Source organism: Cherax quadricarinatus, chromosome 64 (assembly GCF_038502225.1).
Source record: "Cherax quadricarinatus isolate ZL_2023a chromosome 64, ASM3850222v1, whole genome shotgun sequence".
Taxonomy (NCBI): Eukaryota; Metazoa; Arthropoda; class Malacostraca; order Decapoda; family Parastacidae; genus Cherax; species Cherax quadricarinatus.
Window position 1 is genome coordinate 9,983,142 of NC_091355.1, and position 72,089 is coordinate 10,055,230.

At 41.4% G+C, this 72,089-nt stretch overlaps 2 protein-coding genes across 15 annotated transcripts; one reads left to right on the forward strand and one right to left on the reverse strand.

Annotated features, from left to right (window-relative positions):
• Window positions 1–2,525: 2,525 nt before the first annotated feature.
• On the reverse strand, window positions 2,526–12,147 carry LOC128700013 (radical S-adenosyl methionine domain-containing protein 1, mitochondrial). 12 transcript variants are annotated; one of them, XM_053792913.2, is made up of 9 exons: window positions 11,824–12,147; window positions 11,556–11,662; window positions 11,244–11,400; window positions 10,705–10,977; window positions 9,981–10,085; window positions 9,106–9,249; window positions 4,534–4,679; window positions 3,943–4,049; window positions 2,526–3,330 (listed from the first exon to the last, which is right to left on the reverse strand). In XM_053792913.2, exons 3-9 carry the CDS (start codon window positions 11,280–11,282, stop codon window positions 2,630–2,632), a joined length of 1,515 nt encoding a protein of 504 aa, XP_053648888.2. In that variant the 5' UTR covers window positions 11,283–11,400; window positions 11,556–11,662; window positions 11,824–12,147; the 3' UTR covers window positions 2,526–2,629. The 12 variants fall into 12 exon arrangements, with proteins under 12 accessions (XP_053648888.2, XP_053648886.2, XP_053648891.2 ...); XM_053792911.2 differs by having other exon boundaries at window positions 11,549–11,662; XM_053792916.2 differs by lacking the exon at window positions 11,556–11,662 and having other exon boundaries at window positions 11,953–12,147.
• An 18,357-nt stretch (window positions 12,148–30,504) lies between these two features.
• LOC128700014 (uncharacterized) lies at window positions 30,505–57,064 on the forward strand. Of its 3 annotated transcripts, none has more exons than XM_053792926.2 (2): window positions 30,505–30,882; window positions 55,460–57,064. In XM_053792926.2, the coding sequence occupies exon 2, from the start codon at window positions 55,460–55,462 to the stop codon at window positions 55,877–55,879; it is 420 nt and encodes a 139-aa protein (XP_053648901.1). In that variant the 5' UTR covers window positions 30,505–30,882; the 3' UTR covers window positions 55,880–57,064. The 3 variants fall into 3 exon arrangements, with proteins under 3 accessions (XP_053648901.1, XP_053648902.1, XP_053648900.1); XM_053792927.2 differs by lacking the exon at window positions 30,505–30,882 and adding an exon at window positions 31,040–31,227; XM_053792925.2 differs by lacking the exon at window positions 30,505–30,882 and adding an exon at window positions 48,181–48,465.
• Window positions 57,065–72,089: the final 15,025 nt, after the last annotated feature.

Sequence of the window (72,089 nt, forward strand, 5' to 3'; positions counted from 1 at the left end):
CTTTTCGGGCCTAGTTCCTAGGCCTTTTGTGTATCCATATAGTACTCTTGAGCTACCATCCACAGGATGGATACCGTGTGCTCAATAAAGTTGCCACTTCGGTGGAAAAATCTAATTCTGAACCTGGTGGGTTTAGCGCTTAGTTTTCATTATAATAATGTATATTGATGAGTAACAAATTTAAAATAGTCATTTGAATGGCACTTTCTGTTAATGTTTGAATTCCTCTCATATCAATAAATCCTCATATACTGTAGTTTCTCACAGCTCCATCCACTCTTCCATGATATCTTTTTTTTTATGGTATGAATGACCTGATGAAAATGTTTTTCATGCTTTTCACTCGCCTCCCAAATCTGGTCCAGAATCCAAGTGTGAGTGGATAAGTATACTTTAAACTACAGTTTAAGGTATATTGTGCACCTTAGCCTTCTACATTGTTTAATATAGAAGGCCAGTTGTTTATTGGCTTTTGTTCTTAATGTCACCAGAAACCTATGTGCTACAAAGCTAAAATGCATTTTAATAATTATTTTGTCTTTCATTTCTTTAGTTGCAGTGCTGTATGACCCTGGTAGGTTTAGCGCTTCTTTTTAATAATAATAATAATAATAATAATTTCTTTAGTTATCAGTGACCACCTAATGTGTAGGCTAATAAATATGGCAGTAGGCGTATTGATTAGGATACAGTAAATTGCACTCTGATACAAAAATCAAAACCTCAGCACAGAATTCATTAGGACCAAAGTCACTTCGGATACATAATTTTTTTAACAGTAGTTTTGATGGGACACGTGTTATGGGCATGTAAATAGTATATTAAACACGTATGTAGATTTCACCTAGGATAATTCAATAAAGTCAAAGAGTGGAACTTATTTCCATCAGGCCTAGGGCCAGCGTTGTATACCAAATGTAACAAAAAAAGTCAAGAAACTGTACAAGCTCAACTAGTAACTATGAGACTATAAGCTCTATTGGTAGCCATGAGTTGGGAAACAATCTACAAGCTTTACTGCCAGCCATGAGACTAAAGATAGTAAAAGCTCTACTGACAGTCATGCATTGGGAGACAGTCTACAGGCTTTACTAACAGCCATGCATCTAAAGACAGTCTACAAGCTCACGTGCATATTGCATCTCGGTAACATAGTCCAAGCATCTGTATTGTACACCTGCATTGCCTCTACATCTTGAGGGTCTTTAGGTATAGCTAATAGGCCTTTTTTAGCTTGATTGCAGGAAAGGGGCTGGAACATCATTGAAATATGTCTAATTTTTATCATATTGGAGTGAAGTGCTAAACCCATTGGGGTCATAGCACCTGGGAAATAGGAAGCAGTCAGGTTTGATGTGGACTCTTGATCCAGTTATTTGGATCAAGAGTCCATTGAGGGAAGTAAAGGTCATACAGCACATATGGAAATGGAATGTAATCAGGTTTGATCTGAGCAAGCAGAGGGTAACTCACATCACTTGGACTGGAGTAGAAACAAGCATTCACTGATCAAACTGCATGTGCTGTTGAAGTGTGGGGCAAGGTAACACTTATGAAGAGATTCAGGGAAACCAGTTAGCTAAATTTGAGCCTTGGAGATTGTTAGTACAGTATAGTGCCGGCACTTTGAAAAAGGAGTGGAAATGTTGCAACTCAGACAGAAAGAAAACAGTTCGTTGTCCTCTAAGGCAGACCAATGCTGTTACCAGCAGTTGTGTTTGTGGAACAATACTGAAAATAGTTTAAAAATAAGGGCTTCCTGGGAGATTGGTAGTGTGAATAGTGGCTGAATCTGCTTATCCTTAACATCGGTGTGTCCAGGGGCCCAACAAAAAATTATTTCTGCTTGCTAGAAATTTGGCATAACCACTGTTGTATACATAGCCTGATGAGATGCAGGGTATAGTCTTATTTCAGGATAGCTTGTAATGCACTTTGAGTCTGAAAAAGTGAATGAGGTGGACATGGTTGTAATGTGTATGAGAGCAATGATGACAATGACATATAACTCCTGTAAAAAATCTGGCTGCTTTTAGCAAATGTCCTTGTATTTGGATAGACAGTTATGTATCCTACTCTATATTTTATGAAGAGATTGTTAAAGAAGTGGAATTTAATTCCTTTTTATTGTTTCTACCACTATATTTTTGGTAACAGATATATATCAAAGGTTAAGATCTTAACTTTTTTAAAAACCTAAGACCTCTCAACAAAGCCATAGTGCATGACTTATTTTCACTAAAATTCTTTCCTTGGATGCATTCGCCTACAAAATTACATTATTAAAACAAGAGATAAACCCACATGGGCCACACAGCTCCATCATAATAACTGACAAATACCTGTGTATCTGTTGTACTGCTAAGTAAACACGAACAGCATGTGTAGAGACGCCCATATGTACTGGTCAAGTGATAAACCAGGTTACAAATATGATTTTAAAAATCTAGAATTTATTGGAATTTTTCAGAGTTTAATAAAATAAAAATGGACAATAGGCAGAATAAAAGGATATGTTTAATGAAATCTTCATACTGTTTATGCCCAAAACTTTATTATTGTATTTAAGAAATATGCTTGAAGACAGTGTTTTATTGACAAGATTTTCTACGAAGTAAGCATTTTAATCTTATATAAATTTTTCCTCTAAAATATTTAATAAATATGGAAGTATAGAGTCTAAAACATTTAATCCAATACTGGTGGCTTTCAAGCCTTGTTTAGAAACACACAATAACTTACTTTCTTGAAGCCACAAAGTTCTTTCATGAAATATGTCAAAAAGAGAAATTTGTGGCAAGAACATGCTCCATTTTTCTGCAGTTATTCCCTCACTTGTTCTTAGTCCTGAGGCCATATACTCACTAACAATGTCAAGTACTGTCTGAGCAGTAACCTTTCGTACCCCAGATCCTTTAATTTGAACTTCTCGTAACCAGTTTGCTGGATCTGCAGCATTAACTCTGGCTTCACGAATTGTGCAACTGAAGAAATTTTTGGAGAGTTGGATTGTAGGGTTAAAAGAATTCTCTTCATAAATTCTAGAACCACTCCACATTTTATCTTGTTCAGAGCACTTGCTGGAGTATACATTATAAACCACATTATTTTTTTCAATGGTATTCTTGGGCACTACTCGACTGTGAGCTCCTGGACCAATACCAATGTATTGTAAGCCTCGCCAATATGATTTGTTGTGAACACTTTCAGCTGAGCACCCATGGGCAAAATTGGAGACTTCATATCTCTTAAAACCTGAATCACCTAATAAAGACACTGCAACTTCATAAAGGTCTGCCATTTGGTCTGCACTGGGCACTTTTACCTCTCCTGAAAAAAAAAAGTGTTTCACATCTTATTAGATGGTCATACTATTTGCAAAGTTTATGTTACACTCTTTAAGGACACAAACTTCTGGATGGTAAAACTTATTCATATTTTATAAATAAATTTCAACATAATTACACAAAAGAAGTTATCAGACTGTGTGGTATAATTTACTTTTAGATGCAGAACAAAAGATATGATGGAAAGAATAAAAGTCACAGTAGTGTTGCTGTAACAATTCATAAATAACTATCACCTTTAAAAGGCAAATACAGATAATGTTTTGGTCTGTCCTTGACCAATATCAAGTTACAACTTATGAAGGATGGAGCAAAATGTTAGTTATGGTGAATGATGAAAAAATACAGTATGATATTGATACAATTTTTACTGATGCACAACTGGATAAATATTTAATTATGTGAAGAGTCAATTATGAATAAAAATTTCAAGAGATAATGATCAGGAAAATATATAAAAAAAAAAAAAAAATCTTGATAGTGGACTATGCTTTATGCATTACACATTGTAAAATAAAGCCTTAATGCTTGAGATTTTAACCTTCAGTAGGTATCAGAAACCAGAATAATAAAATACTGGGAAATAACAACTAACCTGATAGATGTTGATTAAACAGCTTCGTTCCACGCTCCAGTGTCAACTGATACAATGATATGTGGTTATCACAGAAGCTCAGTATGGTCTCCAGCTCTTTTACCAAACTGAAATAAAACTGCTATTAATTTGTACCAAAATGAATATTAGTATGCTACTCAATATAATTTCTTATACTCGCCATCTCATACCAAGGCAGGGTGGCTCAAGAAGGAAACCCATTCACCATCATTCCTTCAACAGCTGTTTTGCTAGAAATGTATAACATCACAATTCAAATGACTCTCTGAACTGCCTCTCCTCACTCATTAAACCTTCAAAATGCACACACGGGACTTCACACCTCCAGGACTCAAGTCTTGCCAACCAGTTTTCCCAAATCCTTTTATAAATGTTACCACAGTCATATAAATAACATTTAGAGAACACTAGTATGCAACTTCATATCAATAATATTTAAAGAACATTAATATGAAACCTCTTATCAATATTATCTAAAACAAGTTCAATTATTAATTAACCAGGTCTCTATTTATAAAACCTCATGTATAATGGGCACATTTTTTTATTATATGCTTTAGTTTTACCAACCTTCCTGTAGTCTGATTGGGTCTTCCAAAAATTAGATCAACAGACACTCGACCTGGAAAAAGCTGTTTAGCAATATTTATGCAGTGAAGAGCCTCTGGGACACTGTGGTCACGGTTAAGTAGCCTTAAAGACGTCTCATCAAGAGCCTGAAATAAAAAAATTGAAAGGTAATAGTGTAATAATAATATTACAAAAAAAAAATGGTAAAAAAAAAAAGATTTTTTTACTCGCACGTAGTTCAAGGTTACTCATCCATATTTTAAAATACTAGGCAAAATAAAAGTAACAATATCCTCTTAAAAAGCCAGGAACATTATTTCTTCCAATAATAGGTAGGAAACTAGTTTGCTTGGTAGCTTATGGCAGCACTATGGATGACAAAACTAAACCATACCCCCGGCCGGGATTGAACCCGCGGTCATAGTCTCAAAACTCCAGCCCGTCGCGTTAGCCACTAGACCAGCTAGCCACAATAAGATTCATCCAACTAGGTATATTTCTACACCATAGGAAAGTTAGCACAGGCACCTCTGTGACCACAAATGCAAGTTTTTACAGACGAATCTCCAGCTAGCGTGGCCGTGACGAACTCTAGCTCAAGTCCCTTCACTGCTGTCAACATGACTCAAGAAATCGTAGTGACACGATTGCAAATAAACCATACCCCCGGCTGGGATTGAACCCGCGGTCATAGAGTCTCAAAACTCCAGCCCGTCGCGTTAGCCACTAGACCAGCTAGCCACAATAAGATTCATCCAACTAGGTATATTTCTACACCATAGGAAAGTTAGCACAGGCACCTCTGTGACCACAAATGCAAGTTTTTACAGACGAATCTCCAGCTAGCGTGGCCGTGATGAACTCTAGCTCAAGTCCCTTCACTGCCGTCAACATGACTCAAGAAATCGTAGTGACACGATTGCAAATAAACCATACCCCCGGCCGGGATTGAACCCGCGGTCATAGAGTCTCAAAACTCCAGCCCGTCACGTTAGCGTTACCCCCGGCCGGGGGTATGGTTTATTTGCAATCGTGTCACTACGATTTCTTGAGTCATGTTGACGGCAGTGAAGGGACTTGAGCTAGAGTTCGTCACGGCCACGCTAGCTGGAGATTCGTCTGTAAAAACTTGCATTTGTGGTCACAGAGGTGCCTGTGCTAACTTTCCTATGGTGTAGAAATATACCTAGTTGGATGAATCTTATTGTGGCTAGCTGGTCTAGTGGCTAACGCGACGGGCTGGAGTTTTGAGACTCTATGACCGCGGGTTCAATCCCGGCCGGGGGTATGGTTTATTTGCAATCGTGTCACTACGATTTCTTGAGTCATGTTGACGGCAGTGAAGGGACTTGAGCTAGAGTTCGTCACGGCCACGCTAGCTGGAGATTCGTCTGTAAAAACTTGCATTTGTGGTCACAGAGGTGCCTGTGCTAACTTTCCTATGGTGTAGAAATATACCTAGTTGGATGAATCTTATTGTGGCTAGCTGGTCTAGTGGCTAATGCGACGGGCTGGAGTTTTGAGACTCTATGACCGCGGGTTCAATCCCAGCCGGGGGTATGGTTTATTTGCAATCGTGTCACTACGATTTCTTGAGTCATGTTGACGGCAGTGAAGGGACTTGAGCTAGAGTTCGTCACGGCCACGCTAGCTGGAGATTCATCTGTAAAAACTTGCATTTGTGGTCACAGAGGTGCCTGTGCTAACTTTCCTATGGTGTAGAAATATACCTAGTTGGATGAATCTTATTGTGGCTAGCTGGTCTAGTGGCTAACGCGACGGGCTGGAGTTTTGAGACTCTATGACCGCGGGTTCAATCCCGGCCGGGGGTATGGTTTATTTGCAATCGTGTCACTACGATTTCTTGAGTCATGACAAAACTATAAATTATCTTTTCCCCACTAACACTTTCCTCTGGTTTATGTGCTCTCATGTATACCTTGGTATGATATAAAAAATTTTTGATATCTACTTATTCTTTATATATTTTCCTACATACAGCAATGATATAATCAGAAAGGTTTTCCAAGAAAATAATTTTCTGTACTGTATACTTTTAAATGATTTTATCACATCCAAAATCACAATTTCAAATCAAGCAGTGTCTTTATAATACATGTATAATAAAGGCCACAGAGAAAGTCTCACTATCTACCCCGCCAACTCGTGCCCTAGCATTCTGGTGTCACTGTGCAAAAGTTGCTTTGAGAAGTTGAAGGAGGCTGCTAAGCTAGGTATAACTGACTGCTTAGAAAAAGTAGTCCTGTATGTATCCTTGTTTGCTAAGTGGAATTACATGTGCTCCTTACTTTACAATGGTTCGACTTATGATATTTTGACTTTATGATGGCATGATAGCAATTAATGTTTGTTCCATGCTTCACAACATTCTTCAGTACTAGTGTGCTTTCAGCTGACTACATTACTGGTGAATACCTGTACAACATATCGCTACACGTACTGTATTTGTATTATCCTTGGGTAAACAAGTCAATATACTGTAAAACTTTTTTTGCATTGTACAGTACAGACTCCCCCCAACTTACAAACAAATTATATTCCAGAAGGCTGTTCATATCTTGAATTGTTTGTAAGCCGTTATTTTACCATTTTTCTATTGTTACGATTATTATTTTTATTATTATCATTATTGTTACTGGTCTGTCTCTGCGCCATTGTTCGTTGAAAACTTAAAGACAATACTGTACAGTATTAGTAATGTACTGATACTTTACAGTCTGTTCGTGTGTCTGAATGTCTGTTCGTATGTCCGAATGTTCGTAAGTAAGGGAAGCGTCTGTACTGCACATTTATTAACAGGATAAACTTGTACAGTGGACCCCCAGTTCACGATATTAATCCGTTCCTGAGAGCTCATCGTAAACCAAAATTATCGGAAAGCGAATCAATTTTCCCCATAAGAAATAATGGAAATCAAATTAATCCGTGCAAGACACCCATAAGTATGAAAAAAAAAACTTTTACCACATGAAATATTAAGTTTAATGCAATATAATAATTACAATAACAATAACTATGTACTCCTTGAATTCATGCACATATTTTTCAGCTGCTTTTTGGTCTGAACTGGCAGCCTCACCATGCCTAATCACACTATGTATGCCACTACGATTCTTAAATCTTTCAAACCAAACTTTGCTGGCCTTAAATTCACTCACATCACCACTAGTTGCAGGCATTTTTCTAATTAAATCCTCATGCAACTGCCTAGCCTTTTCACAAATGATCGCTTGAGAGATGCTATCTCCTGCTATCTATTTTTCATTTATCAACACCAATAACAGTCTCTCAACATTTTCTAACACTTGCGGTCGCTGTTTCATAATCACAGTTGCACCTTTTGCAAGAACAGCTTCCTTGATTGCTGTTTTCCTGCTCACTATAGTAGAAATGGTTGATTGGGATTTACTATACAACTTAGCCAGGTCCAACACACACACTCCACTTTCATACTTTGCAATTATCTCTTTCTTCATTTCAATAGTCATTAGCACCCTTGGTCTCGATGGGTTGGCACTAGAAGCTTTCTTGGGGCCCATGGTGACTTATTTTGCAGAAACAAGCACCAAAAACAGTGATAATATGGATAATATGGAATGTACCAAATGTATCCTTAGATGCGCGCACACTGGCTGGCTTGTAAACACTAGCACACATGGGGCAGTTCAGGCCACACGTGGACACGTCTCGTATGAATCATATCGCATACTGAGTTTTGTAACAGGAACCAAGGCAAATTTTTTGCGATATAATGCTTCGGATACCAGATTTATCGGATACCGATGGCTTCGCGAACCGGGGTCCACTGTATTCATTTATTTACTTTTCAATTCTGGTATGTATTTTGTTAGTTACAGTAATTATTTGTTTACTTATTCAGTGACAGTAGTTATTTACCATATCATATTTGTATCAGACTTACGATATTTTCAACTTGCAATGGGTTCATCAGAACGTAACCCCATCATAAGTCGAGGAGCACCTGTACATTTCATGAATGATCATTATCAAGCCATGAAGTAGAGGAAGTCTGTTGTATCATGTTATCAAGGAAAATATGGTTGAGTTTATTATGCCCAGAGGAGAATTTGTCAGTGCATTGTTTGAAATAACACTTAAGCTATGAATGTAATGTTTTTTTCTGTGCCAGTATACTTAACAAAGTCTTTAGGATTTGAAGGTATAGGGAGATCTCAGTATTAAAGGCTGATCAGTGAATGCTTCACTCATGTGATAAAAAAAATAACAAAATTTGTTGGAAACAGCTGTAAAATTACCACTACATCAGTCAGTATCACCAGTGGGAGATGTCATAGGCAGTAATTATCATTATAATGCTGCATTCACAGTAAAGTGCTCAACTCGTATGGGTTATACAGCACCTAGAAAATGGGAGACAATCAGGTTTGATCCAAGCAATGGAATGGTAGCTCAATTTCTTGGATCAAGAGCCCTTCACTAGCATGGCACCCTCATCCTTACTAGAAAGCCATTTTAGAAATCTCTGTTTACCACACTAAGACCAAAGTACTGTAACACTGTTCACACTACCTGCACACCAATGGAGACTCTGTTCACACCAACACTTTTGAAATCTTTCAGTTTATTAGTTTCAAATGAGGTAGGATTTACTTCAAGCGTTATTTCGGCATTTCCTTCTAAGGAGCACACTGCTTGGATTGTTTCCAACACTTTCTGCAGAGTAAAAAGTAAAAAGTGTAAAATTTTTTTATATGAAAGCATAATTTACATATTTTATTTTTTGGTTAGGTACAGTAGTTTTGAAGTGCTCCTACATTAATTCTTATTATTAAGATGGATACAGTATACTGTACCCAGTTATTTTCACAGGTGCAACAATCATGTAATGAATCATATATACATGTACTTACTCCTCTGATAGTTCAAGCCTCATTATAAAAAAAAATTTCCTGTATGCATTTAAATCACAAATTTTAATATAATTAGATTCACTGTTTATTACTTTTATATCATGTTGTTTTTTTTTCAAGATATAGGTGCAAAAGCATGTCTTCTTCAGATATACTAAAACTAAGAGCTAAAATTATAGCCTTGTACAGTATATGTATTATGGAAAACTATATATTTCATCTTTGATACTTGCCTAATATTTTATATATGTATACTTTTTTTTTGTTGTTTATTTTTCAATAAATACAATTCCTTACACCATTATTAATAAAGTATTTGTTTAGCCTAAACAAAATATACATTTAGAACTATTTGGAAACTGCTCAAACAAGTGAAGTATCAGAAGACTTATTATGTGTATACATAATGTGGGCATGAATAACTAGTGAAAGCTGAAAGTGGGAAATAACAATGCTAAATACAGTAACAGACATCTATGAAGAAAATGTAATATAAAATAAAAAATAAACATTTACTATTTGACTTATTCTTACCTCAATCATTTGTGGCCTTGCAAGGGATGGTGTGCCACCTCCAAAATACACTGACTTCACATTAGTAATGTAAGAGTGCTGTAGGCTGTGCTCCAGTTCCTTAACCTGAAATAATATTTCTTATTACAACCAACAGAACTACCATACCATACAAATCTAAAACTGCATTTTGAATGCTGAAAAATGCTGTTTTGCATCAAAGATCCTGAGGGACTTATTTCTGACTTAATACTGTACCTACTTCTAGACTTAGTATGGTTTTACATGTTCCATTATTCCTAGTTCTGCCATTTTTTTTTTTTGTCTCTGCTTATCCATTGTTGCTCTGTAGCTATAGCTGTTGTGAATAGGTGACTGGCCATTATCTACACTTAAACAGATAGGTCAGTACTGGTGTAGTTCCTATAACATTCATGTGTCTTTATCATTATTTTTAACAACTGGATCTTTCTTACACTCATTCTTGATCATATGATTAATATTTACAGTTTTTCCGCTTGATTATAATTTGCTAAATAAATTTTAGATTAGTATAAAATTCAATAAACTTATCTAAGTGTTTACAGATTTACAATAAATTCTAACAGTCTGACTCCAATAAATGTACTCGTAGGAAAAATGTGACTAATTCCTCAGTGGATCTGTATAAAAGATGATGCTACCAACAATATGTTACATACAGTCAGAATATTACTACTACATGTCACTAAAATATTTCACCTACCATGAAATGCTCTAGTGTGTTATCCTGAACAGTCCAATAGGAATTTGGGTGAGGAATGAACTTGACAAAGTTGCAATATGAACATCTCTGTCTGCAGTATGGCCAGTGGACATACACTGATCCATTATTTATATACGATTTTGGGAGAGTTGCATGTGAAAGTCTCTGCTCTGCCTTCTTGAGGTCTTCATTGCTGAGGGTGTGTACGTGGGTTATACTAATGGAACCCACTTTTATAGGGTGCCATTTCCATATACTGTGAAGAACTTTCATCTTAAAAAAAAATATATAAGTATGATTTAACTTATACAACAGGTATATATATGTGATGCCAAAGCATTACATAAAGACACTGAAATGGTTTTATTGGTAAGGTATAGGGATATTAATTCTAACTGTCATTATTAGGATAATAAGCACTAAGTGAAGTATATATTATTTATCAACAGAAGAGATGCTGTTTAAATCCTCATCTCAAACTGCAATTCTTTATTGTATGAAACAAAATGGATTCAGATACAAGTGTTATCAACACTAACCAATGAAAAGGTAGATCTCACAGATAGATAATCAAACATGGAAGAAAAATGATCTGTAAATTAATGAAGGTCAGTGAAATATTGTACACAGATCCTTTCTACTCCAAGTTTAATTTTACATCTATGCAGGATTTATTTATTCATGTAGATTCAGCTTCTGAAACAGGAAAAAACAATGTTTAGAAAACATGAAGACAATAGCTCTACCAATCAAGCAGCTGTATAGCCCTTGTGGCTTAGCGCTTCTTTTTTGATTATAATAACAATAATACCAATCATGCAGACACAAAAACTCCCTCACTCACTCATTACCAGCTAGCTGACTCAGTGGCTAAAACGACAGTCTAGTCTTGAGACTCTCTGGCCGCAGGTTCAAACCCCACCCGTGGTCTGGTTAGCTTACGTAGTATCGAGCCCGGCTTCCCGATGTACGGAGAATATATGTTACCCCAAAGATGGGCCGTGAAAGAAAAGGGAAAAGAAAACCCTTTGTAAATAGAAACAAGAACTATAAATTCTCAATTAGATCAGGTGGACCCCCTTGCCAAGCCCCAGTAAATCGAAATGCCCATACCCTCACCTGAGTTTAGTAATGGGCTTTAGTAATGCCGACTCGGCAGTGATTCCCGAGTTTGTACAAGTGATCTATACAGTTTACAGCCCTGGCGGGGACACGATGAGCATTCACGTTAGGTGGAATACCGCTTACAACTCTATGGAGCGGCCCTATAACAAGGTCCCGGTGAATGGTCTGAGCGGGTTCTTCGTCTTGTTGGGTTTGCAAGGGCCACCGACAGCTTGCAGGTCAAGGCCGACATCACCCAACAAGCATGAGCTGTTCTCTAAGCTTGTCTGCATCACCCGACAAGCCCTTAAAGCAACTTATGTGGCCACACTACAAATGTGGCAGAGAAGCAATCATACCAACTTTAGAATGATAACTCTGACGTCACATATTATATATATATATATATATATATATATATATATATATATATATATATATATATATATATATATATATATATATATATATATATATATATATATATATATATATATATATATTTATATATATATATATATATATATATATAAAACTGGTCAATTAGCAAGAACTAATTTAAAATTAAGTCCTTTCTGAAATTTTCTCTTATACGTTTAAAGATATATTTTTTTTATTAATGTTAACATAAAAAATTTTAATTTTGCACCAAAAGAATTTTAGAAAACTTACCTAACCTTATTATAACAAAAGCAATTTATTTTAGCCTAACCCAACTAAATATATTTTAAATACGTTTACAATAATTTAGTAATAAACAAACACAATCAAATATATTTGTTTCGTTAGGTTCAGAATGATTTTGGCGAAATTATTGCATACACAAATTTTCACTTGTCCTATATGGCAAGATGAAAGTTGCTATTTAAGATCACAAGTTCTGCCTATTCGGCACGACATATATTGAAAGAATGATGAGAAGTATGATTGCTAAACACATTGAATAACATTTTCACAAGCAGTGTCAACATCAACTTAGATCAGGATGTTCCCGTATTTCACAGCTGTTAATTAAACCACTAAAATATATGCAACATTTTGTTTGTTAGGGAAAATGAGAAAACAGTTTGTCAAGCTGGACTTAGACATAGATAACCCGCTACATAGACTGTTGCTCACATGACTCAGTCTTTCCACTATATTATATCAGTCAGGACTTAGCGCTTCTTTTTTGATTATAATAATAATAATAATAATAATAATATCAGTCAGGAGTTTACCCAGAGATATTTCCGGGGGTCAACGCCCCGCAGCCCGGTCTGTGACCAGGCCTCCTGGTGGATCAGAGCCTGATCAACCAGGCTGTTATTACTGGCTGCACGAAATCCAACGTACGAGCCACAGCCCGGCTGGTCAGGTACCGACTTTAGGTGCTTGTCCAGTGCCAGCTTGAAGACTGCCAGGGGTCTGTTGGTAATCCCCCTTATGTATGCTGGGAGGCAGTTGAACAGTCTCAGGCCCCTGACACTTATTGTATGGTCTCTTAACGTGCTAGTGACACCCCTGCTTTTCATTGGGGGGATGGTGCATCGTCTGCCAAGTCTTTTGCTTTCGTAGTGAGTGATTTTCGTGTGCAAGTTCGGTACTAGTCCCTCTAGGATTTTCCAAGTGTATATAATCATGTATCTCTCCCTCCTGCGTTCCAGGGAATACAGGTTTAGGAACCTCAAGCGCTCCCAGTAATTGAGGTGTTTTATCTCCGTTATGCGCGCCGTGAAGGTTCTCTGTACATTTTCTAGGTCAGCAATTTCACCTGCCTTGAAAGGTGCTGTTAGTGTGCAGCAATATTCCAGCCTAGATAGAACAAGTGACCTGAAGAGTGTCATCATGGGCTTGGCATCCCTAGTTTTGAAGGTTCTCATTATCCTCCTGTCATTTTTCTAGCAGATGCGATTGATACAATGTTATGGTCCTTGAAAGTGAGATCCTCCGACATGATCACTCCCAGGTCTTTGACGTTGGTGTTTCGCTCTATTTTGTGGAAGGAATTTGTTTTGTACTCTGATGAAGTTTTAATTTCCTCGTGTTTACCATATCGGAGTAATTGAAATTTCTCATTGTTGAACTTCATATTGTTTACCTAATAAACGAAGATTTATCACACTAATATGTGATAACAGGTTTTCTGGCATATTCAAAAAACAAAGGATCATTATTTTACTAGTGTGCCTCAATGTGACATAATATCCATCGACTTATGACATAATGGGGATTGCCAATAGGCCCCTGGCTGTCTTCAAGAGGGAGCTGGACAGGCACGTCAAGTCAGTACCAGACCAGCCGGATTGTGGTTCACACGCTGGTTTACGTGCGGCCAACAGTAACAGCATGGTTGATTAGGCGCTGATCCAGCACGAGGCCTGGCTATGGAACGGGCCGCTGGGGCGTTGACTCTAAGAATGCCCTCCAGGAGTGGTGTTGTGCAGTACTGAGCACTAGTGTGGGTGTTGTGTAGTACTGAGCACTAGTGTGGTGTGCAGTACTGAGCACTAGTGTGGTGTTGTGCAGTACTGAGCACTAGTGTGGTGTTGTGTAGTACTGAGCACTAGTATGGTGTGCAGTACTGAGCACTAGTGTGGTGTTGTGCAGTACTGAGCACTAGTGTGGTGTTGTGTAGTACTGAGCACTAGTGTGGTGTTGTGTAGTACTGAGCACTAGTGTGGTGTGCAGTACTGAGAACTAGTGTGGGTGTTGTGCAGTACTGAGCACTAGCTACAAGCAGTATTAAAACAGAGAAGTGTTTTTGGGTATGCCCAAATGAGGAAAATCTGTGGACTAAAATCACAAGGGTATTAAAAGAGGACAACATCAAAGCTGCTTTCATAGAAAACCTGGAAGCTTTCTACAACAGATGGGAACATAAAAAGTCTGGGCTGAATGGCACTGCCCTTGATACTGGCCATGTAGTCACAAACTGTAAGGCTGGAGGTGATGTCCTGGTAGTCAGTAAATGTGGGGCTGATAGTGCTGTCCTGGGAGACAGTAATGGTGAAGCTGGAGGTGCTGTCCTGGGAGACAGAAATGGTGAAGCTGGAGATACTGTCCTGGGAGACAGTAATGGTGAAGCTGGAGATTTTGTCCAGGTAGTCGGGAATTGTACGCAGGAAGGAATACATATAAATGACCTCATAGGGGACAGGAGCCATAGTAGGGAAACAAGTGTAGTCAAAGATAAGATAAAACCAATATTGCAAACTAGAAATACCGCAGGAAATAGCAAACAAGAGGACTCCAATAGCAATAGTGAGGATAAATTACCAAAAACAACTGGTGGGAGCTCCATTGTTGGTGCTAGGGAGGATAGAAGTAAGACAGGGAAACATGCACCAACAGGGAATACAGTCACAGAAACCCAAGGCAAGCGGAAACCAAGCCTGTGCACATACTATGCACTTGGTATCTGCTGGCATGGGAAATCTGGAAAAACAGATGGGACATGCAACTATGACCACCCTAGAAAATGCCATGCCCATATGACAACAGGAAAATGCAAACTCCCTTCCTGTAAGCTTTTTCACCCTGAAATGTGTACCTCTTCAGTACAGGAAAGACTGTGCTATAACTTAAATTGCCAGGCATACCATCTAAAGGGGACAAAAAGATACAAAACATCCAGGCCATGGGAAAACCTGGGTAGCCACAGCCACTCAAGAGGGAGAGGTTTTTTAGTGCCAGGAAGAAAAAAAAACTGGCAGGAAATGGCAGAAATCGTGCACCAAATCCAGTCATTCCTGGAGTGGAACCACAGTCGATGGCCTCCACTCCAAACCAACAGATACAGATACTAATGCCGGAAAAAAAATCCCCCCCCAGTACCAACAATACCACCAGTCCGATAACATTCTTCTTTGCAAATATACAGGGTCTAAAGCCAGCAACAAACAACAAAATACCTTTCATCCGTGGACTGCTTGCAGAGGCAAAGGCAATGTTCGCGGCTTTCACTGAGACCCACATAAAGGATCACTTGGACAACGAAATATGGATCCCAGGTTACAACCTATACAGATGTGACAGAGTGAACAGGCAAAAGGGGGGGGGTTGGCCTGTACATTGCAGAGTCACTTGTTTGCACAGAACTGCTTAATGCCTCAAATGATGTAGTGGAAGTTTTAGCAGTAAAGGTCGAGAACCAAAACCTAGTCATTGTGGTAGTCTACAAGCCTCCGGATGCAACATCCCAGCAATTCCAGGAACAGCTGTTAAAAATTGACCACTGTCTGGAAAATCTTCCAGCTCCTGCACCCAACATCTTGCTCCTGGGGGACTTCAACTTAAGGCACCTAAAATGGAGGAATATAGCAAATAATATTGTTGCAGTAATAACACCAGGAGGCAGCTCTGATGAAAACTCACACTCACACGAGCTTTTAAATCTCTGCACAAAATTCAATTTAAACCAGCAAATAATAGAGCCTACTAGACTGGAGAATACACTAGACCTCATCTTCACTAACAATGATGATCTGATAAGAAATGTCACCATATCAAAAACAATATACTCAGATCACAACATAATTGAGGTTCAGACATGTATGCGTGGAGCCCCAGACCGACAAAATGAGACTAGTCACGAGGGAGCATTCACCAAATTCAACTTCAATAACAAAAACATAAAGTGGGACCAAGTAAACCAAGTCCTAACCGATATAAGCTGGGAAGATATACAAGGCAACACAGACCCAAACTTATGCCTAGAACAGATTAACTCGGTGGCACTCGATGTATGCACAAGGCTTATTCCTCTAAGAAAAAGGAGGAGTAGGTGTAAAATAGAAAGAGACAGGCGCTCCCTTTACAGGCGACGGAAAAGAATAACAGAGCGGCTAAAAGAGGTCAATATATCTGAAATGCGCAGGGAGACACTGGTCAGAGAAATAGCAAGCATCGAACTTAAGCTAAAAGAATCCTTTAGGAGTCAGAAATCGAGGGAAGAACTAAAAGCCATAAATGAAATCGAAAGAAACCCAAAGTATTTCTTCTCCTATGCCAAATCAAAATCGAGAACAACGTCCAGTATTGGGCCCCTACTTAAACAAGATGGGTCCTACACAGATGACAGCAAGGAAATGAGTGAGCAACTCAAGTCCCAATATGACTCAGTTTTTAGCAAGCCGCTAACCAGACTGAGAGTCGAAGATCAAAATGAATTTTTTATGAGAGAGCCACAAAATTTGATTAACACAAGCCTATCCGATGTTATCCTGACGCCAAATGACTTCGAACAGGCGATAAATGACATGCCCATGCACTCTGCCCCAGGGCCAGACTCATGGAACTCTGTGTTCATCAAGAACTGCAAGAAGCCCCTATCACGAGCCTTTTCCATCCTATGGAGAGGGAGCATGGACACGGGGGTCGTCCCTCAGTTACTAAAAACAACAGACATAGCCCCACTCCACAAAGGGGGCAGTAAAGCAACAGCAAAGAACTACAGACCAATAGCACTAATATCCCATATCATAAAAATCTTTGAAAGGGTCCTAAGAAGCAAGATCACCACCCATCTAGAAACCCATCAGTTACACAACCCAGGGCAACATGGGTTTAGCACAGGTCGCTCCTGTCTGTCTCAACTACTGGATCACTACGACAAGGTCCTAAATGCACTAGAAGACAAAAAGAATGCAGATGTAATATATACAGACTTTGCAAAAGCCTTCGACAAGTGTGACCATGGCGTAATAGCGCACAAAATGCGCGCTAAAGGAATAACAGGAAAAGTCGGTCGATGGATCTATAATTTCCTCACTAACAGAACACAGAGAGTAGTCGTCAACAGAGTAAAGTCCGAGGCAGCTACGGTGAAAAGCTCTGTTCCACAAGGCACAGTACTAGCTCCTATCTTGTTCCTCATCCTCATATCCGACATAGACAAGGATGTCAGCCACAGCACCGTGTCTTCCTTTGCAGATGACACCCGAATCTGCATGACAGTGTCTTCCATTGCAGACACTGCAAGGCTCCAGGCGGACATCAACCAAATCTTTCAGTGGGCTGCAGAAAACAATATGAAGTTCAACGATGAGAAATTTCAATTACTCAGATATGGTAAACACGAGGAAATTAAATCTTCATCAGAGTACAAAACAAATTCTGGCCACAAAATAGAGCGAAACACCAACGTCAAAGACCTGGGAGTGATTATGTCGGAGGATCTCACCTTCAAGGACCATAACATTGTATCAATCGCATCTGCTAGAAAAATGACAGGATGGATAATGAGAACCTTCAAAACTAGGGAGGCCAAGCCCATGATGACACTCTTCAGGTCACTTGTTCTATCTAGGCTGGAATATTGCTGCACTCTAACAGCACCTTTCAAGGCAGGTGAAATTGCCGACCTAGAAAATGTACAGAGAACTTTCACGGCGCGCATAACGGAGATAAAACACCTCAATTACTGGGAGCGCTTGAGGTTTCTAAACCTGTATTCCCTGGAACGCAGGAGGGAGAGATACATGATTATATACACCTGGAAAATCCTAGAGGGACTAGTACCGAACTTGCACACGAAAATCACTCACTACGAAAGCAAAAGACTTGGCAGACGATGCACCATCCCCCCAATGAAAAGCAGGGGTGTCACTAGCACGTTAAGAGACCATACAATAAGTGTCAGGGGCCCGAGACTGTTCAGCTGCCTCCCAGCACACATAAGGGGGATTACCAACAGACCCCTGGCAGTCTTCAAGCTGGCACTGGACAAGCACCTAAAGTCAGTTCCTGATCAGCCGGGCTGTGGCTCGTACGTTGGTTTGCGTGCAGCCAGCAGCAACAGCCTGGTTGATCAGGCGCTGATCCACCAGGAGGCCTGGTCACAGACCGGGCCGCGGGGGCGTTGACCCCCGAAACTCTCTCCAGGTAAACTCCAGGTAAACTAGTGTGGTGTTGTGCAGTACTGAGCACTAGTGTGGTGTTGTGTAGTACTGAGCACTAGTGTGGGTGTTGTGCAGTACTGAGCACTAGAGTGGTGTTGTGCAGTACTGAACACTAGTGTGGGTGTTGTGCAGTACTGAGCACTAGTGTGGTGTTGTGCAGTACTGAGCACTAGTGTGGTGTTGTGCAGTACTGAGCACTAGTGTGGTGTTGTGCAGTACTGAGCACTAGTGTGGGTGTTGTGCAGTACTGAGCACTAGTGTGGTGTTGTGCAGTACTGAGCACTAGTGTGGTGTTGTGCAGTACTGAGCACTAGTGTAGTGTTGTGCAGTACTGAGCACTAGTGTGATGTTGTGCAGTACTGAGCACTAGTGTGGGTGTTGTGCAGTACTGAGCACTAGTGTGGTGTTGTGCAGTACTGAGCACTAGTGTGGTGTTGTGCAGTACTGCGCACTAGTGTGGTGTTGTGCAGTACTGAGCACTAGTGTGGTGTTGTGCAGTACTGAGCACTAGTGTGGGTGTTGTGCAGTACTGAGCACTAGTGTGGTGTTGTGCAGTACTGAGCACTAGTGTGGTGTTGTGCAGTACTGAGCACTAGTGTGGTGGTGTGCAGTACTGAGCACTAGTGTGGTGTTGTGCAGTACTGAGCACTAGTGTGGTTTTGTGCAGTACTGAGCACTAGTGTGGTGTTGTGCAGTACTGCACTAGCAGCACTAGTGTGGTGTTGTTCAGTTCTGAGCGCTAGTGTGGGTGTTGTGCAGTACTGAGCACTAGTGTGGTGTTGTGCAGTACTGAGTACACTAGTGTGGTGTTGTGCAGTACTGAGCACTGTAGTACTGAGTAGTGTGGTGTTGTGCAGTACTACTAGTGTGGTGTTGTGCAGTACTGAGCACTAGTGTGGTGTTGTGCAGTACTGAGTAGTGTGGTGTTGTGCAGTACTGAGCACTAGTGTGGGTGTTGTGCAGTACTGAGCACTAGTGTGGTGTTGTGCAGTACTGAGCACTAGTGTGGTGTTGTGCAGTACTGAGAACTAGTGTGGTGTTGTGCAGTACTGAGCACTAGTGTGGTGTTGTGCAGTACTGAGCACTAGTGTGGGTGTTGTGCAGTACTAGCAGTACTGAGTGTGTGGTGTTGTGCAGTACTGAGCACTAGTGTGGTGTTGTGCAGTACTGAGCACTAGTGTGGTGTTGTGCAGTACTGAGCACTAGTGTGGTGTTGTGCAGTACTGAGCACTAGTGTGGGTGTTGTGCAGTACTGAGCACTAGTGTGGTGTTGTGCAGTACTGAGCGCTAGTGTGGGTGTTGTGCAGTACTGAGCACTAGTGTGGTGTTGTGCAGTACTGAGCGCTAGTGTGGGTGTTGTGCAGTACTGAGCGCTAGTGTGGTGTTGTGCAGTACTGAGCACTAGTGTGGTGTTGTGTAGTACTGAGCACTAGTGTGGTGTTGTGCAGTACTGAGCGCTAGTGTGAGCACTAGTGTGGTGTGCAGTACTGAGAATTAGTGTGGTGTTGTGCAGTACTGAGCACTAGTGTGGGTGTTGTGCAGTACTGAGCACTAGTGTGGTGTTGTGCAGTACTGAGCACTAGTGTGGTGTTGTGCAGTACTGAGCACTAGTGTGGTGTTGTGCAGTACTGAGCACTAGTGTGGTGTTGTGCAGTACTGAGCACTAGTGTGGTGTTGTGCAGTACTGAGCACTAGTGTGGGGGGTTGTGCAGTACTGAGCACTAGTGTGGGTGTTGTGCAGTACTGAGCACTAGTGTGGTGTTGTGCAGTACTGAGCACTAGTGTGGTGTTGTGCAGTACTGAGCACTAGTGTGGTGTTGTGCAGTACTGAGAACTAGTGTGGTGTTGTGCAGTACTGAGCACTAGTGTGGTGTGCAGTACTGAGAACTAGTGTGGTGTTGTGCAGTACTGAGCACTAGTGTGGGTGTTGTGCAGTACTGAGCACTAGTGTGGGTGTTGTGCAGTACTGAGCACTAGTGTGGTGTTGTGCAGTACTGAGCACTAGTGTGGTGTTGTGCAGTACTGAGCACTAGTGTGGTGTTGTGCAGTACTGAGAACTAGTGTGGTGTTGTGCAGTACTGAGCACTAGTGTGGTGTGCAGTACTGAGAACTAGTGTGGTGTTGTGCAGTACTGAGCACTAGTGTGGTGTTGTGCAGTACTGAGCACTAGTGTGGTGTGCAGTACTGAGAACTAGTGTGGTGTTGTGCAGTACTGAGCACTAGTGTGGGTGTTGTGCAGTACTGAGCACTAGTGTGATGTTGTGCAGTACTGAGCAATAGTGTGGTGTTGTGCAGTACTGAGCACTAGTGTGGGTGTTGTGCAGTAGCACTAGTGTGGTGTTGTGCAGTACTGAGCAGTACTAGCACTGTGGTGTTGTGCAGTACTGAGCACTAGTGTGGTGTTGTGCAGTACTGAGCACTAGTGTGGGTGTTGTGCAGTACTGAGCACTAGTGTGATGTTGTGCAGTACTGAGCAATAGTGTGGTGTTGTGCAGTACTGAGCACTAGTGTGGGTGTTGTGCAGTACTGAGCGCTAGTGTGGGTGTTGTGCAGTACTGAGCACTAGTGTGGTGTTGTGCAGTACTGAGAACTAGTGTGGTGTTGTGCAGTACTGAGCACTAGTGTGGTGTTGTGCAGTACTGAGCACTAGTGTGGTGTTGTGCAGTACTGAGCACTAGTGTGGTGTTGTGCAGTACTGAGCACTAGTGTGGTGTTGTGCAGTACTGAGCACTAGTGTGGTGTTGTGCAGTACTGAGCACTAGTGTGGTGTTGTGCAGTACTGAGCACTAGTGTGGGTGTTGTGCAGTACTGAGCACTAGTGTGGTGTTGTGCAGTACTGAGCACTAGTGTGGTGTTGTGCAGTACTGAGCACTAGTGTGGTGTTGTGCAGTACTGAGCACTAGTGTGGGTGTTGTGCAGTACTGAGCACTAGTGTGGTGTTGTGCAGTACTGAGCACTAGTGTGGTGTTGTGCAGTACTGAGCACTAGTGTGGTGTTGTGCAGTACTGAGCACTAGTGTGGTGTTGTGCAGTACTGAGCACTAGTGTGGTGTTGTGCAGTACTGAGCACTAGTGTGGTGTTGTGCAGTACTGAGCACTAGTGTGGTGTTGTGCAGTACTGAGCACTAGTGTGGTGTTGTGCAGTACTGAGCACTAGTGTGGTGTTGTGCAGTACTGAGCACTAGTGTGGTGTTGTGCAGTACTGAGCACTAGTGTGGTGTTGTGCAGTACTGAGCACTAGTGTGGGTGTTGTGCAGTACTGAGCACTAGTGTGATGTTGTGCAGTACTGAGCAATAGTGTGGTGTTGTGCAGTACTGAGCACTAGTGTGGGTGTTGTGCAGTACTGAGCGCTAGTGTGGTGTTGTGCAGTACTGAGCACTAGTGTGGTGTTGTGCAGTACTGAGCACTAGTGTGGGTGTTGTGCAGTACTGAGCACTAGTGTGGCGTTGTGCAGTACTGAGCACTAGTGTGGGTGTTGCGCAGTACTGAGCACTAGTGTGGGTGTTGTGCAGTACTGAGCACTAGTGTGGTGTTGTGCAGTACTGAGCACTAGTGTGGGTGTTGTGCAGTACTGAGCACTAGTGTGGGTGTTGTGCAGTACTGAGCACTAGTGTGGTGTTGTGCAGTACTGAACACTAGTGTGGGTGTTGTGCAGTACTGAGCACTAGTGTGGTGTGCAGTACTGAGCACTAGTGTGGGTGTTGTGCAGTACTGAGCGCTAGTGTGGTGTTGTGCAGTACTTAGCACTAGTGTGGTGTTGTGCAGTACTGAGCGGTAGTGTGGGTGTAGCTTCGAGGGTTATTTTCATTACCAAGGGCAAGTACCTTACACTTATCCACACTGAGCACTAGTGTGGGTGTTGTGCAGTACTGAGCGCTAGTGTGGTGTTGTGCAGTACTTAGCACTAGTGTGGTGTTGTGCAGTACTGAGCACTAGTGTGGGTGTTGTGCAGTACTGAGCGCTAGTGTGGTGTTGTGCAGTACTGAGCACTAGTGTGGTGTTGTGCAGTACTGAGCACTAGTGTGGTGTTGTGCAGTACTGAGCACTAGTGTGGGTGTTGTGCAGTACTGAGCACTAGTGTGGTGTGCAGTACTGAGCACTAGTGTGGGTGTTGTGCAGTACTGAGCGCTAGTGTGGTGTTGTGCAGTACTTAGCACTAGTGTGGTGTTGTGCAGTACTGAGCGGTAGTGTGGTGTTGTGCAGTACTTAGCACTAGTGTGGTGTTGTGCAGTACTGAGCACTAGTGTGGGTGTTGTGCAGTACTGAGCACTAGTGTGGGTGTTGTGCAGTACTGAGCGCTAGTGTGGTGTTGTGCAGTACTTAGCACTAGTGTGGTGTTGTGCAGTACTGAGCGGTAGTGTGGGTGTAGCTTCGAGGGTTATTTTCATTACCAAGGGCAAGTACCTTACACTTATCCACATTAGTACTGAGCACTAGTGCGGTGTTGTGCAGTACTTAGCACTAGTGTGGTGTTGTGCAGTACTGAGCGCTAGTGTGGGTGTTGCGCAGTACTGAGCACTAGTGTGGGTGTTGTGCAGTACTGAGCACTAGTGTGGGTGTTGCGCAGTACTGAGCACTAGTGTGGTGTTGTGCAGTACTGAGCACTAGTGTGATGTTGTGCAGTACTGAGCACTAGTGTGGTGTTGTGCAGTACTGAGCACTAGTGTGGGTGTTGCGCAGTACTGAGCACTAGTGTGGGTGTTGTGCAGTACTGAGCACTAGTGTGGGTGTTGCGCAGTACTGAGCACTAGTGTGGGTGTTGTGCAGTACTGAGCACTAGTGTGGTGTTGTGCAGTACTGAGCACTAGTGTGGTGTTGTGCAGTACTGAGCACTAGTGTGATGTTGTGCAGTACTGAGCACTAGTGTGGTGTTGTGCAGTACTGAGCACTAGTGTGATGTTGTGCAGTACTGAGCACTAGTGTGGTGTTGTGCAGTACTGAGCACTAGTGTGGGTGTTGCGCAGTACTGAGCACTAGTGTGGGTGTTGTGCAGTACTGAGCACTAGTGTGGGTGTTGCGCAGTACTGAGCACTAGTGTGGGTGTTGTGCAGTACTGAGCACTAGTGTGGTGTTGTGCAGTACTGAGCACTAGTGTGGTGTTGTGCAGTACTGAGAACTAGTGTGGTGTTGTGCAGTACTGAGCACTAGTGTGGTGTTGTGCAGTACTGAGAACTAGTGTGGTGTTGTGCAGTACTGAGCACTAGTGTGGTGTTGTGCAGTACTGAGAACTAGTGTGGTGTTGTGCAGTACTGAGCACTAGTGTGGTGTTGTGCAGTACTGAGCACTAGTGTGGGTGTTGTGCAGTACTGAGCACTAGTGTGATGTTGTGCAGTACTGAGCAATAGTGTGGTGTTGTGCAGTACTGAGCACTAGTGTGGTGTTGTGCAGTACTGAGCGCTAGTGTGGGTGTTGTGCAGTACTGAGCACTAGTGTGGTGTTGTGCAGTACTGAGAACTAGTGTGGTGTTGTGCAGTACTGAGCACTAGTGTGGTGTTGTGCAGTACTGAGCACTAGTGTGGTGTTGTGCAGTACTGAGCACTAGTGTGGTGTTGTGCAGTACTGAGCACTAGTGTGGGTGTTGTGCAGTACTGAGCACTAGTGTGGTGTTGTGCAGTACTGAGAACTAGTGTGGTGTTGTGCAGTACTGAGCACTAGTGTGGTGTTGTGCAGTACTGAGAACTAGTGTGGTGTTGTGCAGTACTGAGCACTAGTGTGGTGTTGTGCAGTACTGAGCACTAGTGTGGTGTTGTGCAGTACTGAGCACTAGTGTGGTGTTGTGCAGTACTGAGCACTAGTGTGGTGTTGTGCAGTACTGAGCACTAGTGTGGTGTTGTGCAGTACTGAGCACTAGTGTGGTGTTGTGCAGTACTGAGCACTAGTGTGGTGGTGTGCAGTACTGAGCACTAGTGTGGTGTTGTGCAGTACTGAGCACTACTGTGGTGTTGTGCAGTACTGAGCGCTAGTGTGGGTGTTGTGCAGTACTGAGCACTAGTGTGGTGTTGTGCAGTACTGAGCACTAGTGTGGTGTTGTGCAGTACTGAGCACTAGTGTGGTGTTGTGCAGTACTGAGCACTAGTGTGGTGTTGTGCAGTACTGAGCACTAGTGTGGGTGTTGTGCAGTACTGAGCACTAGTGTGGTGTTGTGCAGTACTGAGCACTAGTGTGGTGTTGTGCAGTACTGAGAACTAGTGTGGTGTTGTGCAGTACTGAGCACTAGTGTGGTGTGCAGTACTGAGAACTAGTGTGGTGTTGTGCAGTACTGAGCACTAGTGTGGGTGTTGTGCAGTACTGAGCACTAGTGTGGTGTTGTGCAGTACTGAGCACTAGTGTGGTGTTGTGCAGTACTGAACACTAGTGTGATGTTGTGCAGTACTGAGCAATAGTGTGGTGTTGTGCAGTACTGAGCACTAGTGTGGGTGTTGTGCAGTACTGAGCGCTAGTGTGGGTGTTGTGCAGTACTGAGCACTAGTGTGGTGTTGTGCAGTACTGAGCACTAGTGTGGTGTTGTGCAGTACTGAGCACTAGTGTGGTGTTGTGCAGTACTGAGCACTAGTGTGGGTGTTGTGCAGTACTGAGCACTAGTGTGGTGTTGTGCAGTACTGAGCACTAGTGTGGTGTTGTGCAGTACTGAGCACTAGTGTGGTGTTGTGCAGTACTGAGCACTAGTGTGGTGTTGTGCAGTACTGAGCACTAGTGTGGTGTTGTGCAGTACTGAGCACTAGTGTGGTGTTGTGCAGTACTGAGCACTAGTGTGGTGTTGTGCAGTACTGAGCACTAGTGTGGTGTTGTGCAGTACTGAGCACTAGTGTGGTGTTGTGCAGTACTGAGCACTAGTGTGGTGTTGTGCAGTACTGAGCACTAGTGTGGTGTTGCGCAGTACTGAGCACTAGTGTGGTGTTGTGCAATACTGAGCACTAGTGTGGTGTTGTGCCACCACACCACCATCACTACCACTACACCACCATCACTACCACTACACCATCATCACTACCACCACACCACCATCACTACCACACCATCACTACCATTTCCACACCACCATCAGTACCTCTACCACACCACCATCAGTATCTCTACCACACCACCATCAGTACCTCTACCACACCACCATCAGTACCTCTACCACACCACCATCAGTATCTCTACCACACCACCATCAGTACCTCTACCACACCACCATCAGTACCTCTACCACACCACCATCAGTACCTCTACCACACCACCATCAGTACCTCTACCACACCACCATCAGTACCTCTACCACACCACCATCAGTACCTCTACCACACCACCATCAGTACCTCTACCACACCACCATCAGTACCTCTACCACACCACCATCAGTACCTCTACCACACCACCATCAGTACCTCTACCACACCACCATCAGTACCTCTACCACACCACCATCAGTACCTCTACCACACCACCATCAGTACCTCTACCACACCACCATCAGTACCTCTACCACACCACCATCAGTACCTCTACCACACCACCATCAGTACCTCTACCACACCACCATCTCTACCACACCACCATGACTACCATACCATCACTACCTCTATCACACCACCATGACTACCACACCACCATACTACCACACCATCACTACCAAACCACCATCACTACCACAGTACTACCACACCATTACCACACCATCATTACCATCTCCACACCACCATCACTCCCACACCATCACTATTACCTCCACACCGCCATCACTACCACTACTACCTCACCATCACTACTACACCATCACTACCATCACTACTACACCATCACTACCACCTCCACACCACCATCACTACCACACCATCACTACCATCTCCACACCACCATCGCTACCGCATCACCATCATTACCACACCATCATTACCACACCATCGCTACCACACAATCACTACCACCTCCACACCACCATCATATCACACCACCATCACTACCACTATCACACCACCATCACTACCACCACCACACAATCATCAGTACCACTACCACACCACCGTCACTACTACCCCCACACAACCATCACTACCACTACCACACCACCATCACTACTACTACCACATCGCCATCACTACCACTTCCACACAATCACTACCATGTCATCACTACCACACCGTCACTACTACCTCCACCTCCACACCACCATCACGAACACACCATCACTACCACACCACCGTCACTACCACACCATCACTACTACCACCACACCACCGTCACTGCCACACCATCATTACCTCTAGCACACCACCATCACTACCACACCATCCCCACCATCCCTACCACATCATCACTACCACACCATCACTACCACCTCCACACCACCATCACTACCACCACCACACCACCATCACTACCACACCTCCACACAACCATCACTACCACATCATCACTACCACACCATCACTACCACCTCCACACTACCATCACTACCACACCATCACTACCACCTCCACACCACCATCACTACCACTACTACACCACCATCACTACCACACCACCATCACTACCACACCACCATCATTATCACACCACCATCACTACCACTACCACACCACCATCACTACCACACCACCATCGCTACCACACCATCATCACTACTACACCACCATCACTACCACACCACCATCACTACCACACCACCATCATTATCACACCACCATCACTACCACTACCACACCACCATCACTACCACACCACCATCGCTACCACACCATCATCACTACTACACCACCATCACTACCACTCAACCATCACTACCACACCACCATCATTGTCACACCACCATCACTACAACTACCACTCCAGCATCACTACCACACCACCATCACTACCACTACCACACCACCATCACTACTACTACCACACCACCATCACTACCACACCACCATCACTACCACACCATCATCACTATTACACCACCATCACTACCACACCATCATCACTACTACACCACCATCACTACCACACCATCATCACTACTACACCACCATCACTACCACACCATCATCACTACCACACCATCATCACTACTACACCACCATCACTACCACACCATCATCACTACTACACCACCATCACTACTACACCACCACCACTATCACACCACACCACCATCACTACTACTACCACACCATCACTACCATACCACACCACCAATACTACCACTACCACACCACCATCACTACCATACCACACCACCATCACTAACACTACCACACCACCATCACTACTACACCACCATCACTACCATACCACACCACCATCACTACTACTACCACACCACCATCACTACCACTACCACACCACCATCACTACTACACCACCATCACTACCATACCACACCACCATCACTACTACTACCACGCCACCATCACTACCACTATCACACCACCATCACTACCACCTCCACACACACCTTGATGGAAGATATCTAACTGTACCCGGAAGAGGCTGGGAACTTCTTGGTCAGCTGGAGCGCAGAAGCGAACCTGCGGAGGTATGGCGGTTGTTCTGATGCTACGAATCATATCCTGCTGGTGACTGGCTGCCTTAGAGTATAGCCTGATGCCCAAGCGTTCCTTCATGCCCTCACATACCCCGGTGCCTGAGTAATGTCTGGTGTATGAATATAGTCTTGTGCCCGACTATATCCTCGTGCAAAAGCCTACCCTGTTAAACTAGCATACCCTATTACCCTAGCATACCCTGCTACCAGAGCATACCCGTACTAGGGACTAGTGTCGCATGCTGACTCCAAAAACGTGTGTGAACCTGCAGTGACTGTCAACACCAGCGGTCGTAGTCTCCCTGACGTCTCTGTCTCTCTTTCTCCTCACCATTTTGTGTTTGCGTGAAGTGGTCCTTAGCTCCTGGCCCCGCTTTCTAGATCACCTTGATCAACATTACTAACTTCCGACTTCATGGGCCTTATTATATTTGTTCTTGAAGTTGTTTAATGAGTGTGCGTCCACCTCTTCTTCATTCAAGTCATTCCACTTTTCAACCATCTTCTGACTAAAGAAATGCTTCCTTACATCCCTATGGATTATCTGCAAGTTCAGCTTCCACCTGTCCCCTTCATCTTGGTCCTCTTAATTCAATCTGTAATATTAACGTTAGCTATCTGTTCGTCTTAAAATTTTGTACGTAGTAATCATGTCATTCATTTGTCCTCTTCTCTTTCAACCTATCTTCATAGTTAATTCCTCTCAGTTCTGGTACTAGCCTGGTTGTGTAGGGGCCACAAACTCAGTGACTACTCTATTATATGTCCTATATAAGGTTCTCATGGATTCTTCATTCAAGTCTCTAAATGCTATTCTGAGGTTTGTTAGTCTTGAATATGCCGCGGCCATTATACGATTTAGTGTATGTGCAATTCTGGTGATATGTTAGGTGATATATTCAACTCCCATGTCATTTTCGCTTCCTGAAGCTTGCAGCTTCTTTCTTCCCATGTTGCACTCTGTGCCCGGTTTGCTCTGTCCTTCTCCAAAGCGCATGATCTTAAATTTTCTTGATTTGAACCTGAGAAGGCACTTGTCTGACCATATCTCCAGTCTGTTGAGGTCTCTCTGGGGTTTATCACTGTTATCTGTTCTTATTCGTTTCATTAGTTTTACACCGTTAACAATGATACACACCATTCAATCCCCTCTGGTAGTCATTTACGTATATGTCTTAGAAACAGAAGTGGTCCTAACGCTAATTCTTGCGGAACCCCACTCGTTACTCTCTCTCACTTGGATGTCTCATCTCTTACTGTTACTCTCTGCCTTCTGTTAGTGTGTGTGTGTGTGTGTACTCACCTATTTGTGGTTGCAGAGGTTGATTCGCAGCTCCTGGCCCCGTCTCTTTGCTAGTCTCTACTAGGTGTGTGTGTGTGTGTGTACTCACTTATTTGTACTGGCCTATTTGTGGTTGCAGGAGTCGAGTCTTAGTTCCTGGCCCCGCATTTTCGCAAGTCGCTACTAGATTTACTCTCACCCTGCTCCAAGAGCCTTATCGGGCTTCATCTTAACGCTGTGCATGGAACCTGCCTCCACTGCATCACTCTCCAGAGTGTTGCACTTCCTGACAACTCTAAGGCTGAAGAAATACTTCATAACATCCTTGTGACTGATCTGAGTTGCTAATTTCCAGTTGTGTCCACTTGTCCTTGTGTTCCATCTCTGAAACATTCAGGCCCTGTCCACTTTGTCAATTCCTCTCTGTATTTTATACGTCGTTATCATGTCCTCCCTATACCTCCTCTCCTCTAATGTCGTCAGGTTCTCGTAGGACAAAATCCTTAGTTCCGGGACTAGTCTTATTGCAAACTTTTGCACTTTCTCCAATTTCTTGAGAGGTTTGACCAGGTGTGGGTTCCATACTGATGCTGCATATCCCAATATGGGCCTGGCGTACACGGTGCGTGTGTGTACTCATCTAATTGTGGTTACAGGGGTTGAGTCGTAGCTCCTGGCCCTGGCATGCATTCTCTGTGCGTTGTATCTTGCAGGGCAATGTATAACAATATTAGAATCCAAGAAAAACATTGCAAGGTCCCCTTCCCAATAGAACAATTATATTAGCGAGCTTGCATGTGGTATGCGTGTGAGTTGTGGTGCCCAAGTAGATACAACAGCAGCTGGGAGGAGAGGCACTGGAGTATGGATCGCCGCATTCACTGGCCCACCCCCAATGTGGCCTCCCTAGTGTGGCCCTCGTAGTGTGGTCCGCACATTGTGGCCCCGCTCGATGGCCTGGACTACTCTGGTTGTTTACAAGCGTTACCATGGTGATCGCTGCAGCTTGCTGCAGCGTTTTCTCTCATTCTCATATCAACGTTTTCTCTCGTCGGCCATAAACCTGCCGTTGTTGTTGCTTGGTCTTGCACCCGCATCCTGGCAATACCAGCTACGCCTTATTTTCATCTTTTTCACGATGCTGATTATCGCACAATGCCTATGAGGGGGTTGAAAGTACATAAGCACTAGGAACAGCAACAGCAGAAGCAGCAGTAGTAGCAGGAGCAGCAGCAGCAACAACAACAGCAGCAGCAGCAGCAGCAGACATAGCAAGTTGGACATCCCGCTTGGAGAGAAGGCGCCACCACTGTCGCAGCATGCAACCTGCGCCCAGCAAGAACCTGCTGCCTGTTGTGACTCGTCTCTATCGTGCCATCTGACGCCTGTCTTTCCAAGTGAGTCCTGCACCTCTCCCTGCTTCCCACACCGCAACCCACCAACCCTTAGTTACCAATTGTCAGTGATCCAATTAACAATTGAAAGATACAAATTATGGAATGAAACCAGAAATCTATGCAACAAGAGAGGCAAATTATGCGTGTGTGAAATATGTATGGTTTGAAAATGGTGGTAGATAGGAGAGGGTTGTGGTGTGTGTGTGTTAGTCTGGCCATGAGGTAGGGGGTGGCGCCCCCTCCCCCAGCCGGTGTGACGGCCATGATTGGCCGCTCGCTGAATTAATCAACCAATCTCGTGGTATTGACGTGCATGACAAAGTTAATCCTCTGTTGATACTCGCGGTAAGTGATTGATTTTTGTGAGTATAACTCTTGGTATATTAAGTAAGCCTGACTTCACCGTTGTGTTCAAGAACCATGAACTACAGCCGTTGTAATGATAACACTCGACTGACGAACATACCATCCTAACACAAGACTCCAGTCATGATTTGTATTAATATTTGTAACAAAACAATTTTACGCCTACACAGTAAAGTTTAGTGAAGAATATAAATCACAATACCGTGGTGAGGCAATATTAACTTAGTGAGTTACAACAGACTACAAGATACCTACATCTTAGCTACAACTACCCGGGGACTTTATTAGGCAGTGAAGGATGCTCCAGAGTAGATAAAACTATTAATTTTATTCTGAAAATAATTGTAAATTAAAATGATTACAGCGTTCAGGAACTTCACCGCAGAGTTTAAAATTTCCAGTCATCAAGAATAATATGCGTGCTAATTTTAACGCTGTCTAGTTTTTGCCTAATCATCGTACTGACAAAACTTGTCTCGCCATTTTTTATTTCTTTATGTGTGATTAAATCTTTTAGAAAAAAGCATAATAAACAGCTATAACCTGCTCAAGGAACTTGTTCAAGCATTTACACGCGCAGAGATTCTGGTTCTAATTCCCCTTTTCCATGGCAATATAAACACAAATGCAGTATAATGTGATCCTTTATTGACTACGTTTCGCCCACACAGTGGGCTTTTTCAAGTCACAAACAGAACTACCTGGGGTGGAAGGAACGCGAGTATTTATAGTCCGGCTGAGGTCAGGTGAAGAATGCTGCATCTGATGATGTACCGAGTTGGGTTGTAGAGTCTAAAAACTTGGGTAGCTTGGAAAGGAGACTGGACAAGTTTGTGAGCAGACCTTCTACAGTGTTCTTATGTGGGATAGCGATGAAGAAGTTTCTTGCCAAGAAACTTCTTCATCGCTATCCCACATAAGAACACTGTAGAAGGTCTGCTCACAAACTTGTCCAGTCTCCTTTCCAAGCTACCCAAGTTTTTAGACTCTACAACCCAACTCGGTACATCATCAGATGCAGCATTCTTCACCTGACCTCAGCCGGACTATAAATACTCGCGTTCCTTCCACCCCAGGTAGTTCTGTTTGTGACTTGAAAAAGCCCACTGTGTGGGCGAAACGTAGTCAATAAAGGATCACATTATACTGCATTTGTGTTTATATTGCCATTGTGTCGGTATTTTATACCATTTATTCCCCTTTTCCATACTGCATTACCCTAAACCAATCTAAAATTAATAATATAAAGTAACCTAAACTTATCTTATCTAATCTAACATAAACTAATCTAATTTAACAAAATTTAATATAGCTTAAACTAACGTAACTTATATCTAACTAAACTAACTTAACCTAAATCTAAAAAACATCCGTATGCAAGATACGTTCAGAAAGTGACGCTTGGGAGTAGTGTAAGAAAACCAACGTTCTCAGAAAAGTGGCAGATGCAGTTCAATGTGGTTTAGAAAGACACGTAAGCAAACACTATAACATATTTATTAGAAAACGTTTCGGTCCTGGGACCTTGATCACTTCTAACATACAGAGGTAGAAAGACATTATATATATAGGCGGAGAGTGAGATGTGACGCACGTGACCTGAGGAATGTCATAAGAACATAAGAATGGAGGAACACTGTAGAAGGCCTACTGGCCCATGCGAGGCAGGTCCTTATCAAAACAACCTCTGCCTATGATGAGGACGGGTAGACGATGAGGTTGTTTTGATAAGGACCTGCCTCGCATGGGCCAGTAGGCCTTCTACAGTGTTCCTCCATTCTTATGTTCTTATGACATTCCTCAGGTCACGGGCGTCACATCTCACTCTCCGCCTATATATATAATGTCTTTCTACCTCTGTATGTTAGAAGTGATCAAGGTCCCAGGACCGAAACGTTTTCTAATAAATATGTTATAGTGTTTGCTTACGTGTCTTTCTAAACCAACTTGTCGGTATTTATTACCAAAGTTTATACCAGTTCAATGTAGATAAATGCAAGGTTCTGAAGCTCGGGAGTGTCCATAACCCTAGCACTTATAAGTTAAATAATGTAGAACTTAGCCATACAGATTGCGAAAAGGACTTGGGGGTTATGGTAAGCAGCAACCTTAAACCAAGACAGCAATGCCTAAGCGTACGTAATAAGGCAAATAGATTACTGGGATTTATATAAAGAAGTGTAAGCAACAGAAATCCAGAGGTCATACTGCAGCTTTATACATCATTAGTAAGGCCTCACCTAGATTATGCAGCTCAGTTCTGGTCTCCATATTACAGAATGAACATAAATTCGTTAGAAAACATTCAGCGAAGAATGACTAAATTAATACATAACATTAGAAATCTTCCGTACGAAGAACGATTGAAGACTCTTAAACTACATTCACTTATAAGACGAAGAATGAGGGGAGACATGATCGAAGTGTACAAGTGGAAGATGGGTTGGGCAAATGTTTTGTTAGTGGGATGGATTGTAAAGGACCAGCCTAGTATGGGCCAACAGGCCTGCTGCAGTGATCCTCCTTTCTTATGTTCTTGTGTTAACAAAGGGGATATAAATAAGGTCTTGAGGATATCTCTCCAAGAGAGAACCCGCAATAACGGATTCAAATTGGACAAGTTTAGATTTACATAAGAACATAAGAAGAACATAAGAAAGGAGGAACACTGCAGCAGGCCTGTTGGCCCATACTAGGCAGGTCCTTTACAATTCATCCCACTAACAAACATTTGACCAACCCAATTTTCAATGCTACCCATGAAATAAACTCTGATGTGCAATCCTACTCAAATCCAACCCCTCCCACTCATGTACTTATCCAACCTAAATTTGAAACTACCCAAAGTCCTAGCCTCAATAACCCAACTAGGTAGACTGTTCCACTCACCAACTACCCTATTTCCAAACCAATACTTTCCTATGTCCTTTCTAAATCTAAACTTATCTAATTTAAATCCATTACTGCGGGTTCTCTCTTGGAGAGATATCCTCAAGACCTTGTTAATATCCCCTTTATTAATACCTATCTTCCACTTACACACTTCGATCAGGTCTCCCCTCATTCTTCGTCTAACAAGTGAATGTAACTTAAGAGTCTTCAATCTTTCATCATAAGGAATATTTCTAATGCTATGTATTAATTTAGTCATCCTACGCTGAATGTTTTCTAACGAATTTATGTCCATTCTGTAATATGGAGACCAGAATTGAGCTGCATAATCTAGGTGAGGCCTTACTAATGATGTATAAAGCTGCAGTATGACCTCTGGATTTCTGTTGCTTACACTTCTTGATATAAATCCCAGTAATCTATTTGCCTTATTACGTACGCTTAGGCATTGCTGTCTTGGTTTAAGGTTGCTGCTTACCATAACCCCCAAGTCCTTTTCGCAATCTGTATGGCTAAGTTGTACATTATTTAACTTATAAGTGCTAGGGTTATGGACACTCCCGAGCTTCAGAACCTTGCATTTATCTACATTGAACTGCATCTGCCACTTTTCTGACCAAGAGTAGAGTTTGTCTAAATCCTCCTGAAGTTCCCTAACATCTACGTTTGAATCAATTATCCTACCTATCTTCGTGTCATCGGCGAATTTGCTCATATCACTAGTAATTCCTTCATCAAGATCATTGATATATATTATAAACAACAACGGGCCCAAGACTGATCCCTGTGGAACGCCACTTGTTACTGATCCCCACTCGGATTTAACCCCATTTATGGACACTCTCTGCTTCCTGTCTGTGAGCCATGATTCGATCCACGAGAGCACTTGTCATAAGACACTTGTCATAAGACATTTGTCATAAGACACTTGTCATAAGACACTTGTCATAAGACACTTGTCATAAGGCACTTGTCACAACACACTTGTCATAAGGCACTTGTCATAAGACACTTGTCATAAGGCACTTGTCATAAAGCACTTGTCATAAGACACTTGTCATAAGGAACTTGTCATAAGGCACTTGCCATAAGGCACTTGTCATAAGACACTTGTCATAAGGCACTCGTCATAAGGCACTTGTCATAAGACACTTGTCATAAGACACTTGTCATAAGACACTTGTCATAAGACACTTGTCATAAGACACTTGTCATAAGACACTTGCCATAGGACACTTGTCATAAGGCACTTGTCACAAGACACTTGTCATAAGGCACTTGTCATAAGACACTTGTCATAAAGCACTTGTCATAAGGCACTTGTCATAAGACACTTGTCATAAGGAACTTGTCATAAGGCACTTGCCATAAGGCACTTGTCATAAGACACTTGTCATAAGGCACTCGTCATAAGGCACTTGTCATAAGACACTTGTCATAAGGAACTTGTCATAAGGCACTTGTCATAAGACACTTGTCATAAGACACTTGTCATAAGACACTTGTCATAAGACACTTGTCATAAGACACTTGTCATAAGGCACTTGTCATAAGACACTTGTCATAAGGTACTTGTCATAAGGTACTTGTCATAAGGCACTTGTCAAGAAACTTGTCATAAGACACTTGTCATAAGACACTTGTCATAAGGAACTTGTCATAAGGCAGTTGTCATAAGGCAGTTGTCATAAGACACTTGTCATAAAACACTTGTCATAAGACACTTGTCATAAGACACTTGTCATAAGACACTTGTCATAAGACACTTGTCATAAGACACTTGTCATAAGACACTTGTCATAAGGCACTTGTCATAAAGCACTTGTCATAAGACACTTGCCATAAGGCACTTGTCATAAGGCACTTGCCATAAGGCACTTGTCATAAGACACTTGTCATAAGGCACTTGTCATAAGGAACTTGTCATAAGGCACTTGCCATAAGGCACTTGTCATAAGACACTTGTCATAAGGCACTCGTCATAAGTCACTTGTCATAAGGCACTTGCCATAAGGCACTTGTCATAAGGAACTTGTCATAAGGCACTTGTCATAAGACACTTGTCATAAGACACTTGTCACAAGACATTTGTCATAAGACACTTGCCATAAGACACTTGTCATAAGGCACTTGTCATAAGACACTTGTCATAAGGTACTTGTCATAAGGCACTTATCAAGAAACTTGTCATAAGACACTTGTCATAAGACACTTGTCATAAGGCACTTGTCATAAGACACTTGTCATAAGACACTTGTCATAAGGAACTTGTCATAAGGCATTTGTCATAAGGCACTTGTCATAAGACACTTGTCATAAGGCACTTGTCATAAGGCACTTGCCATAAGACACTTGTCATAAGGAACTTGTCATAAGGCACTTGTCATAAGGCACTTGTCATAAGACACTTGTCATAAGACACTTGTCATAAGACACTTGTCATAAGGAACTTGTCATAAGGCACTTGTCATAAGGCACTTGTCATAAGACACTTGTCATAAGGCACTTGTCATAAAGCACTTGTCATAAGACACTTGCCGTAAGGCACTTGTCATAAGGCACTTGCCATAAGGCACTTGTCAAAAGACACTTGTCATAAGGCACTTGTCATAAGGAACTTGTCATAAGGAACTTGCCATAAGGCACTTGCCATAAGGCACTTGTCATAAGACACTTGTCATAAGGCACTCGTCATAAGTCACTTGTCATAAGGCACTTGCCATAAGACACTTGTCATAAGGAACTTGTCATAAGGCACTTGTCATAAGACACTTGTCATAAGGAACTTGTCATAAGGCACTTGCCATAAGACACTTGTCATAAGGAACTTGTCATAAGGCACTTGTCATAAGACACTTGTCATAAGGAACTTGTCATAAGGCACTTGCCATAAGGCACTTGTCATAAGACACTTGTCATAAGGCACTCGTCATAAGTCACTTGTCATAAGGCACTTGCCATAAGACACTTGTCATTAGTCACTTGTCATAAGGCACTTGCCATAAGACACTTGTCATAAGGAACTTGTCATAAGGCACTTGTCATAAGACATTGTCATAAGACACTTGTCATAAGACACTTGTCATAAGACACTTGTCATAAGACACTTGTCATAAGGCACTTGTCATAAGACACTTGTCATAAGGTACTTGTCATAAGGCACTTGTCAAGAAACTTGTCATAAGACACTTGTCATAAGACACTTGTCATAAGGAACTTGTCATAAGACACTTGCCATAAGACACTTGTCATAAGGCAGTTGTCATAAGGCAGTTGTCATAAGACACTTGTCATAAGACACTTGTCATAAGACACTTGTCATAAGACACTTGCCATTAGGCACTTGCCATAAGACACTTGTCATAAGGAACTTGTCATAAGGCACTTGCCATAAGGCACTTGTCATAAGGAACTTGTCATAAGACACTTGCCATAAGATACTTGTCATAAGACACTTGTCATAAGACACTTGTCATAAGACACTTGTCATAAGACACTTGTCAAAAGACACTTGTCATAAGACACTTGCCATAAGACACTTGCCATAAGACACTTGCCATAAGACACTTGTCATAAGGAACTTGTCATAAGGCACTTGCCATAAGGCACTTGTCATAAGGAACTTGTCATAAGACACTTGTCATAAGGCACTTGTCATAAGACACTTGTCATAAGGAACTTGTCATAAGACACTTGTCATAAGACACTTGCCATAAGACACTTGTCATAAGACACTTGTCATAAGGAACTTGTCATAAGGCAGTTGTCATAAGGCAGTTGTCATAAGGCAGTTGTCATAAGACACTTGTCATAAGACACTTGTCATAAGACACTTGTCATAAGACACTTGCCATAAGACACTTGCCATAAGACACTTGTCATAAGGAACTTGTCATAAGGCACTTGCCATAAGGCACTTGTCATAAGGAACTTGTCATAAGACACTTGTCATAAGACACTTGTCATAAGACACTTGTCATAAGACACTTGTCATAAGACACTTGTCATAAGGAACTTGTCATAAGGCAGTTGTCATAAGGCAGTTGTCATAAGACACTTGTCATAAGACACTTGTCATAAGACACTTGTCATAAGACACTTGTCATAAGACACTTGTCATAAGACACTTGTCATAAGACACTTGTCATAAGACACTTGTCATAAGGCACTTGTCATAAAGCACTTGTCATAAGACACTTGTCATAACGAACTTGTCATAATGCACTTGCCATAAGGCACTTGCCATAAGACACTTGTCATAAGGCACTTGTCATAAGGCACTTGTCATAAGGCACTTGTCATAAGGCACTTGTCATAAGGCACTTGTCATAAGGCACTTGTCATAAGGCACTTGTCATAAGGCACTTGTCATAAGGCACTTGTCATAAGGCACTTGCCATAAGACACTTGTCATAAGACACTTGTCATAAGACACTTGTCACAAGACATTTGTCATAAGACACTTGCCATAAGACACTTGTCATAAGGCACTTGTCATAAGACACTTGTCATAAGGTACTTGTCATAAGGCACTTATCAAGAAACTTGTCATAAGACACTTGTCATAAGACACTTGTCATTAGGCACTTGTCATAAGACACTTGTCATAAGACACTTGTCATAAGGAACTTGTCATAAGGCATTTGTCATAAGGCACTTGTCATAAGACACTTGTCATAAGGCACTTGTCATAAGGCACTTGCCATAAGACACTTGTCATAAGGAACTTGTCATAAGGCACTTGTCATAAGGCACTTGTCATAAGACACTTGTCATAAGACACTTGTCATAAGACACTTGTCATAAGGAACTTGTCATAAGGCACTTGTCATAAGGCACTTGTCATAAGACACTTGTCATAAGGCACTTGTCATAAAGCACTTGTCATAAGACACTTGCCGTAAGGCACTTGTCATAAGGCACTTGCCATAAGGCACTTGTCAAAAGACACTTGTCATAAGGCACTTGTCATAAGGAACTTGTCATAAGGAACTTGCCATAAGGCACTTGCCATAAGGCACTTGTCATAAGACACTTGTCATAAGGCACTCGTCATAAGTCACTTGTCATAAGGCACTTGCCATAAGACACTTGTCATAAGGAACTTGTCATAAGGCACTTGTCATAAGACACTTGTCATAAGGAACTTGTCATAAGGCACTTGCCATAAGACACTTGTCATAAGGAACTTGTCATAAGGCACTTGTCATAAGACACTTGTCATAAGGAACTTGTCATAAGGCACTTGCCATAAGGCACTTGTCATAAGACACTTGTCATAAGGCACTCGTCATAAGTCACTTGTCATAAGGCACTTGCCATAAGACACTTGTCATTAGTCACTTGTCATAAGGCACTTGCCATAAGACACTTGTCATAAGGAACTTGTCATAAGGCACTTGTCATAAGACATTGTCATAAGACACTTGTCATAAGACACTTGTCATAAGACACTTGTCATAAGACACTTGTCATAAGGCACTTGTCATAAGACACTTGTCATAAGGTACTTGTCATAAGGCACTTGTCAAGAAACTTGTCATAAGGCACTTGTCATAAGACACTTGTCATAAGGAACTTGTCATAAGACACTTGCCATAAGACACTTGTCATAAGGCAGTTGTCATAAGGCAGTTGTCATAAGACACTTGTCATAAGACACTTGTCATAAGACACTTGTCATAAGACACTTGCCATAAGGCACTTGCCATAAGACACTTGTCATAAGGAACTTGTCATAAGGCACTTGCCATAAGGCACTTGTCATAAGGAACTTGTCATAAGACACTTGCCATAAGACACTTGTCATAAGACACTTGTCATAAGACACTTGTCATAAGACACTTGTCATAAGACACTTGTCAAAAGACACTTGTCATAAGACACTTGCCATAAGACACTTGCCATAAGACACTTGCCATAAGACACTTGTCATAAGGAACTTGTCATAAGGCACTTGCCATAAGGCACTTGTCATGAGGAACTTGTCATAAGACACTTGTCATAAGGCACTTGTCATAAGACACTTGTCATAAGGAACTTGTCATAAGACACTTGTCATAAGACACTTGCCATAAGACACTTGTCATAAGACACTTGTCATAAGGAACTTGTCATAAGGCAGTTGTCATAAGGCAGTTGTCATAAGGCAGTTGTCATAAGACACTTGTCATAAGACACTTGTCATAAGACACTTGTCATAAGACACTTGCCATAAGACACTTGCCATAAGACACTTGTCATAAGGAACTTGTCATAAGGCACTTGCCATAAGGCACTTGTCATAAGGAACTTGTCATAAGACACTTGTCATAAGACACTTGTCATAAGACACTTGTCATGAGACACTTGTCATAAGACACTTGTCATAAGACACTTGCCATAAGACACTTGCCATAAGACACTTGTCATAAGAAACTTGTCATAAGGCACTTGCCATAAGGCACTTGTCATAAGGAACTTGTCATAAGACACTTGTCATAAGACACTTGTCATAAGACACTTGTCATAAGACACTTGTCATAAGACACTTGTCATAAGACACTTGCCATAAGACACTTGCCATAAGACACTTGTCATAAGGAACTTGTCATAAGGCACTTGCCATAAGGCACTTGTCATAAGGAACTTGTCATAAGACACTTGTCATAAGACACTTGCCATAAGACACTTGCCATAAGACACTTGTCATAAGGCACTTGTCATAAGGCACTTGTCATAAGGCACTTGTCATAAGGCACTTGTCATAAGGCACTTGTCATAAGGCACTTGTCATAAGGCACTTGTCCTAAGGCACTTGTCATAAGGCACTTGTCATAAGACACTTGTCATGTTTCCCGACGACTAAAATAATTACAAGAACAACATACCAATAACATAATACATGATCACTACACAAATAACTCGCACAGAGAAGCTTACGACGGGTTATTTATGTATTGTTCCAGTCACGGTATTGTTCCAGTCACGGTATTGTTCCAGTCACGGTATTGTGCCTTTTTGTTATTTAAGTTGCATAAATTTTTCAGTATCAAGTTGGCTGTGCAATGATCACAGTAATGTTTTGTGCTAATGAACAAAACTCTTTTCGTACTCTCTTCCTCCCAGTAAAAGAAAAAATAGCATAAGGAACGGCTTGATAGTTAAATGTGGCGCGTCATTACCGTAGAGTTTTATCGTCTTGTCATAAGGCACTTGCCATAAGGCACTTGTCATAAGGAACTTGTCATAAGACACTTGTCATAAGGCACTTGTCATAAGACACTTGTCATAAGGAACTTGTCATAAGACACTTGTCATAAGACACTTGCCATAAGACACTTGTCATAAGACACTTGTCATAAGGAACTTGTCATAAGGCAGTTGTCATAAGGCAGTTGTCATAAGGCAGTTGTCATAAGACACTTGTCATAAGACACTTGTCATAAGACACTTGTCATAAGACACTTGCCATAAGACACTTGCCATAAGACACTTGTCATAAGGAACTTGTCATAAGGCACTTGCCATAAGGCACTTGTCATAAGGAACTTGTCATAAGACACTTGTCATAAGACACTTGTCATAAGACACTTGTCATAAGACACTTGTCATAAGACACTTGTCATAAGACACTTGTCATAAGACACTTGCCATAAGACACTTGCCATAAGACACTTGTCATAAGGAACTTGTCATAAGGCACTTGCCATAAGGCACTTGTCATAAGGAACTTGTCATAAGACACTTGTCATAAGGCACTTGTCATAAGACACTTGCCATAAGACACTTGCCATAAGACACTTGCCATAAGACACTTGTCATAAGGAACTTGTCATAATGCACTTGCCATAAGGCACTTGTCATAAGGAACTTGTCATAAGACACTTGTCATAAGACACTTGCCATAAGACACTTGCCATAAGACACTTGTCATAAGGCACTTGTCATAAGGCACTTGTCATAAGGCACTTGTCATAAGGCACTTGTCATAAGGCACTTGTCATAAGGCACTTGTCATAAGGCACTTGTCCTAAGGCACTTGTCATAAGGCACTTGTCATAAGACACTTGTCATGTTTCCCGACGACTAAAATAATAACAAGAACAACATACCAATAACATAATACATGATCACTACACAAATAACTCGCACAGAGAAGCTTACGACGGGTTATTTATGTATTGTTCCAGTCACGGTATTGTTCCAGTCACGGTATTGTGCCTTTTTGTTATTTAAGTTGCATAGATTTTTCAGTATCAAGTTGGCTGTGCAATGATCACAGTAATGTTTTGTGCTAATGAACAAAACTCTTTTCGTACTCTCTTCCTCCCAGTAAAAGAAAAAATAGCATAAGGAACGGCTTGATAGTTAAATGTGGCGCGTCATTACCGTAGATTTTTATCGTCTTGTCTCGAACGTTATAATGGATGGACTTAAAAAACAATGGCGGACCATTAACAGGCCGAAAGTTCTTCGAAATATATTTAATGTATTTTTATTAAGTTAATTGACATTATTGCATATGTCCTTTTTTAATTTTTCTTTAAATTAGATTAGCAACCTTAGGTAAGGCTTGTTAGGAAACAGGACAAGTGTTTTTTGACGCGAATCTTAGTCATGTGATGACCCACAGCTGCAGCTTTTGGTCATCTGACCGAGGCCTTCCGCTGACTTACCGGTCCACCCCTTTAAAAATTATGGTTATTATTATAACCATTTTGTAGTACTTAGCAACCTAACCTAGTTTTGTAAAGGTTCGTTGTTGTTGTTGTTATTATTATTATTATTATTATTATTATTATTATTAATTAGTTTGTGATTTATTTTGTTTGTTTTTCAGCGTTAAATTAAATATATATATATATATATATATATATATATATATATATATATATATATATATATATATATATATATATATATATATTTATATATATATATATATATATATATATATATATATATATATATATATATATATATATACACGCGGCTTTCTCAAAGTGATCGTTGTTTTGGAAGCCTAGTTAGCAAGGTGTGATTAAAAAATTAGATGTAATATGAGAAGTGGGCGAGCTTATTGCTTCATCCAGTGTGTCTTTTGTGTACATATTTGTGCGCGTCTGTCTCAGCAATTTTCGATTTGAGCTGGAAATTGAATGGCTCTAGCTCTTCATCCTCCCCGTGTGTGTGTGTGTCCAGTCAGCCAGCTTGACATTTAGCAAAAAAGACAGCAAACCAGTGATCCTGGCATTCAGAGACCCAGACACTATGTCAGCTCCAGCTAGCCAGCCACGTAGCCAGTCAGCCAGCGACGTAGCCAGCCAGCCAGCCAGCCAGCCATGTAGCCAGCCAGCCACGTAGCCAGCCAGCCAGCGACGTAGCCAACCAGCCAGCCATGTAGCCAGCCAGCCACGTAGCCAGCCAGCTAGCGACGTAGCCAGCCAGCCAGCCATGTAGCCAGCCAGCCAGCCAGCGACGTAGCCAACCAGCCAGCCATGTAGCCAGCCAGCCACGTAGCCAGCCAGCCACGTAGCCTGATAGCTAGCCAGTCACACAGCCACGTAGTCAAATAACCAGTTGTCCGTTATTATTATGATATATTTTTAAACTATTATTATTATTATTATTATTATTATTATTATTATTATTCTCTCATCATCTACTTTCTGAAGGTAAACACTACCGTACCTTTCAGCTCGTGACAATATTAGCCACTGTCTGCCGTTAAGTTCGGCCCGGGTGTCGAACTATTGATTCCAGGATAAACTAACACCTTGCCCAGCCAGACTGTCAGTGTGGAGTGTCTGCCTGTCTGTTGGTCTACATGTCTCTCAGTTCTTTAAAATTTCTGTCACTTTGATATGCTCAGCACAGAGCAAAATACTGTCATATTAATAGGTGTATCTTGTGTCGTTTTTTCAGTAATTTCGACAGTACGACCATTTATATTTACTTGAATCCCTAGAAGAGGAATTATACAAAACTCTCACCATATATTCACAGAGATATATACCTCGCGGTGTATATACCCGTGGTATATACACCGCGATTTGTATATACCACGGCTGCATACAACCAATTCATTCCCTCCAAACAAAAAAAATACTCTAGACTCTAGAATGGGGATTAATATAAACTTAGTGTATATATACTGTTTACCACCAGTCAAGAATACTTTATTCTCTTAAATAAGGATTAAAATGAACTTTGTGTGTAAACACTGATCACCATAAGCCAGTAATACTTTCATTCTCTTAGTGTATATATTCTCAGACATACACCTTTCAGTGTATATACCCTTTGTGTATAGGTTGGCTAATTGGGTTTAAAGCATATCGACTACTCAAAGGGTCACTAATACTGCATGTTACCTGTTTGCAATTAATCAAGAATACTTTCATACCTGCAATAGGGATTAAAATATATTCTCATTGTTTATACAGTTAGAGACATCTCTCGGTGTACGTATATCCTGTCCGTGTATTTTAAGTTTGTTGGATGAGATATAAAGCCTGTTGATTCCTCACTGAGCATTAAGGACGAGTGTTGCCTCTCAGAGCCAACTAAAAAGACACCGTATAGTAGAGATTAATAGACTCGCAGTATATATACGAGAAAAGATGTACACCTGTCAGTGTGTATAGTCTGTTAGGCTAGGTAATGTTTGTTAGGAAACAAGACAAGTGTTTCCTGACGCGAGTCTTAGTCATATCATGACCCGCAGCTGGAACTTTTGGTCATTTAACTGAGGCCTTCCACTGGCTTACCCATCTACCCTTTTAAAAAATTACAGTGACGATTATTATATATATATATATATATATATATATATATATATAATATATATATATATATATGTATATATGTATATGTATATATATATTATATACCTGGAGTATTACCTGGAGAGAGTTCCGGGGGTCAATGCCCCGCGGCCCGGTCTGTGACCAGGCCTCCTGGTGGATCAGAGCCTGATCAACCAGGCTGTTGCTGCTGGCTGCACGCAAACCAACGTACGAGCCACAGCCCGGCTGGTGAGGAACCGACTTTAGGTGCTTGTCCAGTGCCAGCTTGAAGACTGCCAGGGGTCTGTTGGTAATCCCCCTTATGTATGCTGGGAGGCAGTTGAACAGTCTCGGGCCCCTGACACTTATTGTATGGTCTCTTAACGTGCTAGTGACACCCCTGCTTTTCATTGGGGGGATGTTGCATCGTCTGCCAAGTCTTTTGCTTTCGTAGTGAGTGATTTTCGTGTGCAAGTTCGGTACTAGTCCCTCTAGGATTTTCCAGGTGTATATAATCATGTATCTCTCCCGCATCATTAGTATCATAGGTAAATTATTTGATTTCAAGCACAGAACACAACAGTTAAAAACTATACAAATTACAGTAATTATTTTATAAACAGTAATATAACTTTCAAAATTCTTACTTTAAATTTATTTGATCTAAATTTTGCAAAACAAATTAAAATTCTTTATGCTAATCAGGAAATTTTATTATAAAAATAATCACTAAATTATATCTGACAGAAAATTTATGATAAACGAAAGTGAATTATATATTGAGATAACATTTCGGTGAGTAGATGAAGCTCTACAGAGCGTGATACGCGCTTCAGTAGAGCTTTATCTAATCTACTCAGACACATTGACATCAGGTCAGTGTGTCTGGCTAGGTCAAGAAATTGTGTTAGGCATAGTCAAGGGGTTATGTAAGGTCAGTATGTCTAGGAAGGTCAAGGTGTCGAAAACGCAACGTCAACGTGTTAAGCAAGGTCAGTGGTTAGGCTAAGTTGAAGTGATAGGCAGTATCAAGGATGTTGTGACGTGAGACGTCAATGTTGTGACGTGAGACGTCAATGTTGTGACGAGACGTCAATGTTGTGACGTGAGACGTCAATGTTGTGAGGTGAGACGTCAATGTTGTGATTAAGGTAGTTTTTCAACAAAGTAACGGCAGTAAGTAGTTACTGGAATTACAGGGAAAGTGACGGTAACAAGTAGTTACTGGAATTACAGAGAAAGTGACGGCAACAAGTAGTTACTGGAATATATAGAGAAAGTGACGGTAACAAGTAGTTACTGGAATATACAGAGAAAATGCTTTATTAGTGATCACTGGAAACCAAACACTAAAATTAGTAATGAACGAGGCTTTAAGTGATTGTGAGAAAGTTTAGGTCAGTTACCCCAGCAAGGATAGAAAAGACAATGATTTAATACGCCTTGTCTCAACCACATAAGCTGAGACGAGAGGATTCAGGTCTGCACTAGAACATGACCTATTCACTGACTGGCTTAACATATATCATATATAAAGTTCTGCAGATTCTTTGTTCACTTTCCTGAATGCTGTTTGAAGTTTGGTTGTCGTGTGTTTGCCGCTGACGCTATACAGTTTATGTACACCCCATGCGGTGTGTGCCTGGTGTTTCTAGCAGCAGTGTTTTGTCAATTTTCTTTTTGGAGTAGGTCACCCTTGGTTACCCTATTATGTGGCTGATCAAACATGCTATATACAGGCATCAGAAGACAGCAAACACACACACACACACACACACACACACACACACACACACACACACACACACACACACACACACACACACACACACACACACATATGGCTCAGTGGTTAGTTACAGCGTCGAGGATTTTGGCTGGCTTCCCATGAGGCGAGCTAAAATAACACCGGTTCGATCCCCGGCTAGTCGTAGTATTGTTTTATATATATATATATATATATATATATATATATATATATATATATATATATATATATATATATATATATATATATATATATATATATATTATATATATATATATATATAATATATATATATATATATATATATATATATATATATATATATATATATATATATATATATATATATATATATAATATATATATATATATATATATATATATATATATATATATATATATATATATATATATATATATATATATATATATATATATATATATATATATATATATAATACTGGAGATATAATAATTTATTGAGCGTGGTAGTGGAGAGACTAGCGTGTTGAGAGCACGGTATCTTGTATAATACTGTCATATTTCAAGTTCTCATATAGTATATAAGTGCTGAGAAATGTGTAGTTCTAGGTGTATATTCACAAATGTTTACTTTAAGCACTATTTTTAGTAATTAAAATTTTGTTGGGTGGTGGTAAACAGGTCACTTTCAGCCCTAATGATCTTCGTGTAGTCGACAGACTTTACACTTCATTAACTAATCAGCGTATATATCTTCTTTCTAATGTCTAATGAAAGCCCTGGAGGATTTAATCAGTTTAATACAGACTGATGGATGTCCCTGTCCATCTAGCAAGTAGGTACCTGGGTGTTAGTCGAATGGTATGGGTCGCATCCTGGGGGACAAGAGTGAGGACCCCAATTGAAATAAGTTAGACAGTCCTAGATGACGCACTGACTTTCTTGAGTTATCCTGGGTGGCTAACCATCCGGGGTTAAAAATCCGAACAAAATCTTATCTTATCCTACTATATTTATCCTATGTCGTTATCGTCTTGATTTCAATGATAGTGCATCTGTTTCTGTTCCCTGTGGAGAAGTTATATGATCTAGGCGTGGGCGGGGTGTGGGCGTGGCATGGGTGTGGTATGGGAGTTGCACGAGTGTGGTGTGGGCGTGGCATGGGTGTGGTGTGGGCGTGGCATGGGTGTGATGTGGGCGTGGCATGGGTGTGGTGTGGGCGTTGCATGGGTGTGGTGTGGGCGTGGCATGGGTGTGGTGTGGGCGTGGCATGGGTGTGGTGTGGGCGTGGTGTAGGGAGGTAGCGTATACCAGTTGCTGACTTGAACAGCCGGCGCAGTATACCAGCAGTGAGTATGACGCTGAGGAGGGGGAGGGCAGGGTAGGTGGAGAGATGATAGGGGAGAGAGCCAGGCATGGGGGGCATCAATACCCCAAACACCCCCACCTCGTTCTCCCTCCCACACCACCGGCTCCACCCAACCCCGCCCACACCCCACCTCATGCATGACAAGCCGCCCACCAAGCTAGTGGTCCAGTGGTGGTGGTGGTGGTGGTTGTGGTGATGGAGGTGGTGTAGTGTTAGTTGTGGTTGTGGTAGTTGTGGTACCAAATATTGTGTCTGCACGAATAAACACACAAACGTTAACACTAGTTAACCATCGTTACACAACAATAAACTGCCAGTTACCTAGTTATACTCTCTTGTCCTCTTATATTCCCGTTGTTATTCCCTGTTATTCGTTATACTTGGATTATACTTTCTCCAGTTGTACCATGGCTGCCGTCACTCTAGCAATATACGAGGTAAGTGTGTGTATAGTGTGAGGGGTGTATAGTGTGAGGGGTGTACAGTGTAGGACGGTATATGGTGTGTTTGAGAGTACAGGATGTATTAGGGTGTGTGTGTCAGATCTTGCAGAGCACACGATGTGAATGTGTAGAGCACATGATGTTATTCAAGTTTTAAAATATCTTAATAAAAAAGATATTTTATATATATATATATATATATATATATATATATATATATATATATATATATATATATATATATATATATATATATATATATATATATATATATATCCACACACACACACACACACACACACACACACACACACACACACACACACACACACACACACACACACACACACACACAAAATATGGGCGGGTTGTCGAGACAGAGTGGAGGAATGTTGGTGAGTGGTTGGTGCTGCTGCTACCACTATCACTACCATTGCAACATTACTACCATCACCATCACTTCACCAGTACGTCACCATTTATCACTACTATTACCACCATCATGTCATATTTACTACACCATTATGATTATCACTAAAATTCCCACCACAATCACTACATCTACAACCATCTTCAACAACCACAACACCAACAAACATTCACCACAAAGCCACCATCGACCACCACTTGTCATGACCTACCTTACTACTTAACAACTATCACCTACTAGCACGTACTACCACCACCTGCCAGCAACTACCACCATCACTATCAATAATCATTATCATTGTATACCAGATGATTCATAGCTTGTGTCTACCATGTCTTAATTATTCTTACATGTGTGTGTGTTCCTGTTCTTGTGTCTTGACTTCATATTTCTTTGTTTTCAAACTTATTTATCTTGTTTTACTTCGAATAGCTTGATACTCTTGTCTTAGCTAAGTCATCCTTCAAATACTCAACCTAATATGGGATTTGTCATGTTTTAACACACAGAGTATGGATAATGAGAACCTTCGGAACAAAAGATTATTCACTTTAAACCACTTGTTCTCTCTAGGCTGAAGTACTGCTGTACACTAACGGCCTCTCTCAAAGCAGAAGAAACTACAGATAGAGCTCAGGGGAATGTCCTACGATGAAAGGTTGAGGGAAATCGGACTGACGACACTGGAGAACAGAAGGGTCAGGGGAGACATGATAACGACATACAAGATACTGCGGGGAATAGATAAGGTGGACAGAGACAGGATGTTCCAGAGATGGGACACAGAAACAACGGGTCACAATTGGAAGCTGAAGACTCAGACGAGTCACAGGGATGTTAGGAAGTATTTCTTCAGTCAAAGAGTCGTCAGGAAGTGGAATAGCCTAGCAAGTGACGTAGAGGAGGCAGGAACCATACGTAGTTTTAAGACGAGGTATGACAAAGCTCAGGAAGCAGAGAGAGAAAGGACCTAGTAGCTATCAGTGAAGAGGCGGGGCCAGGAGCTGAGTCTCGACCCCTGCAGCCACAATTAGGTGAATTAAGGGAGTACATGCATACATACTCGTATACATACATGCATGCACATAAACACACACACACACGCAATATATATATATATATATATATATATATATATATATATATATATATATATATATATATATATATATATATATATATATATATACATGCAATAAGATCACAGTAAACAGGTGATATCACAATATGCAGAACAACCATTGTGAAAAAACAGCGAAATTCCAAGCGCTTTCGTGATTTCTCACATCAAGGAACTATATATAGTTCCTGTGTACTCACCTATTTGTGGTTGCAGGGGTCGAGTCTTAGCTCCTGGCCCCGCGTGTGTGTGTGTGTGTGTGTGTGTGTGTGTGTGTGTGTGTGTGTGTGTGTGTGTGTGTGTGTGTGTGTGTGTGTGTGTGTGTGTGTGTGTGTTGTTCGTCTACAAGGAACAACACGCACATACAGGGTATTGTACTGGAGTCTAGTCAGCTACAACAACACACACACACAGGGTACTGTACTGGAGTCTAGTCAGCTACAACAACACACACACACAGGGTACTGTACTGGAGTCTAGTCAGCTACAACAACAACACACACACGGGGTACTGTACTGGAGTCTAGTCAGCTACAACAACACACACACACACAGGGTACTGTACTGGAGTCTAGTCAGCTACAACAACACACACACACAGGGTACTGTACTGGAGTCTAGTCAGCTACAACAACACACACACACAGGGTACTGTACTGGAGTCTAGTCAGCTACAACAACACACACACACAGGGTACTGTACTGGAGTCTAGTCAGCTACAACAACACACACACACAGGAAGTCTAGTCAGCTACAGACTCATTAGCATGAGGATATCGACCATGTGAAGTAGCTGACAGTCTCTCCATCTGGTGAGGCAGAAATCATATGAGAACCTTGTACACTAGACTATTTTCAACAGAGAAGAAAGGAAAATGGTAAATCGAAATAGCAATTAAAAAAAACGAGAGAAGGAAGTAATTGGCAGTATTTAGGTGTGATTAATGACTAAGCTACACTGTTAATGAGTAGAAAATGCAAGGGAAGATAGGAACAGGAGAAAATGCAAACTATAGCTGAAAATTAGAAGAAATTGAAAAAGAAGACGAAATTCAATTCAATTCAATTCAAAGTTTATTCTCTATAAGGATTACAATGCTGAGTTTACAGAAATTTGGTTATTGTTTGGTTTACATGTAGTAAAATTGTGATTACAGAGTGTACCACTAGAACGCTTAGCATGGCTAGGCATTTCGGGACCGATAATGAAGAAAAAAAACAAAGCAGATGTTTCAGGAAGATACAAAGGGAAAATTCATCTAAAGGTATTCTGAGGAGACACGGGAGGTGATGGGAGAGTGAGCAAGCGAACCCGTGACAACAGACAAGATAATCTGGAGGGAAAGACGGAGGTCACAAATGATCTAGGGATTTGAGGAGGCTGATAATAGGTCAGGAAGGAGATAGGAAGACAGGGAACTTGAGATTAAATCGATCCATCATTAAGTAAGAGGACTGTCCCCTCAAGGGAGGTTCGTTGACGCTGGTGAGGGGCTCTTAATCTAGGGAATTGGATCCGTGCTCCAGTTCCCTGAACTGAGCCTGAATACCTTCCATCCTCCTCCCCTCACAGGTGCTGTATAATTCCTACGGTTTTAGCACTTCTCCATGATGATACTAATAAATAGGAGAACTGGACGGTTTAGAAAAGATAAATTTTTTTAAGGGATTGGGTAGTGCTCCTGGGGAACATAATACCGTATCAGACTGACTTTATGATCACAATTACCTCGAAACACGATCTTGAGATATAAAGTGTTGTTGTGAAGTACAGTACACAAATAACCCATTAATTAGTTGATAAATTAGACACATGTGCAACACTTGGGTATCTTTAATGAGGAAACGTTTCACCACACAGTGACTTTATCAGTCCATACAAAGGAGAATCGTGGAGAACAGGAGGACATATTCATGTGTGTACTTGTCTGCCAATATAGCCTTAACGGACGGAGGATCGAGTTTAAACCAGTCCCTTCTCTGAATGACCCACATGGGTTTACCGTTCTCCACCCCTCCCACATACACAGTAAGTTTTTTTAGGTACAGATACACATAAATACAGTTGCACAAATTATTATACACTCCGAAGTGTGTATAAATTACCTACACATGTCCATTATATACCCATGTCCACACAACTCACCGTATCTGTGTCACTTCCACATGTCTTAGAAAACAAGCTGACCATTAAAAAAATTGTGGTTGACATTGATGGATAGTAATTGATTAAGATTAATAGTGTGGATTGAGTATTCATTAGACAGCGTCTCAGTGGCTGCAGACTTGTCTGTTGGAGTCAATACTGTGTACTGGAGGATGTGGTGTGTGTGGTGGAGGGTGTGGTGTGTGGTGGAGGATGTGGTGTATGTGATGGAGGATGTGGTGTGTGTGGTGGAGGATGTGGTGTGTGTGGTGGGGGATGTGGTGTGTGGTGGAGGATGTGGTGTGTGTGGTGGAGGATGTGGTGTGTGGTGGAGGATGTGGTGTGTGTGGTGGAGGGTGTGGTGTATGTGATGGAGGATGTGGTGTGTGTGGTGGAGGATGTGGTGTGTGTGGTGGGGGATGTGGTGTGTGTGTTGGAGGATGTAGTGTGTGTGTGTCTGGAGGATGTGGTGTGTGTGGTGGAGGGTGTGGTGTGTGTGGTGGAGGGTGTGGTGTGTGTGGTTGAGGATGTGGTGTGTGTGGTTGAGGGTGTGGTATGTATGGTGGATGTGGTGTGTGTGGTGGAGGATGTGGTGTGTGTATTGAATGTGGTGTGTTTGTGTGTGGTGGAGGATGTGGTGTGTGTGTGGTGGAGGGTGTGGTGTGTACTCACCTAGTTGTGGTTGCAGGGGTCGATTCATAGCTCCTGGCCCCGGCTCTTCACTGGTGGCTACTGGGTCACTCTCACTGCACCATGAGCTTTATCATACCCCTTCTTAAAGCTATGAATGGATCCTGCCTCCACTACATCGCTTCCCAAACTATTCCACTTCCTGACTACTCTGTGACTGAAGAAAAACTTCCTAACATCTGTGATTCATCTGAGTCTTCAACTTCCAACTTCCTTGTTGCTGTGTCCCATCTCTGGAACATTATGTCTCTGTCCACCTTGTCAATTCCTCTCAGTATTTTATGTCGTTTTAATGTTCCCCCTATCTCTCCTGTCCTCCAGTGTCGTCAGGTCGATTTCCTTTAACCTCTCCTCGCAGGACTTACCCCTTAGCTCTGGGACTAGTCTTGTTGCAAACCTTTGCAATTTATCTAGTTATTTTACCTGCTTGGTTGGGTATGGGTTCCAAACTGGTGCCGCATACTCCAATATGGGCCTAACGTACACAGTGTAAAGGGTCCTGAACGATTCTTTGTTAAGATGTCGGAATGTTGTTCTTAGGTTTGCTAGGCGCCCATATGCTGCAGCAGTTATTTGGTTGATGTGCGCCTCAGGAGATGTGCCTGGTGTTATACTCACCCCAAGATCTTTTTTCTTGAGTGAGGTTTGTAGTCTCTGGCCCCCTAGACTGTATCTGTCTGCGGTCTTCTGTGCCCTTCCCCAATCTTCATGGCTTTGCACTTGGTGGGGTTGAACTCCAGGAGTCAGTTGCTGGACCAGGTCTGCAGCCTGTCCAGATCCCTTTGTAGTTCTGCCTGGTCCTCGTCCGATTGAATTCTTCTCATCAACTTCACATCATCTGCAAACAAGGGCACTTCGGAGTCTATTCCTTCCGTCATATCGTTTACAAATACCAGAAACAGCACTGGTCCTAGGACTGACCCCTGTGGAACCCCGCTCATCACAGGCGCCCACTGAGACCTCCCCACGTACCATGACTCGCTGTTGACTTCCTGACAGGTATTCCCTGATCCACTGTAGTGCCTTGCCTTTTTTCTTTTTGATGTGATGTATGGTGGAGGATGTGGTGTGTGGAGGAGGATGTGATGTACTCAATTGTACTCACCTAACTGTGATTGCAGGGGTCGAGACTCAGCTCCTGGCCCCGCCTCTTCACTGACCGCTACCGGGTCCTCCCTCTCCCTGCTCCATGAGCTTTATCATACCCCGTCTTAAAATTATGTATTGTTCCTGCCTCCACTACATCACTTGCCAGACTGTTTCACTTTCTAACAACTCTGTGGCTGAAGAAATACTTCCTAACATACCTTTGGCTCATCTGAGTCATCAACTTCCAATTGTGACCCTTTGTTTGTGTCCCATCTCTAGAACATCCTGTCTCTGTCCACCTTATCTATTCCACGCAGTATTTTGTATGCCGTTATCATGTCACCCCTGACCCTCCCGTCCTCCAGTGTCGTCAGACTGATTTCCCTTAACCTTTCTTCGTAGGACATTCCCCTTAGCTCTGGAACCAGCCTTGTTGCAGACCTTTGCACTTTCTCTAATTTCTTGATGTGTGGTGATGGGATGTGTGGTGGAGGATGCGATGTGTGGTGGGGGATGTGGTATATGATAGGGGGTGTGATGTGTGGTGGAAGGTGTGATGTGTGGTGGAGGATGTGATATGTGGTGGAGGATGTGGTGTGTGCTGGAGGGTTGATGTGTAGTGGAGGATGTGGTGTGTGGTGGAGGATGTGATGTGTGCTGGATGATGTGATGTGTGCTGGAGGATGTGGTGTGTGGTGGATGCTCTGGTGGAAGCTGTGATGAAGTTATCATGTGTTCCTACATCGTTTCTACAAGCCTCTCCCCACACATCTTCTTTGTCATTCCTTCCAACTATTTCCCTTCCTCCTTCCATCCTTCACTGTTCTACCCTCCAACAACCACGCCCTTTCATTTTCTCTCGCCCAACCAACACCAAAGAAAATGGATCTGTTGTTCAAATGGTCGGGGATAAATTTCCTTAACAGTAAAATTACTCAGTTAAGTAAGTTTATTCAGGTATACACAGTTGCATTAATTATCATACATAGTAGCATAAGTGTAGAGAACCTAGGATAACCCAAGAGTGTCAGACAGAATGACTACACAAGTCGCTAGTATCCGAGGAAACGATAGTACAGTACAATTTGTAATATTTTAAACTTAAGATTTAATTTAAGTCTGCCCGAAATGCCTAGCCATGCTAGGTGTTCTAGTGGTACACTCTGTAATTATTATTTTACTACATGTAAACAATACAATAACCAAATTCTGTAAACAGCATTGTAATCCTTATAGAGAATAAACTTTGAATTTGAATTTGAATTTGAATTTTGTCGCTAGGCAAGATATGACCGAGTCACTCACTCATTCTCTCTCTCTCTCTTTCTCTCTGCATATATATATATATATATATATATATATATATATATATATATATATATATATATATATATATATATATATATATATATATATATATATAATGTGTGTGTGTGTACTCACCTAGTGTGTGTGTGTGTTTGACTGAAGCACAAGTAACGCACACAATTAACTGTACGTTGCATATTGCAGATGAGCGAGACGAAAGAAGAAGCTCTGTGCAACAACGCGCAGAACCACCGGCAACAGCTGCTGAACCACCAGCAGGAACTGGAGCGAGATCTGGAGGCCGGTTCCTGTGCTGACGAGGAAGACGACGAAGAGGAAAATACCGATGAAGGGGAAGAGGGTGAAGCAGGAGAGGGAGAGGAAGGTGAGGCCACAGAAGAGAAGCCCAAGGCTGTCATACCTCCCCTGTACAACGTCGAGCCTGGCTGCACAGCCCTCAGCTGCTACTCCGCCATTGCCACCTTCATCGTCATGGTTCTTGGCATCGTCGCTCTGTTAATGTACTCTTCACCACCCGATGCTAAAGCCGAGAATCTAGTCTTCGACACCGTCAAGGAAGCTACTACCCCACCCACCATCACACAGCCAGACAACAGCACGTAATATCCCCCTTCCCCTTCCTCTCACAGTCATTGACCATAGTTATCGCTGCCTCTTCTGCCGTCATGGATGTCAGCGGTTCTTATTCATTTCATGTTAATGGACTTTGGTTTATACCTGTATCACGCATCATCCTGTTACCAGTTGTTTATATACAACAATTCTTTTTTTTATTTAACTGTTTAATTTGTATCACCTCTCATCCGTTTCCTTCATTGTAAAACCTTGAGGTTCGCTTTATAATCACCATCATATAAAAGGTCATTGTTTACGATGCGTCTTTTCCATCCATCATCCTGTGAAGATATTTATCAACACTCGTTTCTGGTTTCTAATTTTTTTTACAAGCTGTTTATCGGCCTTTTTGGTTTTCCTTATGTCTGTTGTTAACTGTCTACCATTCAATATCATCTTGGTTTCACTGGGAATGGTATTTTGAAGAGGCGAAAACCCCACCCTCAGCTTCACCTTGGTCATCTTAACTTTGCTTTGTAAGGTATTCCTGATCATATAAATCCTAGGACACGATAATGGTCCATTTTTTTCATACTGGGTGAAAAACGTACCATCCCATCTTATGATGTGGTATATATTTTTTTTTTCGTGGTGAACCAGTGAGCCAGCGAAACTTCTCAGTCAGATGATCAAAAGCACAGCAATCGTCTGACCAAGACCAACTTCAGATTGTTCTCATTTCTCCTTACAAATATACCATCAACGTCCTCTGTTCGTCAAAATTCCTCATTTGTTATATATTGGGATGTCTGAATAAATACTACTAAATTTATGTAAATGATAATATTGGAGAATGACACTTGGATACAGTGGATACCTCACTAAGCACAACGTCTCGACCACATGGATTTTAACAAATCACCAAGCGAACCTCCTTGGATATTAAAGGGTTTCCACTGTAGAATGTGTCACTTACTCCACCTTGTTGGGATTACGTTACTATGGTAGTATCGTGTCATGGTCTTTAGGGTTCCCACCCATCCCCTCCCATTCTTCCATAATATAGAATTTGATGCCACTATATAACTGAATAGTTAAGTTTCTTACCCCTTCTCTCTCCGAGACTTGACTGAGGATCAGCGAGTAAGGTGACCTAAGCGTCGTTCTAAGCTCTCTCTTTACGTTATTTTTTTACGATAATTGTTTAGTTAACATAAGTGCAAGTCTATGTGCAAACGTATATATATATATATATATATATATATATATATATATATATATATATATATATATATATATATATATATATATATATATATATATGTCGTGCCGAATAGGCAAACTTGCGATTTCCGCTTAAATAGCAACGCCCTTCTTGCCGAATAAGACAAGCGAAAATTTGTGTATGCAATAATTCCGCAAAAATCTTTCTGAACCTAACGAAAAAAATATATTTAATTGTTTGTTTATTATTAAATTATTGTAAACTTATCTAAAATATATTTAGTTAGATTAGGCTGAATTAAATTGTGTTTGTTATAATAAGGTTTGGTAAGTTTTCTAAGGTTCTTTTGGTACAATATTATTAAAGTTTAAATAAACATAAATGAAAAAATATATCTTTAAAAGTATAAGAAAAAATTTTTAGAAAAGACTTAATTTTAAATGAGTTCTTGCTAACTGACCAGTTTTGCCTATTCGGCACGACACAAACACGTGTGTGTGTATATATATATATGTCGTGCCGAATATGTAAAACTGGTCAATTAGCAAGAACTCATTTAAAATTAAGTCCTTTCTAAAATTTTCTCTTATACGTTTATAGATATATTTTTTCATTAATGTTAATGGAAAAAAATTTCATTTTACTCCAAACGAATCTTAGAAAACTTACCTAACCTTATTATAACAAGAACAATTTATTTTAGCCTAACCCAACTAAATATATTTTAGATTTGTTTACAATAATTTAATACCAAACAAACACAGTGAAATATATTTTTTTCGTTAGGTTCAGAATGATTTTGGGGAAATTATTGTATACACAAATTTTCGCTTGTCCTATATGGCAAGATGAGCGTTGCTATTTAAGCCAAGATCGCAAGTTCTGCCTATTCGGCACGACATATATATATATATATATATATATATATATATATATATATATATATATATATATATATTATAATTAAAATGAAGTTCTACTATTTATATGTATATTGTAAATGAGGTTAGTTCTTTATATGAATATTCACGTATAATACTTATTTATCATGAGCTAAAATATTGTCTACTTGCCTTTTTAAATGCATCATTAGTCAGCTTGTTTGTGTTGAATTTTCTAATGTTACGTTAGACACTTAATTAAGCATGCGACGTCGTAAATTATGTTGCGTCAAACACTGTTAAGTGTGCAGTGTTTTTAAGTATCTATGCAAATGTTCAGCGGTGGGGTATTATTCTGTTCTGTGGCTGTAACCAAATATATTGGACACTTCACAAAGTGATTTCTTTTCTACTGCTAATGTCACATAATCAACTTTCACGAATGCATTCCAGTCCCGTCCAATATGTGACAATTACGGCAAAATTATCCCCACGGTGTGAACTCGGTAGACAACAGTGACTATATATTTAAGTGTTTACAATAAGATTGTTTTCATTCCCTGCCACCGTAGCTGCTTCCCATTCCTCTTATACTTCATATGTTTTAATATTTTATCTTTAATATTAAGGAGTTTAAGTTTTATCCTCAATTCTGGTACTAAATTGTTACAAAATTTGGGTTTGTTATGCAGTCAGGCACTTTCAAGCCACGCCTGAAATTATTTAAGTGTAATATATATATATATATATATATATATATATATATATATATATATATATATATATATATATATATATATATATATATATATATATATATATATTAGAAAAAAATATATCACAATGCCGTGGAAAGAACAAGTTACAAATAAACTACACTTAGAGAGGAAACGTTTAATGTTTCGGACGAGCGAGAAAAACAAGACAGGTTAGGAAGAAGGTCAAAGAAGGAAGTAAAAGAAGTGGTAAAATTATCAGTAGTATTTGATGGTGAGTCTCTCTCACCTAATATTCCTTGCAGGAATGTTGTCAGTTTTCTCAGGGTGAAGGACAAGCATTGACTACTTGATCTTCCTATATCTTCTGAAGTAGTTCTTGATCTTATTCATCTATGTTTGGATTCTAACTCTTTATTTTCCCTTCCAAGGTAACATTTCTCAAACCTTTGGCGCTAGTATGAACTAAAACTTAGTTGATACCAACGCCAAAGGCTGACATTTACACTGAGTATTTCGGAACTATTGTACATCCCGCTACTGGGGTGCGTCTTTTTCTCTGCTTTCGTTGTGTAAATGTCTTTACTTTCCGGCAGATGATTATTTTTTTCCAATCTTGCCTTGATCTTAAAATTGCTCCGTCTATTAAGTTCCAAGTTGACTGGTAAACTCCAGGAAACAGACTCATTGCTTACTTTCCTCTGATGTTCATATCTACTCATCTGTGAAACTGTACTGCAATATGTACATTCACTCTTTCCATATTTTTTCTATCAATAAAAGTGATCTTGTTTCTTTTTCTCAGCGCCTCCGGCTTCTGCGATCTCCAATTTCTCGACTTGGTAAATTTCTACTCTTGAAAGCGCAATCTTTGTTTGGTTGTCCTCCCAGTTTCATTAACTTTGCCTAAGTTCTTCTCTCCTACATCCACTCCTGCAAAAACTTCTGTACTTTGCCTTACACATATTTTTACTCTACTATATGTTAATGTCCTCTGCCCTCTACATATAAAACTTGCACTTCCCCAAAGTATTTCACTTCGTAGTAATTCAGAGTATAATTCTTCTGTCAGTGATGCTTTCGCCGTATATTCCATATCCTGCTCCTCCTGCCTTCTCTAATACATTAGTGACACTGGCCGCTTTCCTTCTGATAAACAAAAAAAATAAAATACAGAAATATTGACCTTTATGACACTAATAACTCTTTTTCTGTCGTGACAGAGCTTATAGTTGTTCTGTAAACTGTTCCTTTGCTCACACTATCTACCATTCACAGATGGCGTCTTGCATCTTATACACAGCATTTCTCTTATGAATTTAAGTCCATGTCTGTCTTTTTCACTATATTGACAAATGCTCTAGTCTTCAAAACACTCGTAATTTGACCTATCATTTGCCTTCTCGCCTTTTCTGTTGACTTGTGTTTTATATTTCTTTCACATTTCAACTCTCCTTTCATTTTTTCCCTGCATGGGCTATACGGTGTAGAACAGTGCTCCTTGCGTCTTCATCTTGAGATGCCACTTGATAATGGTCGAGGAACGACCGAAACGTCATGTAAGGTTTCCTAAATGTGGTTTATTTGCGAATTATAAACATAAAGTGGTATTTTAGCGAGAAATGTATAGATGTACAAAATCGATCTGTTGGACTTTATTGTTACTAGTTTGTTATGAAAATGTTACAATGTCTTTTAAGTTTTACAAGTATGTTAACATGTTAATTCAGTCATGTAATCTCCATCAATTAATAAGACTTAATAAGAAAGCTAGTTTCATCCCGAGTATCTCATAACTGACTTTAAAAGTCCGACCAGAATGTTGTAATTATTAGTACAACAATTAAAGTACACATTATTCCTGACAAAAAAAAAAATCGCCTAATCTTTAAACACTGATAACATCAATAATCAAATGAAATTGGTAGTTGTTCATCAGAGGAAGCATGTAGGATTGTTCACATCACTTGTCTCGGGAAATTAACCACATCACGTCAAAAATTGTTCCTGGGGATCCTATATAATAGTGAAGCGTGACCTTCATATGTCAAGATAGCCTCATTAAAGTTCGATAAGGCTCACGGGCTTCCTGTAAGGTTAAAATAAGGTAAAAGGTACCCTGTATTAAGATTAAATTCGTCTTACAGTGACTAAAATAAGTTAAAACCTCAGCCACGTGAGATTCAAACTAGAAAATATTCATCTGAAAGATACTCCGAATAGGAAGAAAATATTCTAATATGATCTAAAGGACATTAGAACAGGTGGTTAAAGACCACTTGGAGGCGATTCAGATGTTCTTTAAGAGACTCAAACTGGGGCTCTTCAGTGCTCACCTGGGAATGAGTTTTGCCTGAAAGATAATCAAAATATTTCAAATATTTGTTCATGTGTTGTTCCTGGTGTGTGAGCTGGCGTCTCAACTCTGGTAACTTTTCATTTTGTCTACAGTGTTCCGGCTCCGCATCATCCAACCAAACTTGAGAGCCAAGACGCTCAATGGAGAATGCTTCATCTGTACTTCTCTTATACTGAAAGACCCATTTCATTTTTTTTTCTTGCAGTTAAGATCCGATTGACAAACTCGGCGGCTTGAAGGACACAAAGATGCCGACAGGTCAGGTAATACAGAAACATAGATAAGCAATATTTTATAAAGGCTTGTCCTGTTGAAACTACCATTGTAGTACCATGACACGGTGTTTGATCTGCCATTTCCATCAGACATAGGCTAGCCAAGACCACCTTTAATAGCGCAGTCAGGATTTCAGTCTGAGGTCTTTCGCCTCCAAGATTTCAATCCGGGAGTCTTTAGCCAGGCCAGGATTACAAACTGGGGGCTTAAGCTAGGGTTACAAGCTGGGGGCTTAAGCCAGGGTTACAAGCTGGGGGCATAAGCCAGGGTTACAAGCTGGGGGCTTTAACCAGAATTTCATTCTGGGGTCTTGCCAGGATTACAATCTGGTGGAGAGGAAAAGCTTAAAAATCACATGGTGATAAAATCAAAGAAATAGTTTTTCCAAGCATATTATTTTAAGTATGTATCTGAAATTTCTTAAATTATCTTGCTGTCGTGGTCACTGGTCAATATGATAGTGAAACTTAACCATTAATTGAACAAAAGTTAGAAGTATTTGTATCAGGGGCTTTAGTTCCCTCATGCCCCCCCCCCGTTTGGCTGCGCCACTGACCACCTCAGATATTAGGAAAGTGTCAGTTCCGTCCCTCTTCACATTATGACCACCCCACTCTGAGTGACTACCCTGAGTGACCATCCTGAGTGACCACTCTAGACTCTTTGCTTGCACTTGGGGGACAATCATAGTCTCACTTACACTAAAGTGCCAATTAAATATCGTCTCACACTAAAACATAGTATTTGAACTTCCTAATTATGCATGACGTGTCTTGTTTATCATATTGTCTTGAGCAACTTCACTTTCTTCACCTCATCCTTCACCTTTCTTTTAATGTTATACAAAACATGTCATCTAAAACATGATGTCAGGAGCTTCAAAGTTCTGCTTGCCACATGACCAAAAATCCGAGTGTGTACAAGCCACATGAATATTTCTTGATAACAACGGTGACCTAGAGTTTGTTGATTATTCACAAAAGCTTTTTAGCAGTAATAAAAATTAGATACAGTTTAATTTTGGTACAAAAGCGGACAGGTACAAGCCTATGTCTACCCAGAGATCAATTTTTGTAATAATTAGGTAAAGAAAAATGGAAAAAAATTTTGTCAGTGGGCCGAGTGATAGATGTCCCAACTCTTATAACGAGAGATCCCTTACCCAATCCCTTTAAAAAAAATTTTAGTTTTGGAATCTGGTGATTAGGCTGACATTCTCCATCTCTCGACGAACTAAGATGACGCATATCATCCCCCCAGTAAATCTTAGCAATAACTGGTGTGTTCACTAGCCCAGATGAGCACTGCTGTGAGGCACTGAAGCACCTGGAGCCAGACAGTGCCAGCCTGGTACTGCTTGTATGGCACACCTACTGATAATATTAATCCATCAACACAACCCTCAGTGTTCTCTTTAAAACTCACTTTACTAAATTATATGTAAATATACTAAAGAAGCTGTTTTATTATTACTCTTTTGTCACAACTTGGATATAGTTTACGATATTTTATTATTTTATTAAGCGCGCACACACACACACACACACACACACACACACACACACACACACACACACACACACACACACACACACACACACACACACACACACACACACACACACATATATATATATATACATATATATATGTACAAGTTTAGCTTTAACCAAATATTTACTTCTCAAAAAGGGTGTATAAGTGATGCAGTGATGTTATAGTCACGTGACTGGTGTTCTCACAGTGTTATTTCCTTCAGTGAAAATTGTATACAAAAAACGTGTCCTTTAAGTGCATCTTTCATTATTATTATTAATAAAAATACAAACTTAATTACTGTTTATCTCAGCCTTTCTACATTAAAATCATTGTGAGATGCTTACATAAATTTCGGAACTTTTGTGTAATAAAACCCTCTTAATATTTTTCAAAAATGTTTGGAAATATTATTAAGTATTCCCGAGGGGTAACATTTCAGTAATTGCAAGAATTTTTTTCTTCCAACCATTTTTTATATTTTCTTTCGATCATGGCTCGAGAATACATCATCAGAACGAATTCAAATTTGTAATGTTTGTGTGCGGTAACGAGGACCAGATTCTGGGAACAAGTGGCAAGTGCAGGTGGTAATGTGTCCTTACACCTGCTGTCACTGTTCACCTAGCAGTAAGTAGGTATCTGGGTGTTAGTTACCTTACACCTACTGTCACTGTTCACCTAGCAGTAAGTAAATACCTGGGTGTTAGTTACCTTACACCTGCTGTCACTTCACCTAGCAGTAAGTACCTGGGTGCTAGTCACCTTACACCTGCTGTCACTGTTCATCTAGTATTAAGTAGGTGCTTACTGCTAGGTTAACAGAGGGAGCAGGTGTAAGGAAACATGACCAACGTCTCACCTGTGCCGGGAATCAACCTCAGACTCTCAGTATGTATCTACCACATCTGCTGGGAAAATGATAGGATGGATAATGAGAACCTTCAAAACTAGGGATGCCAAGCTAATGATGATTCTCTTCCAATCGCTTGTTCTCTCGAGGCTGGAATATTACTGTACACTAACGGCCCCTTTTAAGGCAGGAGAAATTGCAGACCTGGAGAATATTCAGAGAACTCTCACTGCCTGTATAAGTACAATAAAGTACCTAAATTACTGGGAATGGTTGAAGTCCCTTGACCTGCACTCCTTGGAACCCTGGCGAGAAATACATACCTGGAGTTTACCTGGAGAGAGTTTCGGGGGTCAACGCCCCCGCGGCCCGGTCTGTGACCAGGCCTCCTGGTGGATCAGCGCATGATCAACCAGGCTGTTGTTGCTGGCTGCACGCAAACCAACGTACGAGCCACAGCCCGGCTGATCAGGAACTGACTTTAGGTGCTTGTCCAGTGCCAGCTTGAAGACTGCCAGGGGTCTGTTGGTAATCTCCCTTATGTGTGCTGGGAGGCAATTGAACAGTCTCGGGCCCCTGACACTTATTGTATGGTCTCTTAACGTGCTAGTGACACCCCTGCTTTTCATTGGGGGGATGTTGCATCGTCTGCCAAGTCTTTTTCTTTCGTAGTGAGTGATTTTCGTGTGCAAGTTCGGTACTAGTCCCTCTAGGATTTTCCAGGTGTATATAATCATGTATCTCTCCCGCCTGCGTTCCAGGGAATACAGGTTTAGGAACCTCAAGCGCTCCCAGTAATTGAGGTGTTTTATCTCCGTTATGCTCGCCGTGAAAGTTCTCTGTACATTTTCTAGGTCGGCAATTTCACCTGCCTTGAAAGGTGCTGTTAGAGTGCAGCAATATTCCAGCCTAGATAGAACAAGTGACCTGAAGAGTGTCATCATGGGCTTGGCATCCCTAGTTAAAATTATATTGATTTTATATTATTTTGTGATGAAATCTGCATGTGTAGAGATTATATAAGGATTTTATGTTATTGATAACTTGAACTCAGTGAATTTATAAAATATCCTGATATATCCCATATATATCAGTTATACCTGGAGAGGGTTTCGGGGGTCAACGCCCCCGCGGCCCGGTCTGTGACCAGGCCTCATGGTGGATCAGGGCCTGATCTACCAGACTGTTACTGTTGGCCACACGCAACCCGACGTACGAACCACAGCCCGGCACTTTAGGTGCCTGTCCAGCGCCTTCTTGAAAACATCCAGGGGTCTATTGGTAATCCCCCAAGAGTTACATACACTAATCGTGAGTAATAAGTAAAAGTGCACATAACTTAACAATATACTAAAAACTAATACTAATGAGATGGTTGAGCCTGTTTTTTCTCAATAAGTAATTAGGCCCGGTGGCCTGGTGGCTAAAGCTCCCGCTTCACACACGGACTTGGCAGACGATGCACCATCCCCCCAATGAAAAGCAGGGGTGTCACTAGCACGTTAAGAGACCATACAATAAGTGTCAGGGGCCCGAGACTGTTCAACTGTTTCCCAGCATACATAAGGGGGATTACCAACAGACCCCTGGCAGTCTTCAAGCTGGCACTGACGCCAAATGACTTCGAACAGGCGATAAATGACATGCCCATGCACTCTGCCCCAGGGCCAGACTCATGGAACTCTGTGTTCATCAAGAACTGCAAGAAGCCCCTATCACGAGCCTTTTCCATCCTATGGAGAGGGAGCATGGACACGGGGGTCGTCCCTCAGTTACTAAAAACAACAGACATAGCCCCACTCCACAAAGGGGGCAGTAAAGCAACAGCAAAGAACTACAGACCAATAGCACTAACATCCCATATCATAAAAATCTTTGAAAGGGTCCTAAGAAGCAAGATCACCACCCATCTAGAAACCCATCAGTTACACAACCCAGGGCAACATGGGTTTAGAACAGGTCGCTCCTGTCTGTCTCAACTACTGGATCACTACGACAAGGTCCTAAATGCACTAGAAGACAAAAAGAATGCAGATGCAATATATACAGACTTTGCAAAAGCCTTCGACAAGTGTGACCATGGCGTAATAGCGCACAAAATGCGCGCTAAAGGAATAACAGGAAAAGTTGGTCGATGGATCTATAATTTCCTCACTAACAGAACACAGAGAGTAGTCGTCAACAGAGTAAAGTCCGAGGCAGCTACGGTGAAAAGCTCTGTTCCACAAGGCACAGTACTAGCTCCCATCTTGTTCCTCATCCTCATATCCGACATAGACAAGGATGTCAGCCACAGCACCGTGTCTTCCTTTGCAGATGACACCCGAATCTGCATGACAGTGTCTTCCATTGCAGACACTGCAAGGCTCCAGGCGGACATCAACCAAATCTTTCAGTGGGCTGCAGAAAACAATATGAAGTTCAACGATGAGAAATTTCAATTACTCAGATATGGTAAACATGAGGAAATTAAATCTTCATCAGAGTACAAAACAAATTCTAGCCACAAAATAGAGCGAAACACCAACGTCAAAGACCTGGGAGTGATTATGTCGGAGGATCTCACCTTCAAGGACCATAACATTGTATCAATCGCATCTGCTAGAAAAATGACAGGATGGATAATGAGAACCTTCAAAACTAGGGAGGCCAAGCCCATGATGACACTCTTCAGGTCACTTGTTCTATCTAGGCTGGAATATTGCTGCACTCTAACAGCACCTTTCAAGGCAGGTGAAATTGCCGACCTAGAAAATGTACAGAGAACTTTCACGGCGCGCATAACGGAGATAAAACACCTCAATTACTGGGAGCGCTTGAGGTTTCTAAACCTGTATTCCCTGGAACGCAGGAGGGAGAGATACATGATTATATACACCTGGAAAATCCTAGAGGGACTAGTACCGAACTTGCACACGAAAATCACTCACTACGAAAGCAAAAGACTTGGCAGACGATGCACCATCCCCCCAATGAAAAGCAGGGGTGTCACTAGCACGTTAAGAGACCATACAATAAGTGTCAGGGGACCGAGACTGTTCAACTGCCTCCCAGCACACATAAGGGGGATTACCAACAGACCCCTGGCAGTCTTCAAGCTGGCACTGGACAAGCACCTAAAGTCAGTTCCTGATCAGCCGGGCTGTGGCTCGTACGTTGGTTTGCGTGCAGCCAGCAGCAACAGCCTGGTTGATCAGGCGCTGATCCACCAGGAGGCCTGGTCACAGACCGGGCCGCGGGGGCGTTGACCCCCGAAACTCTCTCCAGGTAAACTCCAGGCACCTAAAGTCGGTTCCTGACCAGCCGGGCTGTGGCTCGTACGTTGGTTTGCGTGCAGCCAACAGTAACAGCCTGGTTGATCAGGCTCTGATCCACCAGGAGGCCTGGTCACAGACCGGGCCGCGGGGGCGTTGACCCCCGGAACTCTCTCCAGGTAAACTCCAGGAGGGCTCGGGTTCGATTCCCGGCGGGTGGAAACATTTCGACACGTTTCCTTGCACCTGTTGTCCTGTTCACCTAGCAGCAAATAGGTACCTGGGTGTTAGTCGACTGGTGTGGGTCGTATCCTGGGGGACAAGATTAAGGACCCCAATGGAAATAAGCTAGATAGTCCTCGATGACGCACTGACTTTCTTGGGTTATCCTGGATGGCTAACCCTCCGGGGTTAAAAATCCGAACGAAATCTTATCTTAAGTCTTACCTGAAAAATCTTCCGCAGGTAACTGCTGACGAAAAACACCACAGTAACTGTCACGACTGATGCTTGTGGATTGCGTGTGATTCTAGACTAGACTAGAACGCGTTCTGTATCGTTTTTACGATTTTATTAATTTTGAAATACTACATATAAGTAAGGATGAGAGGTTACCTAGTTGGCTGCTCTCTTTATCAGCTGATTTGTAACAAGGGTGTTATATATTGTTTATGTTGTACATTACTCATGGTGTACACTGCTGTACAGTGTACTCCATGATTATACTCTCAGACCTTTATGTACTCATTGAAAAGGGCAAATATACTCCTTGGGGTACATGTACCCCAGGTTGGGAAACCTTGTACTAGATAATAAGTATATCGGCACCAAGGGTGATGGATTGATTACCTTAAACTACCTCCCCCACTTCGTCTCTCACCAAAGCTGATCTCTCCAAATGTGTAATTCACTCCTGTATTCGACTGTTGAAGCCTGCAGGGAAACCCTTGATTCAAAGATATGGAGCTATCTTTTCCTTCCTCGGGTTAAACCTTACTAGTGTTGGTTGTTAGTCGATTGTTGTGAGTGGCATCCTTAAAGTATCTTAATGGAAATAAACTCAGCAATTTGATGACTGTATTCACTGGGAATACCTGGAGTGTTCTGGGGGTCAACGTCCCCACGGCCCGGTCCATGACCAGGCTTTGTGGTGGATCAGAACCTGATGAACGAGGCTGTTACTTCTAGCCACACGTAAAGCAATGTGCGGACCACAGCCCGGTTCGTCAGGTACTGACTTTAGGAATCTGTCTGGCTCCCTCTTGAAGACAGCCAGGGATCTATTGGTAATCCCCATTATATATGCTGGGAGGCAGATGAACAGTCTTGGGCCCCTGACACTTTTTGTGTTTTCTCTTAGTTTACGCATAACCCTCCATCTTTTCATTGGGGAGGATATTGCACCGCCTACCAAGTCTTTCGCTTTCGTATTATAATCGAAACTAAGCGCTAAACCTACAAGGATCATACATTATTATTATAATAAAAAAGAAGACAAGGGTCATACAGCTTTTGCTTTCATAGGGAGCGATTTCCGTGTGCAGATCTGGGACTAGACCTAGGAGTTTTCGTGTGTTTATTATCATGTATCTTTCTTGCCTACATTCCAGGGAGTACTGGTCAAGGGCTTTCAACTGTTCCCAGTAATTCATGCTGTATAGCCCTTGTGGCTTAGCGCTTCTTTTTGATTATAATAATAATAATCCCAGTAATTCAGGTGCTTTATCGTACATATACAGGCAGTGAAAGTTCTCTGTATATTCTCCAGGTCTGCAATTTTACCTGCCCTGAAATGGGCCGTTAGTGTACAATATTCCAGCCTAGAGTGAACAAGCGATTTGAAAAGAATCATTGGCTTGGCATTCCTAGATGTGGTAGATACTGTGGGAAAATTACATTTACCTGGATGAATCTCATTAGATACATACCAGTAAATGGTAACAAAGATAATTATTCTTTATCAAAGTTACAGTCAAGTAGGAATTTTTAGGACACCTAGGTCGCAAAAAATGTCCCCCTTCGATACCTACTACAATATATATCTCCACAAGTCACTCTGGACCTATATTAATTTCAAATGAAATATACATCATCAGGAATTCTGGTAAAACATTAATATAAATATGTGGACTGTATATAAAATTTAAAAAATGAATACATATACACTGAAGGAGAATTTATCTTAATACCACTCACCAATTAGTCTGGAGATTACGGTGTGTCATACACAAAACCCCCTGCCTAAAATATGAAGAAAATACTGGCCAGAATTTCAACATAAATAGACATCGACTCAGCTGTGGTAATATCCTGTTTCCATCTAATTATGGAGTCCTGTCCAGTTGCCTAATTCTCACATTCTGTAGGACTGCAATTCCAACAATTTCGGCTCCTATTTGAGAGGTTTTAAGCCCAATATAACCTCTAGAGCGACGAAAATTCTTCCAATTTTCACTAACGTTTCTCTTGGTCAATTCAAAACAATGGCAACTCTCCCCAGCGGCGCTCACCCATTTCGCTGGTTCTTTATTTATTTACAAATTAATTTTTATTACCTACAATATATTCCATCAATTTACATACAAAAAATACTGTATTTTTGGAAAATATACAGTATTTTCCACAGATACATTATTGTGATCTTTGAAAGTGAGATTCCCTGACATTATCACTCCCAGATCCTTCACATTAGTTATCCTAATTTATTAACCCCATGGTTATCCTAGGTTACTAACCCCCAGGGTTATCCTAGGTTACTAACCCCTAGGGTTATCCTAGGCTACTAACCCCCAGGGTTATCCTAAGTTACTAACCCCCAGGGTTATCCTAAGTTACTAACCCCCAGGGTTATCCTAGGTTACTAACCCCCAGGGTTATCCTAGGTTACTAACCCCCAGGGTTACCCTAGGTTACTAACCTCCAGGGTTATCCTAGGTTACAAACCCCCATGGTTATCCTAGGTTACTAACCCCCAGGGTTATCCTAGGTTACTAACCTCCAGGGTTATCCTAGGTTACAAACCCCCATGGTTATCCTAGGTTACTAACCCCCAGGGTTATCCTAGGTTACTAACCCCCAGGGTTATCCTAGGCTACTAACCCCCAGGGTTATCCTAGGTTACTAACCCCCAGGGTTATCCTAGGTTACTAACCCCCAGGGTTATCCTAGGTTGCTAACCCCCAGGGTTATCCTAGGTTACTAACCCCCAGGGTTATCCTAGGCTACTAACCCCCAGGGTTATCCTAGGTTACTAACCTCCAGGGTTATCCTAGGTTGCCAACCCCCAGGGTTATCCTAGGTTACTAACCTCCAGGGTTATCCTAGGTTACTAACCTCCAGGGTTATCCTAGGTTACCAACCCCCAGGGTTATCCTAGGTTACTAACCCCCAGGGTTATCCTACGTTACTAACCCCCAGGGTTATCCTAGGTTACTAACCACCAAGGTTATCCTAGGTTACTAACCCCCAGGGTTATCCTAGGCTACTAATCCCCAGGGTTAATCCCAGCAAAATAATTTTCTTACCCAGTTTCTTTTAGGACTAATAAAGCCACTGGAACTGAAAGAGTTCCTTTATTGCCCTGAAACCTACCAAAGTGTATGGAAAAAGACACTCATGTACAATTCAGGACATCTATTAGAGGAAATCCATTGCTATGATTGGCTTTATCGGTCCTAATACAGAGATAACTAAGATTATCATCATTATGATCAAAACTTAAGTTTTAAACCCAGAGATAACTAAGAATGAGAATATTTGTAGTGGCAGGAGTCAGGTGGTAAGCTAGGGGAGGGTGGTGGTACTATTAGTAGTAATAGTAATTGTAGTAGTAATTGTAATAGTAGTAGTAATTGTATATTATTATTATAATCAAGATTTAGATTAGATTTTGCCACCGAAGTGGCTAGTTTATTGTGCACCCCATATCCATCCTGTGGACGGTAGCGCGAGAGCATATGGATACACAAAAGGCCTAGGAACTAGGCCCCAAAGGGTTAACAGGAATACATATGGATTTATATCTACATATCTATAGTTCACTTATCTGTTACAAGCAAATTTAGGAAATTTGCTTAGTATATCTGGTATCTTATTTTCATTAATAAGATATCTTGACATGTCACATAGGTTATTATACTGTCTGTCTCTGTATTCCTCAATGAGTGGACAATTAAGCACATAGTGTTCAAGAGAGTGACCATATGCCTGATCACATAATTTACATTTAGTTTGATCATCATCTGTGTGTCTCCCAAACTGCCAGAAGTACTTGTAACCAAGCCTAAGCCTGGCCACTACAACATCAGTCAGTCTGTTCACATTGCAAGTTGCTCCATAAACATACTTATCTACGTTCATGTTATCATAGTGGGTTATAGATCTACTCAGGCTTCTAACTGCATTCCTATAACAATCATTTTCATTATTTACTTCTCTCCTAATATTATTCCTAATGCTAGACACAGTTATACCAAAGTTATATTCTACATTCTCCTTCTGGGTACTCTTCTTGGCTAACATATCAACTTTATCATGAAGGAGTAATCCAATGTGTGATGGGATCCATAGCAATTGTACATTAATTCCTTTGTCCCTAATTTTTGAGTATCTATACCTGGCTTCCCCAATGAACATGTTGTTGGAGTCATTATATGAGTCAAGAGCCTTCAATGATGACATAGAATCAGTAATGATGACAGAGTCAAGCTCAGTGTCATAGGTTAGCTTTAGCGCCATTAGGATTGCAAACAATTCAGTTTGCAGTGTAGACGCCCAGTTGTTAATTCTTATGCCTAACTCAACAAATTTATTATCGTTCTTAACTAGGGAGGTGGCAACAAGAGCAGATGCAGCCCTGCCAGAAGACTCCTGTTTAGATCCATCAGTGTATATAACTTGTGATAACTTATTACTACCAGCTAGGTGAGAAATTTCTTCTTGAGCAGTTGCTCTAACAAGAGATTTAAGGAAGGGATTACTAGCAATGAGCTTCTTGGGAGGGACTTGTAGGTATGTGATATTAAATGAACACATCTTCCATGGAGGGGTGAAATGCTCTTGTTGCCTACAGTGATACAGTTCATGCAGGTTATAAAACTTAATGCAATTGCACGTTTTCACAATCCATTTAGATCTGTGTGTATTTACCTCTAGACAC

What these genes read in the sequence shown, in the direction of transcription:
- LOC128700013 (XM_053792916.2), bottom strand. Translation starts at nt 11,282, where the DNA reads ATGTTTGATTATCTATCTGTGAGATCTACCTTTTCATTG. An exon ending in TGAGATCTACCTTTTCATTG is followed by an intron (nt 10,978 to 11,243) that starts GTTAGTGTTGAT and finishes TTTTTTTTTAAG; the next exon opens with ATGAAAGTTCTTCACAGTAT. An exon ending in CCCAATCAGACTACAGGAAG is followed by an intron (nt 4,050 to 4,533) that starts GTTGGTAAAACT and finishes GTTTTATTTCAG; the next exon opens with TTTGGTAAAAGAGCTGGAGA.
- LOC128700014 (XM_053792925.2), top strand. Translation starts at nt 48,436, where the DNA reads ATGGCTGCCGTCACTCTAGCAATATACGAG. An exon ending in TCACTCTAGCAATATACGAG is followed by an intron (nt 48,466 to 55,459) that starts GTAAGTGTGTGT and finishes TGCATATTGCAG; the next exon opens with ATGAGCGAGACGAAAGAAGA.